Source organism: Polyodon spathula, chromosome 5 (assembly GCF_017654505.1).
Source record: "Polyodon spathula isolate WHYD16114869_AA chromosome 5, ASM1765450v1, whole genome shotgun sequence".
Taxonomy (NCBI): domain Eukaryota; kingdom Metazoa; phylum Chordata; class Actinopteri; order Acipenseriformes; family Polyodontidae; genus Polyodon; species Polyodon spathula.
Window position 1 is genome coordinate 47,085,913 of NC_054538.1, and position 72,089 is coordinate 47,158,001.

Here is a 72,089-nt window from a genome sequence, read left to right on the forward strand (position 1 = left end):
GTCCGTTTCACAGTAGAAATCATTACCATATGTTAAGCTATTGCGGCTACAACAAGTGTCTCCATTTTAGTTGTTAAGCTTTAGGTATAATTCAGTGGACGCTGTAGAGGGCGCTCCCTCTGGGAGCTTCCAAGTTTTATAGCTGTATTCAGCTTCTCTAGCCTCACTAGCAGCACTCAGCGGGGGCGGGATTAGCCTAGCAAACTACTTCCGGGTGGGGTCAGTTCACTTGTCAATCTCTTTCTTTGTTATTTCTAAATTATCAACACTGCTTCAGCCCTTGTCTGTGTACGAATGGCCTCCTTCGTTTGTAAACTTTCTTATGTTCTATATTTTAAATACATATACAACCCCCGTTTTTTAATTGAATCTTACCATTATCTCTGTCAACGACATGTATCGTGGTTAATTGGTACATTTGGTACTGAGTACAATACGAATAAAAAAAATTGTGGGGGGGGTTAAAAACCCCCGTTTGCAGTGAAGGTCTTATGACTAAGTTTAAAAATAAATAAATAAATAAAAAAAAAAAAAAAACCAAGATATATTGAAAAGGTCGCAAACCTCATCAATCCCAGTATGGCTGTTTTTGTTTACACCCAACTGCTTCAGCCCTTGTCTGTGTTTGTTTTTGTTTTGTAGCAAATGCACAGACCCCGTCATTCCTGCTTCAACTTAAAATCTTCGCTTAATATTTAAAACCTTGCTCCTTTTTCTGTTGGTTATTTTACTGTACAGCTCTGCCAAGATATTATCAACTATTTTCCTACCCGCTCAGGTGTTTCTTCCCATCATTCAGCTTCTCTGTTCAGCTGCAGGAGCTCCAACGTTAATCTGTACTGCTCTATCCAGTCTCCAGCCCGGCTACAGTGCCATTCAAAGCGCAGCTTTATTACTCAAATTGGTCTGCGTTTTCATCAGAAAGACTGGCTCCAATGACACTGCTGTATTACAACTCTGTCCACCAGGCCTCACACACCATGGATACCATGGCTACACTTCATTGAGTTCTACTGCGAGTGGTAAGTTGCTGTTGGCGACCAGGCAGATTCGACAGGCACTCTGAGCCTGTGCCTCAGTACTGCAGTCTTCTTGCTCCTTATGTTGCTCTTTTGCAACATGAGAGCGAGTTCAACTCGCTGAAAATACTGCAGACTTCTCTTGTAGACCTATGTTAACTTATTTATACACCACTAACCGTTCTACATCTGTTTTGCTACATATATTAACTTGAATTCTTCAAATCCAATACCTCCCCTCGAGGACCTGGTCATGAAGCCAAGCTCATCAGCTTTCTGAGATGCTAAGAATCCACCGTCTCATTAATTTCCAGCTTCCCTGCTTCAGGCCATTCCTGCAACCTTCCTGTTCCCGGATTTGCTCTTCCTCATTTACCCCATCTTCATCAAGGCACTTAGTACAACTTCCAAAGTCCATTTCGTTCAATTTGAGCTACCAGTCACATTCAGAAACTATGTCCTACGATTTTAAACATTTCAGTCAATGCTTCCTCCTACACCGCAATAGACAATACCCTCATAGACTGCTCTTGATCAAATCAATAGGTTTTACAGCAGCCTCAGAGCAACGCATTCCCATCCTCTCAGGTTCTGCAGCGGCATCAGATCTATGCATTAGTACATAAGAACATAAGAAAGTTTACAAACGAGAGGAGGCCATTCAGCCCATCTTGCTCGTTTGGTTGTTAGTAGCTTATTGATCCCAAAATCTCATCAAGCAGCTTCTTGAAGGATCCCAGGGTGTCAGCTTCAACAACATTACTGGGGAGTTGATTCCAGACCCTCACAATTCTCTGTGTAAAAAAGTGCCTTCTATTTTCTGTTCTGAATGCCCCTTTTTCTAAACTCCATTTGTGACCCACATGTTGAGAGATGAGATACGAGACTGGAAATCTGTCTTGATTATGAGTTAGAGTTCCACTATTAGGAGAATGACTGGAGTTGTGAAACCAAAATCTCTGGATGTGAGTTCACCTTTTCCATTCCAAGCGAACATGAAGATAGCAAACCGCTGATCAATCTCATATTCACTGCTTCATAGTATGGTCGGCATCTCATCTCTCTGCATTTGTTTCCAGAATCGGGTGCAAAACCCGTTGAGCTTCCTCAGCAGTCAATTTCATATATTTCTTTAGCTCCAACTGCCACTTCAGCCTTCACCAAACTTCGCAACACCGACATCTGCTATTCAACTAAATACAACGCTCTCCATCCTTCTGTAATCTGCTTGCCAATACATGGCTACAGCCTTAGCCCCGGTGACCAAATCATCATACATCACCGGATGAAAACATTTACAACTTTCTGCACTCAAAAACCAACTACATCCCATTCCGATTTAATGAGCATCGGATTCTAGCTTCAATCACCCATGCAAGGGATTCTATTCTCTTAGTCCCCCTACCATTAAAGCCTACATCTCCAGAATTCAGTATTTCTACCACCTCAACTCCGTCCCTTCCATCCCATCAGTTTGCGTGACACACAGAGAGATCCTCAACAGCCCCCTGCTGCTCCTTCCCGGCTCCCTATATCAATATGTATCCTTCACTCTTTAATCTTTACCCTCAGAAAAGGCTGCTCCTGTCCATTCAATGAGCTGATCTTGGAAGTTATATGTCTAACTGCTCTTGTGACACATTCTTCTGCTCTTGTGACACCTTCTTCTGCAGGACTCCTGAAGGAACAAAGTCTTCCCTGTGAACTTACCGTGACAGCACCAGATGATTTACTGGGGAAGAAAAAAAAAAATCAGGTCATCAAGGGGAATACAACTGATAGTCTTGGAGTATAAAGCCATATCAACCATGAGGTCTTTTGAACCTTACTGTGCACCCAGATACTGGACTTTGGCCAGCTGTAGTAATTTTACTACAGAATACTACACATCGCAGTAAACTTCCCAGTCCGTGGGAAGTTTCCCCCTTTCAATTAACATCGGTTCTACTAAACTCCTCACTTATCCGCCTTCTTCAGTCAGCCTGCAACTTTATAAAAAAAATAAAAAAATGCCTTAGCATCTTCCGCTTGTTCTTGTTCTATCACCTGGTCTTCCTTCACCACATTCTTCGCTCAGAATTGGATCTCTCCCACCTCCTTTAATCTTCAATACCTGGTAGCCTTTAATCATATTTCAGGCTGTCTCGCAACCTTGCTCCTTCCTACATCACAAACTATCTATCGGGCACTCATGATCAGTTTCGCCTTCAGTCCAGTCCTTTATCCCGCAATCCTTTCCATACCTGAGGTTCGCCTGTTGATTCGAGGCATGGAGAAGAGCCTCTCTCCTTCCTCCATTTCAAGACAGCCCATTTCTTTGGACATTCTTCTTCTCATCTTCACTCTTTGCTGCAGTTGCTTCACCTTTTGATAACATCGTTATGGAAGCACTATGCTTAGCTGCTTTTTTAAGATTCCTTCGCTGCTCAGAGTTCTCTGTGCCAACATCCGCAAGTTTCCCAGCCTTAGGATTGCGGTGCTCTAACCTCACCCAAATTCGTGGGGGACATTACATTCTCTTTATCAGATCTTCCAAAACAGATCAGCTTCGTAAGGGTCAGTACATTCAATTCTCAAAAAATGACTCTTCTCTCTGTTCTAGTTCTGCGATAACCTAATACCTCGCCTCCTGGATTTCCTGTCTTCCCACAGATCTTCTTTTTATTGACTCCTCAAGAACAATCATTATGAGATTATTACAAGTTTTTCTCTCCCCTCAACTCCCTTCTGACTCGGACTGGGCTATCCTCAAGTCTCTACTCCTCTCATTATTTTCGGATCAGAGCAGCCACTTCCACAGCACAAGCAGGAGTCAATCAGCACTTGATAAAAACATGGGGCGCTGGTCCTCTTCAGCAATCGAGTTGTACATCAGATCCTCCCCATCCAACATTGCAGCAGCTCAAAAGTCCTTTGTTGGTATGCCTGAAGTGGGGGGGTGCGCCCTCCGCCAGGTCCACTAGAGGTTTCCTCCCAATGGGGGGGGGGTTCCTCTCCACAGCGCGGATGGCCTCCAATCCATAGCCTGTCATACTAACCTCTCCCTGTGTTTTCTCTTTCTATGAGTGCAGCTCAGCGGTCTCTTCCCTATCTTCACACTGCGATGCTGTGGGGAGCCGGGGGTCCTTCTTTTGGGGGGGAAGTGAGTTTCACTGGGTCGGCCTCCTGCTCAAGTCACTGCCATCCCCTGCGGTTCCTCGCCGGATGGAGGGGACCTCCGGCCACAACTATGCTGTCGCAGCTCATGCTCTAGCCTCACCAAGACCACAATCTTGCTATCCCATCTCTCTAGTTTCTTTTCAGGTCCGAGCACCTTTCTGCCCCTTCTGGCTGGCCGATTACCCACTTGCCAATTCCAACATGGACACCAGACACTTTATCCTAACTCTCCACGCCGTCCAGCTGCCAGCCACACTGCCTGAGGATGCTACACTGAGTAGTGACGGATCTATCCCTTTGTCTTTTATGTCTCTCATAGAGTTTCTTTTTTGTTTGTCTTTTCATTCTCCTTGTTCGACCAGCAGCTAAGAGATGCCATCTGGCTAACGACCTGGACTGAGAGCTTCGTCCTTATTTGTTCTGTCTCTCATTGTCAATAGCCACTCAGCGCTGCATATGCGGCCTGACCCGATGAGATGTGAGAGTTCAGACTGTTTTAGATCATACGTCTTATACAGTTATTTTGTCTCTAATTCCTTACACAAGCACCCCCATTCCTCAAATCAAACCCCTTTTATACTACACTACTCAAGCCCTTGTAAGCAACCAGTGAATTCTCTCTTCTCTTCTCAGAGTCTTGGCGCTCAAAATGTAACTTGCTACCAATGTTTTGATTGTAGTTGTGCTAATAAACAACCCCCCCTCCCCAAACATAAATAAAAATAAAAAAAGATACGCATGCATATAATGGCAACACTAGAAACAAATGTTTTATTATCAATATCTACTTTAAGCATAACAATTTTTAAAACAGTAGAATATCTTACACATACAAACAAATCTGTCAACCCAACTCCCGAGTTTCCAACATTGCACTATAATGCTGGGCTTGCACTGCACGATTTTTGCTGATTGCCGACGAGCTGAGGAGTCGGCGACTAATTTCTTAAAATCTGAGACAAACCGAGGTTGTCGGGGACAAAATGGTCAATAAGTGTGAGCGGGTCTACGATGCCCCGTTAATAGCTTCTGCAATCTCCCAATGCTCTTACGACGTCCCGACAAATTTCTAACATGTCAGAAAACTTTAGTCCGCGACAAAGCAATTTGTGAAGTGTGTGAGGGGCTACGGGCCGATTTCTTGACGAATGCTTCAGCAGCCAATAGGACAAGCTATCAACAATAGCAACGAAGAGAAAGGTTATACTGATGATCGCTCATTGAAGGTGCCTGGTAAGTAAATAATGTTAACGCCAAAGCAGATACTGTGTGTGCTCTCCTGGCAATCAATTTCTACAGTCACTCGTATCACTCTGGGCCACTTATTTCAAAGTTCATTCTCACAGAGGGGGAACTCCTCTATGGCACCCATGGGTATTTACCCCGGCCCAAGACGGATCTTGATACGAAAACAGCCAGCAAACATGACACAGATAGCAAGGTCTCATGTTTTCCAGTGAATGCAAAAGTAACTAGGTGTTTCAGAGGTTAAATCTCTTTGGGCCACTTATTTCAAAGTTGATTCTCCCAGACTGGGAACTTTGACAGATGACTTTAAAACAGAAAGGAAATTTGTTTTTGTGGACCAATGTTTCTGACAATTAACCCCCCCAGCTGTAATACATTACTGTATTAATCCGCTCAATGTATAGGTGCCACCTGACTCATCGTTTCCAACTGAGGAATTCTTGCAAGCCCCCAAGTATGTTTCCGCACTGTTGTTCCATTTAATATGTGAACTAGTTTCCTTTATCATTACTCGCTCGGCATAGGGTACTGTTCTGATTGAACTTCACAGAAACAAATGCATCGTTGCTAACATTGTGCTTTATTTTCTATAGAATGCTAGTCCTATTATTGAAATGTATTCTTGCTCTGATTTGTAAAGACAGTGAAGAAAATATCTTTATCAAAGCCACTCTGATATATAAAAACTATATCACAGTCCAAAACTATATACAGGAATATACTATATACATTAACATTAACACTCTTTTTCCTAACATATTGAACGGCTAGCTCTTATGTACACTAACCTTTCTTTGCAGTATTTGTAAAACTGTATGTGCCTTACTCAATTAAATGTGATTTTAATTCTTCAAATCAAACAATATAGCCTACTGCTCTACTTAATTCTAACTTTTAATTATCATTCAAAGATGTATGTACGAGTCCCTGTCTCTCATCTCAAAGAAGAACATGTCCATATCTGCCCTCTCCGTGAAAGTGTACAAGAATGGTACCATGCACTCCTCTCCCTCTTCACCGCACAAATGTACATTTTGATAGTTGAATGGCATTTTCCACATCACTCTTCTCCATTGCAAGAACCGATGGCTCCAAGACAATTCCTAAAAAACAGATGCTTGTTTTCCTCCACCCATTTACTTGCTGCAAGATCGTCCTTTATTATGTGATGCTCCTATAAAAACAAGTTTGATCTCTGAAATAACTAATTAAATAGTGCCCTTTTAGCTGTATGCATAACACTATGAATGAGGAATCATAAAATATGTTTTAGATGACATAAGGATGTTGTTATGAAACAAGTCAGTTACAAAGTAGTTGTTTTGCAAACCACAACACTTTACTATTATTAGTATCAGGCATCAAAAATGTTATTGTTATCGTAATAATCTTTATTTTTATACAGCGCCTTTCATAGTGGACCACCATCACAAAGCACTTTACAAGATATGAGACTAGGGTGCGTGAACTATGCATCAGCTGCAGAGTCACCTACAACAACGGCTCACCCGAAAGACAGAGCACAAGGAGGTGAAGTGACTTGCGTCATGGTTCCCACAGTGTGTGGCACCGACCACGTTACTATCTGCACTGAGTGCAGCAGCTTCGCATACGACGCCATGTCAATACAATCGACTGGGTCTGCAAATGGGGGAGGTCAGGTCAGGCATCTGGCAGATCTCTAGCGCCACTGGTAGCCATGCGCAGACATCTCTGGCTAACACAGGCCAAGGTCATCGAGACCGAGAAGGCAGCACTGCTAGATGCCCCTATTACACCTGGGCAGACATTCGGAGCGACCATTGATGTGAGCCTTGAAAGGTCCCACAAGGCCACGGAGGTCGCTTCCAAATTCTCACGCCTTCCTGCCTACCGCCAGCGACCAAAGTGGCAATTGCAGCCTGAGGGGGCAACAGGGTCGGAACACAAAACCTGCACCCCAAAACAGACAAGCAGGCAGAGGCAGAGCCGGTGGCAAGGGACAACCGCCGGCCAGGGGTAACCAGTTCTTTGGCTGGAGACTAAGGTCGGGGCATAAGAAACACCCGCCCCCCCCCAAGCCCAAGGGAGACCACCCCTGAGGGTCCCCGGCTGCCACCAACCCCCCTCATAACTGGACTGACCAAAGGCAATGACCCATGGCAAGACTCTATCGACAATGAGACATAGATACGCTCTACAATTTTGCATAGGTCTGCTGCCCTTCAAGGGTGTGCTCCTCATCACCGTCGAGCCAGTGAAAGCGATACTCCTTCAACAGATCACTAATCTTCATCAGAAGAACGCTGTGCACTTGGTAGATCCAAGCAACGCTCTCAGTGGCTTTTACTCCAGGTACTTCCTGGTGCCCAAAAGGGATGGCGGTTTCAGACCTATTCTGGACATCAGGGTCCTCAATGTGTTCCTCAAACAGAGGAAGTTCAATATGTTGACAGCACAGTGTATCCTCCAGTCTGTCCAGCCGGACTGGAAGATCGACCTGCAAGACTCCTACTTTCATGTCCCGATCTGTCCCGCGCACAGAAAACGTACGAATTCTGCGTGCTGCCATTTGGCCTCTCGCTGGCGCCCTGCACATTTTCAAAGTGCACAGATGCAGCACTGGCTCCACTCAGGCTGCAGGGTATTCAGATCTTGAGCTATCTATTATGATTGCCTAGTTTGTGCACATTCCAAAAGACACGCAGCGGCGCACACCAAACAGGTCATAGATCATGTGACAAAGCTAAGGCTCTCAATACATCAACAGAAGAGCAACTTTGTACCGTCTCAGTCCACAGTGTTCCTGGGGATAAAACTGAACTCAGTGAGCATACTTGCCTCACTGTCGAAAGACAGGATTCGGTCGTTGGAGGCCACACTCTCCCTATTCAGAGAGGACCCTCTCCTACAGGTCAAAGCATATCAAAGGTTGTTGGGGCTGATGGCAGCCACCTCTAGAATCCTTCCACTAGGGCTGCTGAGAATGCGCCTGCTTCAAGCCTGGGTAAATACGCTCAAGGTTCACCCGATCCGGTTCACAGGGCTGCATTTGCTGTCCGCACGTAAGAAACTGGAATGTACTATCTGTGCCATGTTTGCCCACCGCTTCTGTATCAAAATCTGTCTTGGCCTGGGGTAAATACCCATGGGTGACTGTGGCAGGCTGGCGAGTGGATAGAGGCCCAGAGACAGTCTGCAGTTCAAAAAAAATAACAATTTTATTATAAATAAACAAAACTAAAGTGCACAAGGGAGAACTCAAACAGCTTTGAACTGGATTTAGAAAATTCCTCAAAAACCACAAAACAAACACCAACCTGCTTCCTCAGCTCCCTCTCTCCAAATGAGAAGCAGAGGCCTCCTTTTATATCAGGTGGCTGGGCGCTGATTGATCGTTAATCAACCTAATCAACTAATCAACCCCAGCCACCTGAACATAATAAAACCAGGCAGGTAGGGGAAGTTAACCCCCTCCCTGCCAATTTCGGGAAAAGGGCAGAGTGTCCGGTTAAATCCCGATTTAACCTGAAACCTGAAACACCCCAGTTACTTCAATTTGTGTTGCATTTGCTGTCTGCAAATAACAATCTGGAATGTATTATATGTGCCACATTAGCCTGCTGTTGTCCTATCAAAACCCGTCTTGGTCCGGGGTAAATACCCATGGGTGACATAGAGGAGTTCCCTCCCTGTGAGAATCAACTTCGAAATAAGTGGCCCAAACCGATTTAACCTCTGAAATAACACCTACATAAACCACCAAGGCAGTCTGCGCTCACCGGGCCTTCAACACGCAGTGCACAGACTCCTGTCCTGGACGAACAGAAACTTGCATTCCATCAGGGCGGTTCACCTCCCCGGTGTGGACAACAAGGCAGCAAACCTCCTGTGCAGAAGAGCTCCAGACAGCTCGAAATGGAGACTGCACTCTCAAGTGGTGAAACAGATTTGGGAGAGCTTTTGACCTGCACGAGTCGACCTCTGCGACAGCCGAGTCCACTCATTGCCTCCTATGGTTCTCCGTGGAGAGAGACAGGGGCCCCCTGGGAGTAGACGCGCTAGCTCACCCCTGGCCACAGAGGCTCTTGTATGCGTTCCCTCCGCTACCATTATTACCCCTGACACTAGAGAGGATCAAGGTGGAGGGGGCACAGGTTTTGCCGGTTGCACCCAGATGGCCAAGACACCCCTGGTTTGCTCTCCTCTCCAACATGTTGTCGAGTCAGCCGTGGCAGCTCCCACTGCGCAAGGACCTCCTGAGCCAAGCAGAAGGGTTATTATGGCACCCGAACCCAGCCCAGCTCCAACTCTGGGTCTGGCCGTTGAACGTAGCCGTCTATTCAGACGAAGTTTGCCAGATGCAGTAGTAGAAACACTACAGTCTGCTAGGGCGCCGAGCACTAGAGCCCAGTACTCATATAAATGGAAAATTTTCCAAGACTGGTGCCTTGCCGAAGGTCACGACCCTGTGACTTGCCCTGTTGAGATGGTATTAACCTTCTTACAACACTTGGTTGACACAGGAAAATCAGCATCCACTTTGAAGGTATACCTGGCAGCAATATCAGTGTGGCATGACAAAATTGACTCGGTGTCCCCTGGGGCACATTTCCTGGCAGTGCAATTTCTTAAAGGGGCTTGGAGGCTTTGTTCTCCCATGAAAAGTATGGTCCCCAAGTGGGATCTAGAACTGGTACTGCGGGCCCTTATGGGTCCCCCGTTCGAGCCCATGGTCCCAGCAGAATGGCGCCCTGTTTCATTTTTTAATAGCCTTTACACCAGCCAGACGAGTAAATGAGTTTCATGTGCTGTCCATTGATGACACATGCATGACTTTTATGACTCGCGGGTAACATTAAGAACAAATCCATCCTTTCTGCCAAAGGTAGTATCCTCATTCCATATTAACCAACCAGTGGTTTTGGAAACTTACAGACCTCCCCCGCACAAGTCAGAGGAGGACTGTAGACAGCACACGCTATGCCCAGTTCGGGCTCTGTGCTATTATTTGGATAGGACGGCGTCCTGGAGACAGTCCAACCAGCTGTTTGTCTGCTATGGGTCCCGCTCTAGAGGTCAGGCCCTATCGAAGCAACGTCTAGTGCACTGGGTGACAGATGCGATATGCTTGGTGTATGAACTGACAGACTCCCCGTTACCGGGGGACATTATGGCCCATTCTACCAGGGGCCAGGCAACTTCGTGGGCTTTCCTTCATGGCGCATCCTTAGATGAGTTATGCAATGCTGCTACATAGACAGATAGTCAGACATTTGTGCAATTTTACCGCCTTGATGTTGCAAATCGAGCAAGGCCCTTTCTGGTCTCAAGGGTGTTGCAGGCAACATTCCCTTAGGCGTCATGTGGGCTCTGAGGCTATCGCCGTGGGTCTGTACTGTCGGTAATCTGGAGCTACGACAGCTTTGGTACAACTTTCCCATTTGGTAATGGTTGTCATTCAATTGAAAGGGAACGTTAGGTTATTACCATAACCCTGGTTCCCTGAAAGAGAATGACAACCATTACCCTTTGAGGTCGTGTCCCCAGCTGACCTCTGTTTTCGAAAGAAAATGGCAATGTGCTACTCTGAGAACGTCCCTCTTCAACAGGAGGTGGGATGGACTTCCCCCTCACAGTAGGGCCCTGATAGGGCAGCTTTTTTATATAAGCTCAGTGATTGACGGTCAGAGAGGCTCTTCCCATTTGATAAAGGTTGTCATTCTCTTTCAAGGAACCAGGGTTTTGGTAAGAACCTAAAGTTACTTATTCAATTTATGTTGCATTTGTTGTCAGCAAATAAGCGGGAATGTGCTATCTGTGCCATGTTTGCCTGCCGTTTCTGTATCCATCCAAACCATCTTGGGCTGGGCTAAATAAACATAGGTACCATAGAAGAGTTCCCTGCCTGTGAGAATCAACTTCGAAAATAAGTGGCCCAAAACGATTTAATCTCTGAAATACCCAGTTACTTATTTGCATTTGCTGTCTGCAAATAAGCAGCTGGATTGTGCTCTTTACCATGTTTGCCCGCTGTTTTCGTATCAAAATCTGTCTTGGGCCGGGGTAAATACCCATGGGTGCCATAGAGGAGTTCACCCTCTGCGAGAATGAACTTTGAAGTAATGGTCTAGAGTGATTTAACCCCTGAAAATCCCCAGTTACCTATTCAATTTGTGTTCCTTCATTCACGGGATGCCGAATAAAAGCCAATTTCAGGGCCCAAATAAGAAGCTGGCGAATAAGAAATCAACTTCACTTCAGCATTGTACCTTTCCCTGGCCGTGAGTGATGACGCTGAAGTGTGTTCTCATCGAATCACTTTTGTGCCCCCTATGCCCTACTTCCCTTCAAAGTGACCACTTCCAGAAGTGATCATTTTAAAGGGAGTATGGCGTAGGGGGCGAGGTTTTGTATTGGAACACAGCCCTTGTTTACTTTCACTTCAAGTGCTGGCGCAGCTACGGAAGAGCCATAGGGCCATGTGAGAAAATTAAAAAAAAAATAAAATAAAATAAAATAAAAATTCGCTATTGTACATATGAGCTGGGTCTGTGGAACAGGCGGAGCTCTGAACTCCTACTGGCAGCACTGCTGTCTGAGCCTCAAATTCACTACCGCCGGGTTTTAATAGTCGAAAACCTTTTCTAGTACACATTCCTTTTCCCACATATATTATAGAATCATATCTATTTGAAAAAAAAAAAAACAGCTAATGGAATAAGTGTAATTAAGCTGTGTTTCCTTTAGGCAATATACAGTTTTGAATTAAGGCTGTTTTGTCAATAAAAAGCATCTTGCCTCACCATAATTGATCATTTTTATACAGCGTTGACAAAATATCTCTTCGAAAAAATACATACATGTTTGGAGCAATGCAAATGCTTTATATCTATTAAATACTATAATGACGTCACCAAATTGTCAGTGTCATTCATGTATGAAAAACGTATTTCAAAGGTAATTTCAATTGTAATTTCAATTGTGTGGACACATATAGCTAAAATAAAGAATGTTTTGCGCCAGTGCATTCTACACACCTACCCACACCCGCACTTCTATATTAGTTAATTATGGCTGTCCTTTCTACGTAAAGAACACCTTGAAAAATATGAAATTATCTTGGGGCAATACGTTCTACATATGGAAATGACAGCTGTAATGAACCAGTTGGTGACGTAATTTCAGTAGTTAATATAAGTATGGAAATCGCATTGTCCCAAAGCTTTAATCATTTCCTGTAAGAGATGCGAGTTGATTACGAAACATGTCGCTTTAGCCTCTATTCATTAAAGTGTTGGTGTTCAAAATTTCATAAATGTTTTCCGAAACTGTAACAGAGGTGCAACGGGTCGGAGCTGTGGTCGATCCTCCCGATCGCTGGTGGCGTTACATAAAACGGGACGACACCGGCGAAAAGACAATGGTCGAACCGTCTGGGAATTCCAGAAAGACCTGGCCGCCGCGCCACGTACCTCAGTCGGAGTTACTATGTACGCCGATTGGGTACAGCGGCGACCGGGGCCGAGGCTAAGGGCGGGGTCAAACAGTATTTAAAGGACGGTAAGCTCTAACCTCGGTTGCTCAGTCCTGGGAAACAGTGAAATGTGTTATGTTGTTGATTTGGTAAATGTGTATAATAGTGTGTGTTATTTTAGAGACTGGAGACGGTGTTTTAGTTTGTTGCCCGGAAGAACGACCGGGACCTCGCCGCTAAAATTCTACCAGGACCGGGAGCCCCCTAGAGACCAACGCGGGAGCGTCAGAGAAACCGCTATCTTTTTTTTTTTTTTTTAATCTTTTATTGTGTGCGGGACTTTGTTAATTGTACCTCTTTATTTTCACATCCTCCTTTATCATTGTTGATATTGGTGGGGAGAATTTATTTTTGATTGTTTTTTATTTCATTACTTTTGTTTTATTTTCTTTTGATTGGAATACTGGTCGGTGGCCATCTATGGCCAGACAAATAAAAACCCTGCTGCGGGGAAAAACTCTAAAGCAATGCAAAACGTCTTGAAAAATCTCTTGTCTACACAGTCAAAATTATAACTATTATGAGTTGTCATACTTTAATTGTGTAGTACAGTTTGTAAAATGTTGTTTACTGATTTGCTGTCCTCATGGGGCAGGATTGTCTTTGTCTGTGAGCATTCTGATTCATTAAAAGATATGCAAATTCCAGTAAACATGGTAACATTGGCCCAATGTCAGAACCAAACACTGGCCCAATGTTAAATACCAATTTTTATCTAATGTTGTTTAATCTTTATGCTAACATTGGCCTAACAACATTAACTAAATGTTAAATCCAATGTAAGTTAAGCTTCTTAATGAACATAATTACCAGTAGTTTAATGGAGGTTATTGGCTATTTAGGTCTTAAACACTTTTGTTACTCTCAGATTACCATCACAAATAAGTAAATATTTAGAAATGTCAGAAAATTATTTAGAAATATTAACAGATTTTTTTTAAGTGGGTACTTTAAATCCCAGGGTTGTATGTAATTGTTGGTGCACTGTGACCCTGTGATCGAAGTTTGATCGATGGGTTAAACCCTAAGAGCCAGTGCTTTGTGGTGCAGCCTGGGTAGAACTTTACCTTTGGATTATGGCTGTGTTTAAAATATTAATTTCGTAATAAATTACATTTTATTATTTTGGAAGTAACTAAAATGACCTACTAAAAATTATTTTTCTCAGCTGAAGATCATTAAAAGATCTTTTGACTTCTCCTCTCCCAACCCAGTTAAACCAAACTGCTTGAGAGTTTGAAATTGTGGTGCTCATCAGCCTCCAGACTGTTTTCTTGATTTCCACCACCAACTGTGAAAACATGCGCACCTGAAGTAAAGGATGGATGTTTATTTTTCAGAAAATATGTTTACATGAGCAGCATTTAAAAATTGTTGTACAATTTATTAACCTGGTTTACAAATGTAACTTGTTCATTTTGGCCAATATTGTATTTATGAACTATACAGTACTTTGTTTTTAAAAAATGAATATAAATCAACAATAGACAACCCTTAAAATATGAAGTGCCTTGTGGTACACTTGGTAACGTATTGGGCATGTAATAAGAGTGCATCGTCACTCTGTCTGCTCATGAATTCGATCCCAGCTTCTGGCTGTTAGGTTGATGATCTAGTCAGGCAAGCCCATGGGTGACACAAATTGAAAATACTACACATTCTTTTAGAAATGGATTTTGTGACAGGCATCAGTTATCTGTTTCAGGGCAGCATTGCTATTACATATTATAACTTAACTTTTTTCCCTCAAATTTCAAAGGAATGAAATATTCAGGAAAATATTACAAAATATACCTTAATATTGGCCAAAGGAAATATATTTCACAACATTATTCTCTGTAGAAGCAGCAGGCACACATCAGATGTTTTATGAAAACACACTTACTAGATCTTTGCAGAAAGATTCATCCTGTAACTTCTCCTCAAGTATGTCCGCTGCCATCATTGTCTCTAGATGGAGCTGGACATCACCGGGCAGCTGAAATTCTTGTTCTTCTGCTCTGGCACCTTCATGGAACAAGTGATTGAGGAGTTGAGTATTCTGTGCTACCTGCACTTGTAGTTCCTTGAAGCACTGGCATACTTTCCTCTGAATAGCTCTAAAGATAAGATGGTACTTGATTAATTTAGGATATATATTTAGGGTATACACACTGTATTCCATTGGCAATTTACCATGATACAAGGCAATCTGAGGCATACTTAACAATTGATAGGAACTATATGAGTATAGTTTTGGCTTCAGGTACACATATTTTATGTTTGTGAATATGTGCTAGACTTTTTTTAAAAGGTTTAAAAGTGCATGAATCTTTAGAAATCTACCCAGAGTGTTATCCAACAGAATAAGTATAACATTAAACTCATTGTCCCTTAGACAAATCTTGCTGCCCTGGGTGCTGAGTGTTCTGAATTTACACCTCTGAAAAGATATTACAAATTCAACAGTTACCTATTCTCAATGGGGTTTCCATGCATGTTTGAGGAATGGATGGTGTTTGAAAATTTTGCACTGAAGACAGTGGTGACATAATCTGCAGTGGTGTAGCTGTAGACAGAATCACAGTCTGGGGTAGAGGTGGGGGTGTAGGGCAGTGGCAGCTCCAGATTCTGGCTGAATGCTTTGGATGCTTTTTTGGAAGTGAAGACGGCTCCTGCTCATCTTCATTCCAAGAAAAGTAGCTCCTGTTTGGTCTTTAAATTAAATTATGACAATTAATTGCAATGGGTTTTAATTTAGTTTTTATATACATAAAAATAATTATTTTAATTTGGATGAATATACCTGAAAACAGCAAGAAAAAGCAAAAAAAATTTTTTAAAGAAAATGGGCCAATAACCAAGAATCAAAAAGTGCACTACTCCCAAACATTTGTTTGGTGTGCAACCATGCAATCTTCAGGTGTGAAAAAGTTATTACCCCCTAATTAACTCAACTCAATTAAAGGGATAATTAGGGTCAGCTGTTTGAATACTTTGGTTAACAATCAGGCCTGATTTGGGCCAGCCCTCCCCAATATAAATCTGGCTAACTTTGGCCCATACCATCAGAGTGAAGTTGTCAGCACACAGGTTCTAGAGGCAAATCATGCCTCGATCAAAAGAAATTCCTGAAGACCGCCGGAAAAAAGTTGTTGATGCCTATCAATCTGGAAAGGGTTACAAAGCCATTTCTAAGACACTGGGGCTCCACCAAACCACAGCTGGAGCCATATTGTCCAAATGGAGAAAGTTTGGGACAGTAGTGAATCTTCCCAGGAGTGTCCGTCCTGCCAAAAACCTCTCCAAGAGCAAGGCGTAAAATCATCCAGGAAGTCACAAAGAACCCTAGAACAACGTCCAGGGATCTGCAGGCCTCTCTCACCTTTGCTAAGGTCAGTGTTCGTGACTCCACCATCAGAAAGACACTGGTCAAAAATTGGATTCATGGCAGAGTAGTAAATCAGAAACCACTGCTCACTAAGAAGAACATGAATGCTTGTTTCAGTTTTGCTAAAAAGTACCTGGATCAAGAGTTCTGGAACAATGTTCTATGGACAGATGAGTCAAAAGTGGATTATTTTGGCCAACATGGGCCCCGTTATGTCTGGCGAAAACCAAACACTGCATTCCACAGTAAGAACCTCATACCAAAGGTCAAGCATGGTGGTGGTAGTGTCATGATGTGGGAATGCTTAGCTGCATCAGGACCTGGACGACTTGCCATCATTGAAGGAACCATGAATTCTGCTCTGTATCAAAGAATTCTACAGGAGAATGTCAGGCCATCCGCCCATGAGCTGAAACTAAAGTGCAGTTGGGTCATGCAGCAAGACAGTTATCCGAAACACACAAGCAAAGCTGCATCAGAATAGTTGAAGAACAAGAAATTTAAAGTTTTGGAATGGCCTAGTCAAAGTCCAGACCTAAACCCCATTGAGATGTTGTGGCAGGACCTAAAATGAGCAGTTTATGCTTGAAAACCCATAAAACTCACTGAGTTGAAGCAGTTCTGCATGAGGGAGTGGGCCAAAATTCCTCCACAACACTGTGAAAGACTGATCAATAACTACAGGAAGTGTTTGGTTCTTTAATAAATAAATGAAATAAGTATCAAAATGTTGTGTTATTTGTTCACTCAAGGTCCCTTTTATCTAATTTTAGATTTTGGTTGAAGATCTGATAACATTCAGTGTCAAAAATATGCAAAAATGCAGAAAATCAGACAGGGGGTACATACTTTTTCACAGCACCACCCTGCAAAGTTTTCACATTTTGTTGGCACCTGAGTGTACTCCACGATGCTTTCAAATTAGAGTTTACATGTAGAATCTACACAAACTACTCCACATTGATAAAGTTAAAACATGCATATAGAATATAAACAAGTAAGATTTACAGAGAAAAACAGATTAAACTCAGTTGCATAAGTATTCAATCCCTTTGCTACTGCAGCCCTAAATCAGCTCAGGTGCAAGTGACTTCTTTAAAATGTCACAAAATTAGTGAAACAGTTTCAGCCTGTGTGTACTCAAAGTGGTTGAAATTATAGATAACTGGTTTAACTTAAAAGACTTTCAAACTGTAACTCACATAGTGATACAACAAAGCAACCATGAAGACCAAGGAGCTTTAGAAACAAGTCAGGGATAAAATGGTAGAGAAGCACAGAGCAGGAGAAGGGTAGAAGAAAATGTTAAAGAGAGCACAGCACAGTGAAGTCCATCATTAAGAAGTGGAAGATGCATCAAGCTACCCAGACACTACCTAGATCAGGTCGACCTCCCAAACTGAGCAGCCGGGCAAGTAGGAAACTGGTTTGGGATGTCACTCTGAAGCCAACAATGACCTTGAGAGATCTGCAAAGTTCTGTGTCTGAGATGGGAGTCAGTGTTCACACATCAACAATAAGCTGGTCCCTACACAAAGCTGGCCTGTATGGACAGATGGCAAGAAAGAAGCCATTACTCAAAAAGCCTCATCTTAAAGCACATAGATGATACTGTAGACATGGAATGTGGTCAGACGAGACAAAAATATAACTTTCAGTCTAAATTCCAAGCGTTACGTCTGGCGCAAGCCCAACACTGCACATCACCCAGTCAACACGATCCCAACTGTCAAACATGGTGGTGGCAACATCATGTTATGGGGATGCTTCTCTTCAGCAGGGACTGGGACGCTTGTCAGGATAGAGGGGAGAATGGATGGTGCAAAGTGCAGACGAACCTTGAGGAAAACCTGTTTAAGTCAGCCAAGACTCTGAAAATGGGGAGGAAATTTACATTTCAGCAGGACAATAACCCAAAGCACAAAGCCAAAGCCACACTGGAGTGGTTGAACAAGAAGAGATTTAATGTTCTTGAGTGGCAGAGTCAAAGTCCTGACTTGAATCCAATTGAAAATTTATGGCAGGACTTCAAGATTGCAACAAACCAACAAACTCATCAGAACTGGAGCAATTTTCCACTTCCACTGATGCTGCGCCGCGCGATGGTCGCACTTCATTAAGCTCCTGACTGTTACCCCCCTAAACACTACATCTCCTCAAAAAGCTCCTGAGGGCAAACGTTTTAAGTCCTGTGCTCTGCCTGATGATCTGGCCTCGGTGATTTCCCAAGCAATCGCTGCTCAAAGAGATTCGATGTGCGGCATGGTAGCTGACATGTTGTCTGAGGCCGCCGTTTGGGCTTCTACGCTGACTACAGCCCGGCAACAGCCCAGAGCAGGTTAAGCCTTTACGGGAATTAGAGCTAAACTTTTGCAGACCGACGTGGATTCCTTTTCATTCAACCTGGTAGTCTTGAAAGTCACCCACAGGGGTGAAAAGCAGTCTTTTTATTCTCCAGGAGAAGCAGAGGACCTCTTAGCTGGTTTGGATTCTTTGACTTCGGGGGCTTTATTTACTCAAAAATCTTTGCAGTTCAGACCCGATATTCTCTATGCAATGCCCATAATGGGGAAAGAACAGGATAAGAATCGTTCTATCCTGAACACCAAAGTGGACCGGTACTGTATAGCACTGTATTCCGTGTTGTACTTTTTTTTTTACCTACAATACCTGTTTTTACATCTATTTTTGTCCTGAACGCAAAGGCTTTAGAGTTTTTCTCCTTTTTTTTCTTATCTGTTCTCTCCTCCAAGGAGGCTAGACATTTTGGTTAGGTTTTTACTACAATATTACTAAATAAACCTAAATATTGTTAGACACTATTTTTGAATAATTGATGTAATTCTGACTGTGTTTCACATAGTTAAGTGGTGGTAATCTAAAACGCTTTCATTTAATATTATTATTATGCAATATTATAAGACACTATACTGCGTAATACTTTTGAATAACTGATGCAATGTCGATTGCGTTTTTTTTTTTTCTCCTCCAAGGAGGCTAGACATTTTGGTTATGTCTTTACCACAATATTATGAAACAAACCTAAATATTATTAGATACTATTTTTGAATAATTGATGTAATGCTGACTGTGTTTCACATAGTTAAGAGGTGGCACTCGAAAACGCTTTCTTTTACTATTATAATAATATTCAATATTATGAGACACTATACTGCATAACACTTTTGAATAACTGATGCAATGTCGATTAAGGTTTTTTTTTTCCTCCTTCCTCATTGCCGTTTTACATTTGCTGTTTGGGAGCAGTAGGGGCCGGTGCTTATGAAGGAGACACGAGTACTACTCTATAGTTCTATATCCTTCTTAAAAACAGCATAATTGTTTTCCTCTTTACAAATGGGATCTGGGGGAGGGGTTACATGGGTTTTCCTCTTTATCTGTTTCTTTACCATAAATGTTCTTGTGATCTTACATACTTAGAAAATTTATATTCATGCTGTGCCCAGGCTCAAATGTTTCAGACTCCCTCATGGTGTTTGGAATTCATTGATAATGGCTAAGATTACAGTGTTATCCCTCAATGTTAGAGGGATAAACTCACCATTTAAGAGCACGCGGGTCCTGGATCTCTTACGAAGGAAAAGGAGATTCTACTGGAGATGCATTTAAAGCCAAAGGATACAATTCGACTCCAGAATAGTAGATATAAACTAATAGTTGCTTCTGGAGATGGTTGTCGAACAAAAGGTGTGTTAATACTGATGAAACGAAGCATAAATTTAACAACTGAGAGAGTCAGTGCTGATCACACTGGCAGATTAGCTTTCTGCTGCACCTTCATTCAGGGTAAGAAAGTGGCATTTGTCAGCGTTTATGCGCCCTCCATGTATGACCCTTTATTCTTTCCATGGCTTACCAAAGAACTATTACCACTGACAGAGTGTTCACTGATTATGGGGTCTGATATGAACACCTTTTTCGATTCCAAACTGGATAAATCCAATATTTCTATCTCTAATGCACAAGCTTTGGCCTCTGAGGCACTTAGGCTTCACCGAATGGGCTATTATTTCTTGATGCTGAAAAAGCTTTCGACCGTTTGGAATGACAGTATTTATGGTGTGTTTTAAAGAGATTTGCTTTCGGTCCAAATTTTATTAGAATGATACAAGTTTTGTACTCAAACCCATCTGTGAGAGTTACCACAGGTGGAATCTTTTCAGACTTACAAGGTATCTCTTGTGGATCCAGACAAGGGTGTACTCTCTCTCCTCTACTTTTGTACTTATCACTAGGACCCTTAACACAATTTATCCGCCAAAGCTCCTTAGTTTCACCAGAAAAAGTCATCCTGCCACTCAATTTCATTATATGCCGATGACACACTTTTATATGTGTCCGATTTAGAGCGCTCTCTTCCAAATATACTTAAGATTGTTGACGATTTTGGTTTAATTGCTGGTTATAAAATTAACTGGTCAAAATCAGTGTTAATGCTACTTAACGCGGAGGCAGGCAGAGTTAATATCCCCCCCCCCCCATAATCATTCCAGTCTCACATCAAGTAACTTATTTGAGTATTCAGATACGTCCCTCCTTATCAACAATTGTTAAAAATAATTACACAAAAGCGTTAAAAAAATTGAGGGGGATTTGAACAGATGGACGCTACTACCAGCATCATTTCCTGCCCACATTGCTTCGATTAAAATTAATATTCTCCCGCGTATTAATTTTATTAGCTCAATGCTCCCATTACCTCCGCTGGTGGACTGCTGGTCAAAACTTGATTCCTTGCCGAGAAAATTTGTCAGGAATGGTAAGTGCCCTCGTATCAAATGGTCTTTATTACAATGCAATAAAGCACAAGGTGGTTTTTTAAATTTAAAATTTTACCACTGGTCTTTCTTGTTACGTACACTAAGCCATTGGATGAACCCAAACATACACTCTTCTTGGAAGGTGATAGAACAGGAAATATTATCGCCAATTAGAATACAAGATATACTGTTCTCTGGTCTTACTTACAAAATGTGTTCACTGCACTATAGCCCCATAATTGCATACACTGTGCAAACCTTTCGGGCAGTGGAAAGAACATTGGGTCTTAAAATTAGGTGGCACAGACATTCGCCCATTTGGAACAACATCAAACCCTTTTCCTTGGACTCGTGGGCCCATAGGGGTATACAAGTGTTGAATGATGTAGCCGGTCAGGAGTCTATCCCAGAGTTCCAGGACCTAGTGTCTCACTACAGTATCCCTAGCACCTCTTTGTTTTTTTTTGTTTTTTTTTATTTTAGACTGGGATCTGCTTTAAAAACATATGGGGTTCCCTGGGGTTCCAACTTAATCCGTCACCCAGTAGTGGACTGGGTCCTGGGGGCAGCACTAAGGGCTTAGTCTCCCATATATATATATAAACATCTAACTGCACACTCCCCTGCTCCTCTCTCATGTTTAAAGATATGGGGAAAAGATATAGCACAGTCGGGAGGGAATATAGATTGGAAAGCGGTGTGGTGTAATGTTTTTGGAGTGTCTAAAAATCCAAATCATTAATTTATTCACTTTAAAATATGTCACAGAACGTATTTGACCCCTCATAAAAGACATTTTTATGGGGCTAGCCCTGCACCCACGTTGTATTTTGTGTAACTTGGAGTACCAGGCACTCTAATGCATATACTTTGGGACTGCCCAGATGTTCAGCTTTTTTGGGGGCAGGTAGCTGATTCCATTTCTGCCATTATCGGAAGGCACTTCCCACTGGACCCTGCACTTTTCCTCCTTGGTGACGTTTCTAAATTTCCTCTCTCTGAGAATGAGCGTAGATTGTGGCTGGCAAGCATGACTTCCACAAAGAAAATGATTGTGCAGCCCTGGCTCCCTCCTCACCAACTCTCCATGCAGCACTGGCTACAGGTGTCTTCAGCCAGAGTCAATGGAGCCAAGGTTTCCACCTTACTGATGTGGAGAGACTCGGCAACTGCAATTAAGAAATTACTATTGTTATGATCAATATGCACTGCTCATTTATTTGTTGTTATCCCATGTAACATTGGGGTAGGGGTGAGGGATAGGGGGTGAGGAATCTTTCCAATATCTTTCTGTTAATTTTGTATATCATTTTTCAATAAAAATGTAATTACAAAAAAAAAGAACTGGAGCAATTTTCCCCTGAAGAATGGACAAAAATGTCACCATCCTACTGTGCAAAGCTAGTAGAGACTTATCCACAAAGACTAGCAGTAATTGCTGTAAAAGGTGCTTCTACCAAGTATTCACTTAAGGGGCTGAATACTTAGCAACCAGTAAATTTCATTATGTACATTTTCTTTGCAAGGTTTGCTGACATTTAACCTCCTGCTCATATAATAGTGTTCAATTTAACCACTACAGTTTTGAATAAAAAAAAAATTGTTTGAAAAACTGTGCACACATTTGTAATTCAACAAAATGTAACATTACTTGTAGGGGGTGAATACTTCTGTAAACCACTATATACACAGTTGTGGAAGGGTGATGGGTGATTCAGTGACACGGGAGACAGCACAGTTGTACTTGGAACACCACACAGGTGCCCAGTTTTATTTTCGGGACTTCACTTTTTACCCGCAGAGGGCACTGTTGTCCGTGGGCTGCCTATCAATGATGATTATTCTGCCCTTGCAAAAGAGTCCCTTTCTTAAGCTTAACAGATACATAAACTCTTTCCAGTAACTGTAGTATTGAATGATGCTTTATTGTCACCAGTTTGTAGGTACAGTGTTAGGAACAGAGTAAAACTGAAATAAAATAAAAAAACACAACCGTAAGTATGGGTATGCTGAATACTATGCTTAATTCTCACTAATAGCACAGCATGTATTTTAGGTATGGTATAATATTATCATAAACTCAGAAATATGCTGCCGTATGCAAAATAATTTCCCAAACATGGCAAGATCAATTACATAGAACAGATATTGCCAACCATGCAACTATCAAGAAAACACGTAAATCTATCACACAAATGATCATCCATATAAGATATCATCATGAATTGAAAGGTGAGTATGTTATTATTGATTTTACAGACAATGCTTCTACAAATAATTGCAAGAAGGATGGAGTTTGACGATATCTGCAGCTCCACAGAGCAACTTTCACCGTTGCTAACAAGGATTCTTCTTTACAGGATATAGGAACTTAAGCAAATAACAGACTATATCAGTAAACAGCACCATCTAGTGGCCACATGGAATTGACTTAAAAAATGAACTCAAACCAACTAAAGGGGCCAGAACAATGTTAGACAGCACCATTGAAATACCAAAGCTGGTAATAGAATTAACTGGGGGCGCACTCGCAGGTGCTCAAAGTAATAATGAAAACAGAAGGCGAAAAGAACAAGGAAAAATAAAACTAATAAAACTACAAAGAAAAGGTGCTGCACTCGGCAGCATTATCCCGGTCGCCGCTACCCGCACGACCCAGTTCACCGACCTACTCTAGCGGCTCCCTGCCTGCGCTAAACAATACTTCGGGGGCGTGCCCAAGGGTTCCCCGCTGTCACTCTGGCTTGTTCATTGCGGTCTTTCTCCCAGCTGGTTTCTCGGTCCTCGACCAGCGCTTCCGCACACACAGCACGTCTAAAAGGGCAGACCTGAGGAAACAATAGAGCATTATCTTATAGGGCTAACAATCTCCCCAAGACCTGCCTCCCAGCCATTCAGAGAGAGGGAAAGTCCACACACCCACTTTCCCACCTCCCCATGTCACTGCCATGACTCACAGGCGGTTGTTAGATGACTGCTGCCCTCTTACTGCAGCACTGTGAGTAAGACAGCAGAGTCAGCACAGATCTCCCCCTGCTACACAACAGTGTGTGTGTATATATATATATATATATATATATATATATATATATATATATATATATATATATATATATATATATATATATATATATATATATACACACACACACACACATACATACACACACACACACACAGAGCAAAAATAAAAGGTTTTAAACAAAAAATTTAGTCACGTGTTTTATGTTCAAGTATCCAGTCCGAAGGCGAGCTCCAATTTAATCAGCACCTGGCAGAGTTCGACGCTGCCAACCTCGTCTCTGCTTAGAATAAATAAAAACAACAACAAACAAACGCACGGCATTCCTCTGACTAATATACATATATATATATATATATATATATATATATATATATATATATATATATATATATATATATATATATATATATATACACACACACATATACACACACACACACACACACACAATAAAACACAATACAATAAACAAATACAAAACACAGGGGTGGAGGGGGAGACCCCGTTCTAAAAATTAACCTGAACAGGGCTGCTCGCCCTATTACATATTCCCCTGTCACAGAGACGGCCGAAGTGGGCGGTGTCAGAACCAGGAAAAGGAATGAAATCCACAACAGACCGGACGAAATGAAATGATGAAAATGCCTGTTGGCGCCGGTTTATTACAAAATAAAAGGTTTAAACAAACACGAAAACACAGGACATGGCACTCTACGCCATAATAAATAGACAAACAAAAACAGACTAAACTTAACAAAACGGTGCACGGACAGACACACTGACAAACACGGTGAGTTTTAAATAAACAAGTATCGTGCTGGTCCTACCAGCACGCAATAGCAATTGATATATTTACGTTTCTCCTTCTCTCGCTCCCGTTCTCCACTCACCGAACACCCCAACCGCGAGTATGTGACAACGTGCATCTATATATACTGTTGTGCTGGGATTCAATTACCAATTAATTATTCACTTGAATCCCAGCACGTGAATTAATAAAGTGCAATTCCCAGTGCTCACATATTACTACATTTTACTTGCACGTGAAGTGCTGTGCAATCCTCGTGCCTAAATACACATACACATTTTTAAACACTCGTGTTACACAGACCCGTTTATATCCCGTGTACCAATGTCTATACACCAACATTTAAACACACCACACGCAACACATAACACATAATATACACAGGGGTGGGCACTTTGTCACATATACCCCCTCCTGTGCAAAGCACACATGGCCTCAATGGCCACCTCCCCCCTTAAAAGCCCAAAAGTCCCGCCCAAAGCCCTTGGCCAGGACCGGAGGCTTCCAGGGGCCCACAGGTCGTAATGCTGTCAGCAGCAATGCTGACAGCGGGGTAGCATTCTCCTGCCAGGATAGTCCTAGCAGTAGAAAGGCTGCTTGGGGTGTGGTCTCCTGACCTTCCCCCTTCTTCGGCACCGGCAGCTCCCCTTGGTGGGGCTTCAACCACAGTTCTTCCTGCAGGGAAGAAACTGCAGAGGGAGCAGGTCTCCGGCCCTCCCCCACAATCTCCGGCAGCGAAACTGCTGCTGGGGTTGGCGGTCTCCAGACCTCCTCCCCCATGATCTCCAGCAGCGAACCTGCTGCTGGGGTTGGTGGTCTCCAGACCTCCTCCCCCTTCTTCGTGGCCGGCAGCTCCCCTTCATAGGGTTCCGGCCACAGTACTTCCGGCTGTGATGCAGAGCGGCGGGCAACCCCAGGCGATGCAGAGGCATCCTTGGGCGAAGCGAGGCTGGCATCCTTGGGCGAAGCGAGGATGGCAGTCAGGACAAGCTGGGGTGCGGGTGTTGGCCCTCTTTTCAGCCACTGCGGCCTGGAGGTTCTTCCCTGTGCTTCCCTCAGCAGCCTATACAAGGGCTGCTGAGGACCGCCAGCATCTAGTCCTGGTCCTTCTGGTGCAGGGAGAGGCAGCTCCTGCTCCTCTCCCCCTGATGGAGGTGGAGGCAGAGGAAGCTCCAGCTCCTCTCCTCGTGATGGTGGGGGAAGTGATACCAGCCGGCATTCACCCTCTGCTGGTGGGGGAAGTGATACCAGCAGGCATTCACCCTCTGCTGGTGGGGGAAGTGATACCAGCAGGCATTCACCCTCTGCTGGTGGGGGAAGTGATACCAGCAGGCATTCACCCTCTGCTGGTGGAGGAGGCAGAGGCAGCTCCTGCTGCTCTGCTCCTGCCGATGGAGGTGGCAGAGAGAGAGGCAGCTTCTGCTGCTCTGCTCCTGCCGGTGGAGGTGGCGGAGGCAGAGGCAGCTCCTGCTGCTCTGCTCCTGCCGGTGGAGGTGGCGGAGGCGTGTAGTCTCCTGCCAGTGAAGGTGGCGGAGGCAGAGGCAGCTCCTGCTGCTCTGCGCCTGCCGGTGGAGGTGGCGGAGGCAGAGGCAGCTCCTGCTGCTCTGCTCCTGCCAAAGGAAGTGGGAGCGGCGTGTAGTCTCCTGGCGGTGGAGGTGGGAGCGGCATGTAGTCTCCCCTTGTTACAGGGGACTGGTGCGGCTCTCCCTCCCTTGCAGGAAACAGTGGTGCGGCTCTGGAGACAGCGGTGGGACCTCTGCCTTCCTCGTCTCCTTTCCACTTTTCTGCCTTCTCCTCACCTTCCTCTCCTGGGCCAGTTCGTCCTCTCCATACTGCGTTTGGGTTAAATGATTGGAGAGAGAGAAGGACTGAGAGAGGAGCTCTCAGAGTGGATTGTGTTCGTGTTTTGTATTGTTGTGTCTGTCCGTGTAACTGTCTGTTTTTGTATTCAGCACTAGACAGTTAAGCACACCTCCGGAGCTGTCGCCAGGGTCAGCACGATCCGGAGCACCACTACACACCACACAAGCTGTGTCTGCACCGAGCACCTGCACGTCTTCACGCACCCAGGACTGGTGACCATGTCTTGTGTTTTGGTTCGGGACTGTGCCCTGTTTTTGTTATCCCAGCGCTTTACACATTGTTGTGTATAGACGGGGATTTATTATTTTACGGTCACCAGACCTGGATTATAATTAAAGCACAGTTTTCTCACTGAAATACAGTTGTCTGCCTGTCACTCCTGCATTGCATCACCTCTACACTTGTTCCCCTTACCAGCCACTTTGCCACACCCCCCCTTGTGCAATGCACACATGGCCCCAACGGCCACCTCTCACCTCAGTTTCAGTGTCCCGGAAGAGGGGTCTGGAATAATCCAAGGGAGTGGCCATGGTGGGAGGTCCTCCTCCCCCGTGTATTCCTGGCTGGTAGCTCCTTCTTCCATGGCTCCAGCCGAACTGTAGCAGGGGGAACTTGTCTCCTGACCTCCTCCCCTTCTTCATGGCCGGCAGTTCCCCTTTGTTGTCAATCAGAGTAGAAAAATGCAACACGTCTAAGACTTTTGTACAGCAGTGTACTTAAATGGGAAAGGCACTAAACTCAGTTGGCTAAAATAGGTTGCATTTCTTAAAAACTAGGAAAAAAAAAGGAAAACAAATTGTTAGACAGGGAGGAACACATATGGATCACATACAGGGCTTCCACTGGATATCTACTTTGAAACACTGCAAACCCCCCTGCCAACTTGCCATCTGTTCCATGTTTGCCCAATGTTTTGTTATCAAAATCCGTTTTGGGCCGGGACAAATACACATGAAGGTCGAAGAGGGGCTCTGTGAGGATCAACTTTGCAGTAAGTGGCCCAAAGTGATGTAACCCTTGAAATACCAGTTATTTATTCAATTTGCGTTATATTTGCAGTATGCAAATAAGCTGGAATATGTTATCTGTGCCATGTTTGCCTGCTGTTTTTGTATAAAAATCAGGTTTGGGTCAGGGTAAATACATATGAGGGATGAAGAGCGATTCCCCCTCTGTGAAAATCAACTTTGAAATAAGTGGCTGTGGCAGAGTGGTTGCAGTGCGTAGCTGCGGTGACTTCACAGACCAGGAAGAAGCAACAGGATGGTATGGGCAAACAAAAAGACACAAAACAAAAAGACAGGTTGGCCAAACAAACAAACCATAACTCTAACAAGTATCATGCTGGTTAATACACCAGCATGTCTAGCAATTGTTATTTGTGATTCACAAACTTAGACTCACGTCTCGCCTATGACACTTTCCTCACGACTCTCCCTTGAGCACAGAAAGCTGCTGGTTTTTATACAGGTGACCATCTCCCGATTAGCAACAATGAATCAATGAAAACTCAGGAGATGGTCACAATCTGCACAAGGTTTTTTTAAATAAATAAACAAAACACAAACGCGTGGCTTTTCGCTTTCATCTCAAATAATAAATAATCATGTCGGACGGCTTTTGTCCGTCTGCACATAAACATAATATTTATATAATAATAACAACAACAACAACAAATGAAAGCATACATAAATAAATACCAAGGGGTGGGCACTGCCACAGGGTCCAAAGTGATTAAACCTCTGAAATACTCCAGTTACTTATTCAATGTGTGTTTCATTTCAAAGCGAATAAGAAGCTGGAATATGTTATCTGTGCTATGTTTGCTCACTCTTTTTGTATCAAAATCCATTTAGGGCTGGGGTAAATGCCCATGGATGACATAGATGGGTTCCCCCTCTGTGAGAATCGACTTTGCAATCAGTGGCCTAAAGCGATTTAACCCCATAAATGACCAATCTACTTATTCAAATTGTGTTACTGATTCAATCCCATAAGAAATTTTCACCTGGTACATGTACTATAGTACATGCTGTACCATGGTATTTTTGACATTACCATCGTAGTTTGGTACATACCATGAACAAAAAATATTTTAAGGGCTGTAATGCAGCAAACAGCTCAATAATTGAACAAAAAAAAGTGAAAAGGTTACCATACCAAGCTAAAAAAAGATTGTGAACTCCAATAAAAATATTTTGCTAGTCATCTTCTTTAGCAGCTGCAACATTTTTACAGTCAGGAGTTTAAGAATGATTTAATTGAATATCAGTTTCCCTAGTTAGATTTTGAGCTGATAACACCTCTTCAGCCAAAGAAGCAAGCAAGCATGGTAATGATGTTACATTAACAAAAAACAATAATGTAGCATGAGTTTTGTACTAAAGCAGGGTCAGTTGTTGCAGGGAAAGAAACGTTTATTTCTCAAACTGACCAGAAAGGTAACAACCGAATGCATAGAAATACTTGTGACTGTAATTAGGAAGTGTACTGTTGAGAAAAATATATTTTTATATTTTTATAAGATTAGCGTCTCTCTGGCCCCTTGTATGCTATCGCACAAGACCCCTTGGTAAACGATTCCAGCTGCGTCTATTGCTTGCAGCTGCTACCTCATTTATCTTCCAGATCAATACATTTGCTTCCATCCAGGCTGACAGACTTCATGACCTTGGAAACTAACTGTCAGGCCAGCCCGTCCAGACACTTCTTTCGCTATTTAACACCCTCACAGGTCGAGAGGGAGATTTACAAACAGAACTCATTGTATTTCTGTCACAGCCAGGCATTGCAGATCCAGGGCTGGGGTGCTGGAGCATTTTTTTTTGGTTGTGCATTGTCAATGTTTTTTGGTGCAGATGTAACTTTTGAGATGATAAGGGAATGGACACACTCACCTTGAAGTTGTAGAAAGAGCATTTCGATGTAAAGTCGAGCGACCCCAGCACCTTTTCAATTGTACCTATTTGCTTTTATGCTTGACAAGGTTGCACCAATTGCTTCTCCTAACTTGGGCTTTTGTGTTTTAATATTACTACTTTAAAAGACTGTTGCGTTTTTCTAACTGTTTTTTTACATTGACATTTCTTTTTTTAAATTCATCAAATAATGAGCAAGGGAAAGATATTAGAGAATGTGTATGTTAATAGATAGACAAGAGAGTAATAAGTAGAGTAATATAATAGAAATGAGAAAAGATTTCAAAGTAAAATAATGGTAGAAGGGACTTTTGGAAAGTATTGGAAGTGTAAACATTGCATTCTTTTAGTTGCAAATGTACAGCCATGAGTGGTGAAAACAATATGTATATGTTGGTAGGTATTGACATATTGATATTTATGTAGGTACAAAACTACAATGTTATAAATGGTTAAAAAGGTACATATGCATGTCAGTGCTAAAGAGTAGTATAATAACACATTTTAATGATGACAAAAAACATTACTCCCCTTGTTATAGAGGTGTGTGACAGAAATATAATGAATCCTGGTTGTAAATCCTCCCAACCTGTGAGGGCACAAAGCAGCAAAAGTAGGGTCCTTTGGACAGGCTGGCCCGACAGTTTGTTTCCAGGGTTGGGAAGTCACCCACAGCCAGAAGAGACACATAGTGTCCTGAAGTAACACCCTGTCCTTGGTGTATGATAATCGAAGCTAACTGGTAATTCCTGTTGTCCACAGTAATTTTGCTCTTCTGCACAGCAGTAAACTTGGCATTGTGTCGCTTTGTAACAGTCCTGTCTAGATTGGTTTCCCAAAGCAATCATTCTTCCTGCTGACTTAATAAGTTCACATTTCCTGATTGGAGAGGTTTTGAATTGCCTACATTTGCTACCAAGAATCGTTGCCCATTTGTCATTTTTGTAAATGAATTCTTCCAAACACATGGAATCTGTAGAGGGTAAACATGCAACACCTGTTGGTTTGATGAGCAGTAGTTACATCTAAAGTACATAGAATGTCATGACTTATTGTGACTGAAACCAGACGAGATACTAAAGGACAAATTTCAGACAATTTGGTGAGAAACTGCATCTTGCTGCTTACCTCTATTGAAGGGTTCTTCTAAAAAGTATAAATATCCACAGTAGTTAGAGATGCTGTGGATGGCAAGTGATCATAGTTGTGAAAAAAAAGCTCCTGATAGCCTCTTGTTGACTGTGTTTTAACCCTTTGCGGTTCTATGTCGAACCAGGTCCGACATCACAATTTTCCCTTACCCTGTCCGACATCATCAAAAAGATATAAAGCACAGGTCTCTAGTTGATCTTACTCCGGAAAAAGCCCAGTAAACCTTTCAGTGGCCAAGGGAGACCAATAGGAGCCGGATGAAGCCGAAAAAAAGAAGAAAAGCCTGTATCTGATAAACCCATGCACCTCAGAGATAACAAGGACATAAACAAAGGAGATAGCTGCTTCTGCATCCAGCGCTCAAAGAAAAGCACATAATTTGCAGAGCTTTTTGAGATGCTGTAATTGGATTACATTATTGAGGAGTTTGGTGATAAAACGAGTAATCAGGAGATGATTTATCAGTATGCACGTCTATAAAGAGGTATGTGAAAAATACAGTGAACAAGGGGTGTGACTTGGCTGGAGATACAGTACTGAGTGTACTTTAAACGGTGCATGTAAAATAAACAGCGCATGTGAAAATAAATTGGACCTGACGCACCTGACAAGCGCTGAATAGATGGACTGCTAAGGGTTAATGAATCCTTCAGAGGTTGCAAGTGAAGAAGGCACTATAATATTGCATTTGCACAGCATGAGGTGAAATTTGGGTTGCTCAAGCCTCTGAATGGATGTGTAAGTGTATGTGTTCTCTTGAAAAATTGAGGGTTTTGCTGTTCCTGAACATTAGTGATGGCTCGTGAATGAAATGCACTCAATCTTTTACCTTGCATCCCTTGTGCGTGTTGGTGTCCTTCAAGCTTATCAACTTAGGGCAATAAATCCCTCTGAGCCCATTGTACTCTGCAACTGCAGTTTGAAGTGCCTAAATGCAGGTGCGGTCAAAAAGTTTATAAGGTGGACACCGGTTAAGGATGTAACTCTGGAAAGTGCAATGAAAATTTGTCCATAGGAGGAAATGGAGTTACCAAGATCCATCATAACTGTTTTTAGATTCATAGCCTGGCATATGTGAATGGTGATTGCATGAGCACCAATGACTGGGAACTGCTCTCAAATAATGTAGACTCTGTCTATGATTTCAAACTTTGACCATAAAGGTTCAAATGTATGGGTGACTCCATTGATGAGACCAGTAGCAATGTCAATGTTGTTGCGAAGCACCACTTTGCAGCCTATTTTGACTTGTATGGTAGTTTCCAGTCCAGCTGTACGACAGCAGTCAGCCTTGTATTTGTTCATTTTTTTCAGCACATTTCTCTGGAAGTTACAAGGGCAGTCCTCTGTCCATAACCTCTTACGCCGCCCTGTCTCGCAGGCGGAACATGGTACTGGAATTATGCATTATATATCATAAATTATTGGTAATATTATTACAAAAGCAAAAGAACAAAAAAAGCTGACTCAATATCAAAATCTTTGTTTTCCCACCGTCAAACAGTGACTGAATTCGTCATTTCACCACTGAGATGTTCCCTTCGCACTGTGTCTAGTACCTCATGGTTCAGAAACTATTCCGATTGACTAGCTGTGCGTTTCAACTATCTGTTGATGGTGAAATCTCACTGATCAAGTTGTAGGGGAGGTCACAGGTTGTCTAGTCATACTTTGACTTTGTTTGTAGCCTAATCCATTGAAGAGTAATTGATGCAAATAAACAGAGCCACTTGTTTTGCAAGGGAGAGCACACCAATGTGCACCACAGATCAAGGTTTCTTTCCATTTTGTGACCCTTTTTCAAATCGTAACATTTGTAAATCGAACGAAATGTCAAGCAGTGTTCCAAAGCATCCCAAAAAAAAGTTGATTGAGTCTTTTCGAAGTTTTGGAGGAGATGGATAGGAGTGAAAGTGAAAATGAGCAGCTTTCTGGGTTGAAGAGCAGTGATTCAATGACCGAAGCAGCATTTGAAGATGTATTGGATCCTCTTCAGGATTGTAAGTATAATGGATCCACATTATTATTATTATTATTATTATTATTATTATTATTATTATTATTATTGTAGTGACTTTGGTATACAGTTTATTTATATATAAATTAGTCTCTAGGCACACTGTTTAAGAAAGTCCAAATGTTAATAACTGAGACATACTATAATAGTTCGGTGATATCATGTAGAACTCGGATTCCCTTGACAACAATTGACATCCACACAACATGTCAGAAGTATAAAACAATTGTTTATTTAAGGAAAAAAGGGGTACACAACTAATCTAATATTACAGAAAGGAAAGATTATTAGAAATATGCGTGAATAGTAATATGCAGTTCATTGATTCCATAGTTAACAATTACAACGACCATAACATCATTAGCATACATGGTTAATATACTAATATTGAATATGTTTTATCACACAAAGTGTCTACTTTGCATTAGTATTTTCAATACCCATTTCTTGTTGTAATCGATCATGTAAATATGCACGAGAATTAATTCAACTTTCCATTCAGAATGGAATCCAACATTCCAGTACCTAATTTAGCAAATTAGTTTTACCGTGTTAATTTAGTATAGATGTGATGTACCAAACTAATAATATGTTATCAACATTATGTGATTATATATTCTAATTAACTCAGAAATGGGGCAATGATGAAATTCTCTGCACTTACTTGGCAACTCCTTTTGAGTTGCACATTTCAAACAAACATAATACATTTCTTACACACTCTAAAACAGGAAGTTATATTCTATTCCTAGAACAGTTTCCACTTAACTTGATAGCATTTGCTTCAGTTACTTTCTCGAGTCATAAAGTATTTAATATTAGACATGTTGAATACTTATCAATTTCCATATACAGATGTCAATTTGTGTCGATGAATACTGCAGGTCTCCAGATCCGCAGTTCCAATGTAGACGGTACTTTGCTATATGCATTGTATTGTGTAGGCTCGCAGTAACCAATAGTTCCTTTTCAAATGAAGATCAGCTTGTTGATCTCCAAGGCTTGTAACATTATCTTTGGTGTTGGCAGTTTTCCCACTGGGAATAGTTCCGTAGTTCAGCTAATGCATTGCAATTAAAAAGTTATAGTTTGTAAGTGTTCTTGTGGTGTTTCTCTTGGAATCTTCCAAAAACATAACTGACGGCTTCGCTTCAATCAGTTTCGTGCAGATATGTAGAAACAAAGACCCGCTTTCTGATTAATGCAATATCCCGTTCACTAATCCAGTCTCTCGTAGGACAGACGGCAGGGCCCTTCCTCAGAAGATGATTTTAGCCATTATTCAGAACATTGATCCTTCCTTGCCTTCTGTGAATTCGAGCACATATGCTTCCATGACTCTGCAACTTTGTTCAGAGCAGTGTAGCATCCATTTCGTCCCTCCAAACTTCAAGCCAACTCTAGCGGGTGGACACTACTTGTGCACACTTCCTTTGAGGTCAGCACGCATGTCTGGGCAGCAGTAGCATGACTGGAAGACAGCAGCACACAGCAGAAGCTCACTCACACTTCGAAAGTCAGTGGGTTTCGTGATTCTCCATTCAACCATGTGATTGGTTAGTCTGGTTATTTTGGGCTGTGCCTGAGTCCACGTGAAGTGTCTTTTATTGGTTGTTCTCGTACCGACGTGGCCCCTTGTTCTCCATTTTGCCCCCTGTCAGCTGGATTTATGACAAGGACTGTTTCTAGTCTTAGTGTCAAGGTACTCAGAATTGTCTGGAAATTGCCCTCAGCAAAACACTACTGGCACCGAAATGACTCATTCAGTGATAGGTAGGGATAAAACACGTGTCCAGCAGTTAGTTTATGACTCTTTCTAAAAACATTCTTTGTCAGTGGGGGAGTTTTTGACCAGACCAAGAAGACACAGAGAATGGTTTAAGATCCCCTCTGTATATTCCAATTCTGTTACTTTCATGCACAGAATGATATGATGACCCCTCTCTGATACTACATTATTATTATTATTTGGGGATGTAAACAGTTCATTTGTTAATTTGGGGTTTTTGTTCAGTTTTATTCATTGTTTGAAAAGGAAAATATTTGATTTGAAGTAAACACTTTCTTTTGAAAAAGTGAGTAACAAAAATACAGGTACTGTCAGGTACTGAAAATTCAGAGCTACAAAAAAGTATCAGTAGCAACATTCTCCTGCACAAACACAGTTATGTGAGAGCAATGTGCCTGATAGTTGTGGCATATGAATTGAGGGTATTTGTCACGCATACTCATCATGGATACATTTCGGGCACCCCAAAGCTTTCCAAAAAGGCCACTTTTTGAATGAAATATTGGACAAAAACGTAAAAAAGAGGATTACAAAATCTAGATCATGTGGTAATGTATAGCATGTGAGGTGCCAGAAGGTAACATCCCTTTTAGAACTTGCTCAAGAAACTAGTGTATGACTAACCATAACGATTTACACAATATTCCTTTTTGGAGAGGTTTGGAAAGGTTAGGAGACCCATGGGCCTAGATTTGTAAAAACTCATGTAGAATTTGATCCCTTTGTTCAATTTTTACCCAGTGTAATAGACATGTTGGAGAAGCACTCTTCATGTGCTACAAGTTGAAAAAATGACTTTAGAATATAAACAAATGAAAAGCGTTTGTTGTTTTTTTATATATTTTTTCTGGATCTCTCCCTCCAGTTTTAGTCATGATGCCCAAGGGGTTACCTTGAATTCAAGCCCCGAACCATATCTGTGCTGTCTATACTATGGAAGATAATGTGACTTATTTAAGGCCACAGCCCCCCAGGCAGAATTGTTAAATTACATGGTTATGGTTTTGACCATACTTGTGTTTTCCAGAGAGTAGGAAACAGCTTGAAGCTTCCCTATTGCCCCATTGATGAGACCAATAGCAATGTCAATGTTCTTGCAAAGCATCGCTTTGCAGCTTATCTTGACTTGTATGGTAGTTTCCAGTCCAGCTGTACGACTGCAGTAAGCCTTGTAGGCATTCATTTTTTTCGGCACATTTCTCTGGAAGTTACAAGGGCAGTCCACAGTCCATAAAATGAATGTCCTCTCCAGGCATACTATCAAGCACAGCAGTCTGTACCTGGATACAGGCATCTACAATACGCATGACGCATGTTGAGCCCTTGGGATGAAATAACTAGGTGGATTTTTTTTGTAAATTAGCAGTGGGAGAAAACCACTTCAGAAAGTACAGCAGAATCTGTCAGAACTGACGGACGCTGTATCTACAATAGATACTAATGAGAGCAAAACAAATACAAAAAATAACAAGGGAAACACAGATCTTTTCAAGAAAGCTATGAGTCTTTGTATAAATTGATTTAATTTTTTTAAATGCTGTATTGGAAACTTGTTGTCTTTCCGAAAGGAGACTCCACCCATCAATCTCATACGTTACCAGTTTGATGAGTTAAATAGGTCTCTCTGCCCACAAACCCCTATCGTTTCTTTGTTTGGTACCCTTACCTGGCGCTATGGATTTGACTCATCGATCTGGTAGTCGTGTTTCAGCTCCTGAGAGCTCAGCTACTCCCGTTCGACCTAGCCACAAGAGACGTCTCGGATGCCTCTTCAACGCTCTGCTCCAGAAAATAAAAATAAACAGCAGTCATGGAAATTCCTCAGCTTCTCAATACTCTGTACTCTAGGAATATTTCTTACACCGCTGGTGCTTCCCGCAAGGACCTCATCTCCTTACTAAATCAATCCAAGGCATCAACCTCCAAGTCTCCAGTCCCTTCTTCATTCAACGAGGCCTCCACCGTCAAGCCGCCCAGTCTGGGTCCGATTCCTCCGGCTTCAGCCCTAAGTCCCCCACACATGCCAGCTCCGTCTTTAATGCAGACATCCTTCAAGTCCTGCAAACAATGCAAGCTTCAATGTCTGGGCTGGAGACTCGTCTCTCCCACCTTGAACGCCATCCTGTACCTCGCGGTCCCTCTGTATCGGCTTTCCTCGACACTCCATCTCCACTTGCAGCCGTGGCTCTCTGTTCAAGCCCACTCAATTCCGGCCCTTCTATTAATCTTTCCATGGCAATAGAGAGCTCGGATTCCCACAACCCAGCTTCCCTGCTACCCAGACCAGCCTTGGTATCCAGCAAACTCCGTACTCAAATCCAAGAAGGTAAGGACATAAATCTAGTCCTTTTGCTTATCTGTTCCCTTGAGGTTCATGACATTCATGTGTTAGACTGCTGGGTAGTATCCATCATTTTGAAATCCAAAGACCCCCGTTTTTTTAAAAAACTTACTTTGGCAGAGTTTGTTACAGAATTCAATGTCTATAAAGACATTCTTTGTGACACATTTCCTGTGCACCATCAGGAGCTGGACGTATATCTTAGTCTCATAACTAACTTGTCCATGAGATACAGAGGTTCAGGTCAAGGCCGCTGCAATTCTAGAGTAATTTAATATCAGGGTTAACTGGGGCATTTTAGACAATGAGCTGTTTTGTCGCCACTTCGCCGGCCTGAAGGTCTTCACTTGTATGTTTTGCAGCTCCAGTTTTCACAGAACTAGCCTCTGCCCCCTTTCAGCTCAGTCTGTAAAGCAGCAAATGCAATCCCACGTCTCGCCTGAAGTTCTAAGCAGTAGTTCCTTCCAACCTCAGTTTTCAGTTAATTTACCTCGCCATTCCCATCCTTATAATTCTTCTCTGCTCATTCAACCAGCCCAATCTAACGACAAATGATGGCAAAAGGTTCTGTTTTCCGGCGAGAGGCAACTATGCAATAACTTTAATGAGACCATCTGTGCATATTCCCTGTGTGACTTCCTTCACATCTGTAGTTTCTGCGTCTATCCCAGACGCGCCCGTACTGCGTCTGTGCAGAAATGACTAAACCTTCCGTCCACCCCCATTAATACTGTAGTGATGGAGGTGGCTCTCGCAGATCACCCTGATAGAGTTTTGTAGTTATATTATTTCAGGTCTGAATGATGGGTTCCCCACTGGTATTTTAACTCCTCCCACTGTTTCCCACATTTGCAGTAATCTAAGATCTAAACTAAATGATTCAAATTCTGCTGATTATGCTTAAGAACGAAACTTTCAAAATGTTCATGATCAGCCCATTCCCTGAACACCCCCTCCCCTTCCCCTCTTTCCGTATGTCCACTGGGGGTCGCAACTGGCAAATATTCAGTAAAGAAAAGGTTAATCATCGATCTATCCTCTCCCATTTCAGGTTCTGTTTCCAGCATTAATGATCTAATTCCCCTTGATCAGTTCTCTCTACACTATTCCAGAATCGATGATGCTATCCATTTTATCAAACAGCGGGTAAAGGGGCCTGGCTCTCCAAAGCTGATATCGCAAATGCATTCAAGTCATGCCTATTCATCCTTCCCAATGGCACCTGTTTGGAGTTCAATGGAAACAACAAATATATTTCTCAGTTTGCCTCACTTTTGGTTGCAGGAGCAGTCCTCACATCTTCAATTCACTATCTGAAACATCGTGTTGGATTCTACTTAATAATTTCAAATTGCCATTCGTGCTCCATCTATTACATAACTTTCTATTAGTGGACTTTAAGGATCAGCCCCCTCTTCATTCTATTCATTTTTTTTTTTTTATGAACCACATTTTCTGAACTCGGAGTTCCTCTATCAGAGGAGAAAACCTTAGGACCGGCCACCTGTCTGGAATCTCGGGGTTGAAATGGACTCCAAGAAAATGGATGCATGTCTCCCCCAAGACAAATTATGCCGTATTTCAGACATCTTAAAATCCTTTCAGGACAGAAAATTCTGTACTAAACGTGAACTCCTCTCTCTACTGGGTCATCTTAATTTTGCACAAGCACAGATGCTGCCCCTCACAGGGCTTTGGTGGTATTGCAGGTTCCAAGTGGTTCTATAGGAATTGGCCCCCCAAATTCTTGTCCCTACCTTCCATACAACAATCTTCAGCACTGTTTGAATTGTAGCCTATTATTGTCACAGCCGTAATTTAAATGGTCATAAAAGGTCATAACATTTAATTGAGGCAGATGATCTTCCCCTACAGTCATGAAACTTATGGGGAAACTCACCTGGGTTTCAGTGCTGGGGAACTTTAGAATCCAGGCAAAATATATATATATATATATATATATATATATATATATATATATATATATATATATATATATATATATATATATATATATATATAAACCGCTGACTCACTCTCTCGTTTTAATTTCCAGAAATTCCACGCTCTGTTTTCAGGAGACCCCTACCGCATCTATTTCCACAGTTAAAGGACCTCATACTGTACTAAATCAAGCATCTCCCAACATCCAGATATCTGAATCTGCAGTCAGTCTCATGAATCAATCGGTTTCACAAAACACCAGAGCTGCTTATAATACATGGTGGAAGTCTTACACCAAATATTGTCACATTCATGCCTTACTTCCAAATCTTCCATTATAGAATTCATCACCTATTGTTTTTTAAATCGCAATCTTTCCCTTTCAATCATAAGCTGATACTTGTACTACAGTTTCACTCTTGCTTGCTTGGAATAACGATCCCCCCCCCCATCTCATCTTCCTCGGATACAAATGCTGCTCCGTGGGATTTAGCGAACTGCTTCCAAACCTTCATCCTCCGAGTTACCGATCACTAAGGAAGTCCTGGAATCCATAATCCACACTCTACACTCAGGTTGCTTTTCTCCTTACAAAGATGCCCTCCTGGAAGCAATGTTCTCTTCGGCCTTCTGCGTATTTCTACGATGTGGCGAGATCATGTGCCGGAGTCAATCATTCGACCCATCCTTGGACGTCTGCATAGGAGATCTCCATCGCCAATCCCAGGTCACATATTCCTTACTTTCAAAACATTAAAAAATCAGACATGCATGTTTATTTATCCCAAACACATTGTATTATTTGTCCTGTTTCTGCTCTTTCCAGCTGTCAGTTGCTGCATCCGGCAGCTAGCAACCAGGATCCTGTTTCTCACCCCAGCGGGGATAGTCGTGTCCAGGAACTGGTTCTGCAACCACCTTCCTCCAACCTTATTTTTTCCCATTGGTGCTTGAGCCCTGCAGCACTATGAAATCATTGCCTATGCACCTATTATCAGAGATTAAAGCGTGGTTTTCAAACAAACTGATTACACCGTGTAACAATTATTATCATTTTTTTTTGTTCCTGGGTAGTAAGTGTTATTTCCTAATTGCTTATGCCTCAAAAGTATAGAAAATGGCTATTATTCCCCACAGACTTTGCTTTTGTGACCAGGACAGGTACATTTCAAAATATCACTATTTCCAATGAGAAAACAGGCGCTTTTGTGTCTTTTCGTTCACATAAAGTCAGAAAAAAACAACATATGAATCCAAATTAACATGTACTTAAAATGACTACAAAAGATTTAGAAGTGAGTAGTTTTTCGAGATTTACGATTATACTACAGTTTAATTATAAATCTCAAAAAAACTACTCACTTCTAAATCTTTTGTAGTCATTTTTGTATTACTTTAGTATAAATACATGTTCATTTGAATTCATATGTTGTTTTTTCTGACTTTATGTGAACGAAAAGACATAAAAGCACCCGTTTTCTCATTGGAAATAGTGATATTTTGAAATTAACCTGTCCTGGTCACAAAAGCAAAGTTTGTGGGAAATAATAGCCATTTTCTATACTTTTGAGGCATAAGCAATTAGGAAATAACACTTACTACCCAGAAACAAAAATTGTGCTACATAGTGTTATCGCTTACCAATACTGTATTGGTATAATAAAAGTGTTTTTAAAAAAGTAATTTCAGCTTTCAATAACTTAAAATATGCTGACGATAATGTAAACAACACCAAGCTACAGACAGCGAGTCTCAAGTTTTAAAACGTGTTACTGTTTATAGATAAGAACTCAACTTTATTATAACTGTATTGTGTTATTTATTACGTTTTAAGCAACATACTACGATAGTGTTCATTATGGCAATTGTTTGTTTATTAGTTTTAAAATGTTTAGTAAAATGTGACCTTTTGTTTGACCTCGTTAATATAACTGACCCCCTTTGCTAATGACATCTTCAGTCAGGGTCATAACCAAGTATAAATCTCCACATTTCTGTAAAATGACTTTACCCTTCTAAAGATGCAACGCGTTTCAGTAAATTCAAACGATATACTTCGCATCCCGCGCAGAGGGAGAACACAAACGTAAAACACCATTAAGTGGGGTTGGCATTGCAAAGGAGATGAAGGGTGGTTTCACAGTTCCGATTAAGTGTCTGTTTTCTAAGCATTATTTGTGACTGCTTATTCACCATTGCTACACCCTGTTAGAAAATTGACTTCCCTGCATTTTTTTAAAACTATTCATTTAATCATAAAATCACAATTTACAAGATTAAATACACTACTATACTCCTCCTGGGCACTGCCATAGTAGGGTCACACGACTGCAATACTGCACGCCGATTGGCTCAGTGGATGTCAGATTTTTTAAATTAGAAGCCTGGCATATAAGAACATAAGAACATAAGAAAGTTTACAAACGAGAGGAGGCCATTCGGCCCATCTTGCTCGTTTGGTTGTTAGTAGCTTATTGATCCCAAAATCTCATCAAGCAGCTTCTTGAAGGATCCCCAGGGTGTCAGCTTCAACAACATTACTGGGGAGTTGATTCCAGACCCTAAACATTCTCTGTGTAAAAAAGTGCCTCCAACTTTCTGAATTTCTGAATGCCCCTTTATCCAATCTCCATTTGTGACGCCTGGTCCTTGTTTCTTTTTTCAGGCTGAAAAAGTCCCTTGAGTCGACACTTTCAATACCTTTTAGAATTGTGAATGCTTGAATTAGGTCGCCATATAACAGTCTTCTTTGCTCAAGACTAAACAGATTCAATTCTTTTAGCCTGTATGCATATGACATGCCTTTTAAACCAGGTATAATTCTGGTCACTCTGCGTTTGCACTCTTTCTAGAGCAGCAATATCTGCTTATTCACCATTGCTACACCCTGTTAGAAAATTGACTTCCCTGCATTTTTTGCAAAAACTCATTCATTTAATCATAAAATCACAATTTACAAGATTAAATACACTACTATACTCCTCCTGGGCACTGCCATAATAGGGTCACACGACTGCAATACTGCACGCCGATTGGCTCAGTCCCGATATGTCATATTTTTGCTTAAATTAGAAGCCTGAATCCCAACATATAGCGCGTTATAGAAAGAAACGATCGTTTGAGTTGTACTTAACACGGTTTGTATAACGTTATGAGGACAAAGGACACTAAACATCAGAAAGTAGGCACTGTGAGATGAACGATCCTGCTTTTTGCTCAGTTTTGGTGCAAATAGTGTATATCGTGTTTTGCATCTAAACTCTTCATGTATATATTCCCGATTGTGGAGCTGCATTTGTGCCACATAAAAATGTGAGAAATGTCATGTGTGTGTGTGTGTGTCCATCTGTCTGCAGTTATTGTTCTTATAGTTATACGATTATGCACCATACAGCGCTGTGAACACAGTTTAGATTTTCTGCACTCTTAAGGATAGTTCATACACTGGTACAGGGTGGTCAGTCATCCCCGTCGATTCACTCATATGTGTTCGTGCGTTTCTTTGAGCTCCCTATGAGATATTCGGATACAGATAAGCCCTGTATAAAGCTAATTTGATATGAATCATATGCAAAGTTTGAAATGTATGCATTTTTTTGAGTACCAAACAATAATAATGAGAAAGTGACTTCAAATTCAGTTAGATAACTTATTTGAGCACTATGTCTGCGCTTTTCTTTGCTGGTCATAGCTGGGGATTATTTTTATTTTTTTACTTGGTCAAGGTATGCGATTATAACACAGACAATTAAATTGTATTTCTTTCTGAATGTACAATACATATTTTCATCTGCAATCAGCAACATGATGGCAGGGGAGAACAACGGATTACTTTATTAGTATTATATATCTTTACTACCATCGGAGCGTGCCTATTTTTTCTGGAGCGGGAATCACAAGGAATGAAGCGGAATGAAAGAAAGCCGAGCGAAGCAAAGAACGGAGCAGAGTGGAGGATATTATGAGCGGAATTGTCACAGCTTTGCTCCACTCACATTCTCTGAACACAACAGACGATCGCCGTTAAAATATATTGTCTTTGCAACACAGGATTTGCACATCACAGGAGCAGAAGCGAGTAAACTCTGTATCCCTTATATGAGAAGTGGGTAAACGATATAGTGCCCAAATTCAAAGTAGGTAGACAACGTTTACATGCGTATACCCTTATCACAAGGACGGACGAAGTGGGCGGTGTCAGAACCAGGAAAAGGAATGAATGACAGAGAGGTGTGGTTTGGTGGAGCTGAGCGAACGTTTCGCTCAGCATTTAATAAACAGAACAGAAAATAAAAAGGTTGTACAAACAAACACAGGACACGGCACACGTCGCCAAAACAAAAAGACAAACAAAACTGACTAGACAGACAAACACGGTGAGCAAATACTTTACTACGACGGCTACTATTATTATTATTATTATTATTATTATTATTACTACTACACTTTTACCTCCATCTCCTATCCCGTTCTCCACTCACCGAACACCCAACCGCGAGTATGAAAACGTGCATCTATATATACTGTTGTGCTGGGATTCAATTACTAATTAATTATTCACTTGAATCCGAGCACGTGAATTAATAAAGTGCAATTCCCCGTGCTCACGTATTTCATTTTACTTGCACATGAAGTGCTGTGCACTCCTCGTGCCTTAATACACATATACATTTTAAACACTCGTGTTACACAGACCCGTTTATATCTTGTGTACCAATGACTATACACCAACATTTAAACACACCACACGCAACACATAACAGATAATATACACAGGGGCGGGCACTTTGTCACAACCCTCGATTACGCCACTGAGTAAAACTCCAAAGAAAAGTTTAAAGTACCTGGTATTGCCAGGCAGTCTCCCATCCAAGTACCAACCAGGCCTGAAAATGATTACTTTATTTCTTAGCAGACACCCTTATCCAGGCCAGCATACAATTGTGACGTTATTATTATTATTTTTTTTTACATAGATACTCATTTAAACAGTTGGGTTTTTTGCTGGACCAAATCTAGGTAAAGGAACAGTGTGCCCCCTACCTGGGATTGAACTCGCGACCTTCCAGTCAGGAGCACAGTACTCTAACCACTACTCCATATATGCTGAAAGAGAATATTTTGTATAACTTTTTTTTTTTTTTTTTTAAACATGAAATTTACTTTTTATATTAGGTATACAAATGTCAACTGCTCTGGATAAAAGCATCAGCCAAATGAATTAATGACATTTTTCTGGCTTGCTATCAAATTTACTTATACATTTATAATAAACATTAATTTCTACATTTATAAAAAAAAAAATCTAAATATATTTATTCCTCTATGCATTTAAAGAATTTATTTCTACCTAATAAATTATTCCTTTATTTTTAATTAAACAAGGAACTACAACTTCTTAAAATAAAATGTAAGACTGAATAGGAAGGGGAAAAAACAATGTTACCTTAGTTTGACGACATATCTCATTGTGTATAAGACGTATTAACGTTTTTTGTTTTATTTTCACATTTGATGCAAGTTTCAGACTTTTGGTGCTGGTACAGATGGTAATTCTAAGTGATTTAGTTTTGCCGCTGCAACATGGTGAAATCAGCAAAACTCTTGAAGCTGTAGCTAGACTTGATAGTTTCCGACAAGTTTTTCTAACTTGTACGAGGAAATACTGCTCCTCTCAATATCGAAAATAGCAGAACGAACACGCTGCAATTTAAACTTGTTTTTACTGAAAAATAAACAGCAACATGTAATCATAAGAGCTGTCTGTGTTACAGTGTCAGATTTGGACTTGACTAATGCCGAGCATGGGTGCTCCGTATGCCGTTTCCTAATTAAAATGAAAAGGTGCGGTCACCAATTCCATATACATTTTCAGCCAGCCTTGTATTGCAAGGGCCTTGATGCTCAAAAAAAAAAATAAAAAAAAGTCTAATTTTCTTGATCTTGCCTTGCTGTGAGCAGCTGAAATAAAGCTCCTTCTTGCACAAATAGAGCACTTTGTCAGACGCTACAAGCAGACCACTACTAGACTAGCACATGCTTAAAACCATGAAAAAACGTGCCAGAATGCACCTTTTAATCCTTTTCAAAAACATCCCAAGTGTCACATACCTTAAAACTATTTGAAAACCCCAGTTTAAGTAACCTCTCAATCTTTCTTACACTGAAAAGATGTGGTCTGTAATGTGGAAGGTCTTGAATAAGGCAAAAAATCTAAGTTTCACTGCATAAGCATTTGCCATAATATACTTGTTCAAAAAAATAATAATAATTTTGACCTAGTAACTTTTGTATTTTAAACTTGACATTTATTTTCATATACAGCAGAAAGAGCAACACTGTACAATATCAAATACTGTGCATGACAAAAATTCAAAGTACATATTCAAATGAGCCAAAAACTTTAGGCGTTTTTTCAGCTATAGATATACTTCCAAGAGTCATTGTCCATTTCTCAAAATCCAAGATGGATCTGTATGTAATCTAGCCTCTCAGTGCAGCTGTTATCCAAGCTACCAAGATGTTGAAGTGATTATTCAGATCGCCTGCCCTCCCTCCTCAGTTGAGTTGCCTGATGATCCTGTTAATGTCTTCACCCCTGGGCCCTGGCTCTCCAATATCCCGCAGGAACCCTGCCTTGTCTCGGGCTGCGTGCCGAGCCACTGACAGGGGGAAGGGCCACAGGAAGTTGTTGGCTACAGGGAAGCATTTCCCCACAGAGTAGATCTCGTGGATTAGATCCTCTAAACAGATTATTCCATGTTTACCTGCAAGGGAGAAATCTGGGATATTAACATAATCCATAACAGAGGAAGGGGAGGGACAGCAGATATGTCAAAACTAATGTAGAGATTGTAAAGAACCTGTATCCCACTACTGGTTACTGTGTGGGAAACATCCACAATACTACTGTAGTGTAAACTGCACAACAAATATGTTGGAACTACTGCCCTAAAAAGTAAAGGAAGTCCAAGACACACTTCAAAACAGGAAGGACAGGCACCACTTTTTAACAATTTAATTTAAAGCTTGTGTGAATACATTAATTAATATGTTACATGTAGTAATACTTCCACATACAATGAACTACACAAGATGGCAAACATATTCATTACTTAATATTACTTATATTGTATGTTAGATTGGCATTTGAAAATAGGACTTGACTGTTTGGGATGTTTATGTACAATAGCATGTAGACGATGGTGCTGTTGGATTTGAGTACTCAAATTGTAATGCTCAAGAGCTTGTTCATACTTATTTAAATAAATAATTAAATAACTGAAAATAAATAAAATATATAGTGCCATGAAAATGTATTTGCCCCGTGTGATTTTCTGTAATTTTGCACATTTTTCTCATTGAATTTGGTCAGATCTTTGTGGGTTGTAGTAGTATATAGAGGGAGTCAACGAAAAAATGACACCAAAGTTTGGTGCTTCTTCATGTGGTTTGGTGTGCAAGGTAATCAAACATGCAATCTTCAGGTGTGACAAAGTTACTGCACCCCTAGTTAACTCAACCCAATTAAAGGGATAATTAGGGTCAGCTGTTTGAATACTTTGGTTAACAATGTTGCTGTTTTGAAGGCAAAGGGTGGTCACACCAAACATGGATTTGATGCAGATTTTTCTTCTGTTCACTCACTTTGCATTTAGTTAATTGATAAATATAAACTATTAACATGTCTATTTTTGAAAGCATTCTTACTTTACAGCATTTTTTGCATTGCGATGGTAAAATGTTATTTGCTTATTTAGGGTGTCTTTGCTTAGAAAATACTAGCCAGGACTGTCAGTATAATATATCAAATAAAAAGTATCAAATAATATAAAAGTGTGTGTATGTAGATATGGTTTAATCCTTACAGCGTGCTAATATTTTGATCATTGCAGCAAAACAGGTGATTGACAGCTTACTTAACTCTCTGCAGTCCTATGTTGGACCAGATCCAACATTACAAATTTTCCCTTTCCTGTCTGTCATGGCTGAGTGAGAGCGATAGGAGTTGAATGAAACCGAAAAAAGGGCGTACCTCGTAGCCCAATGCACTACAGAGATAACAAGGACATAAAGGAGATAGCTTCCGCATCCAGCGCTCAAAGGATATCACAGGCATTTGCAGAGGTTTTTGAGATGTAACGGTAGTAAAATAATGACTTGGATCGCATTATTGAGGAGTTTGGTGATAAAACAAGTTATCAGGACAGGCTAGTGATACATCAGTGAGTGTCCTTTTGCGATTCATTGCCTTTCCTCTGAAAAAAAATGTTTTAAAAAACGCATGTGAAAATAAATTGGACCTGACGCACCTGACAAGCTCTAAATAAATGAACCGCAAAGGAGTTAACCAATTAAGTTTTTTTTTTTTTTTTTTCATGACCTACAGCCTACCTATCACATGACAAGATTGTTGTTTCAGGCTTTTCAGCGAGTATACACCAATGAAATGTAACTTGAAAGTGCAGAAAGCAGCTGACGTAATCTGAACGCGTGTGTAGAGGGACAACTGAGGAGCAAGTTGCCCGAAGACAAAGTTATGAAGATGCTGAAGGATTGTTTCTTGAACATGTTGGGGGTATGGATCCAGCAGAACAAGTTCTTGATGAAGAACTAACTAAAACTACAGAGGGATCGTCCGAAGACGACACGCCACTTTGAGGTGCAACGCATCAAGGTAGGTCTTGTAACAGGGGAAAAAAAACAACTATGTACAGTGCCTGTAGAAAGTCGACATGTAGAAAATGAATTAAGAGCAAAAACTGAAACAGCTTGGTTGAATAAGTGTCCACTCCCCTTGAAATAGCAATCCTAAATTAGCTCAGGTGTAACCAAAATCGCCTTCAAAATCAAAATCAAACACCAAGTGGCCTCAACCTGTGTTAAATCGTAGTGATTCACATTTTAGGATAAATTCAGCAGTTCCTGTAGGTTCCCTCTGCTTGGTAGTGCATTTCAAAACAAAGACTCAAACATGAGCACCAAGGTGCTTTAAAAAGAACTCAGGAACAAAGTGGTTGAAAGGCACAGATCAAGAGATGGGTAGGAAAAAAATATCAAAGGCCTTGAATATCCCTTGGAACACGGTCAAGACAATTAAGAAGTATGGCCACCAAGATCACCTGCCTAGATCAGGCCATCCCTCCAAACTGGATGACCGAGCAAGGAGACGGACCAACAAGGCTACCAAGAGGCCAATGGCAACTTTGCAAGAGCTACAGGCTTAAGGCCAAGACTGGTCAAAGTGTGCATGTGACAACAATATCCCAAGCACTCCAAATCTGGCCTGTAAGGTAGGGTGGCAAGAAGGAAACCATTACTCAAGAAAGCCCACCTTGAATCCTGTTTGAAGTATGCAAAAAACACTCGGGAGGTGCTGTAGCTATCCTGGCCATACAGTGGAAGGATACCCACACTGTCACAATCCTTTCAACATTGCACAGGGCAAGAAATGCTGTTACAATTCAAAGACAAGTCAAGAATGGGAAATGGGCTGTCAAAGATGGTTAGCAACCACTGGGAATACATTATTGGAGGTGTCGACAACGTGCGTATAAAGTCCTTGAAGTGGTGGAAGACCTTGTTCTTCCATTTTATCAATATTGCAGTAATAAACAGCTACATTTTATTTCAACAGTGGCAAGCCAAAAACTTGCATAATGAAAATTTTACAAGAATTTCCAGATAAGCACAGCTGGAATTCAGAGAGGAACTGGCATGTCAGCTGGGTGGCACTGAAAGACACTGATGTGCCACTGTATGCCCCTCGTCTCAACCTGGACAGACCAACACCACCATCTTTGTCCCTTCCATGCTGACCATATTCCTGAGCTTGCTGAATTGAGAAGAAACAGATACCTGTGCTACAAAAATGACCAAAAAAGAAGTCCACTTTTTACTGCAATGGTCCAGGATGTGATTGCAAACCGTTCTGCTTGAAGGAGTTGCGTAACTACTTCAAATACGATTTTTTGTCACGATAGGTGACAAATATAGGAATGACCTAAAGTAATGCTTTGACAACACGTGCATTGCCCCGTGACTATTTATATGTTCATAATTATTGTTCACGTTATTTACTGAAAGCAAAAATGTTATTTATTTTTCTAGAATAAAAACTGGCATTTCTTTATATCTGAACATTTGTATTCCTTTAAATTTGAAAAGAAAATCAAGTAAGGTTATATTGTTAGGTTTACTAATTTTCATGATTTTAAAAATATTGCACTTTTTTTTTTTTGAGGGGAGGGTGAGAAACACAAACAGAAAAAAAAATGCTTTTTTTCTTCTTTCACCTAAGTATTTGTTTAAATTATTTGCTAAGGCTCCACAAACTTATCAGATACTTCAGTTACGACTTTGATTTGAAATGCTTATACAAGTGTGCAGCTTTTATACAGTCTTTTTTTATGTAACTGGGAAATGAGGGGTAAAATGGCAATTTATTTAACAAAATATATATTTTTCACTTTATTTTCTGAGTTTAACAGTTTTAGATTTTTGCACATAGAAAATCAAAAACAAATCATAGATAGAAAATGCAAGTTGTGTGCTTTTCAAAGATATCATATATTAGGGGGTAGGACCTACCATTATGGAGCAAAAAAATGATTGCCAAGCAACTGCCTGTTTAGAGACAGAGCTTGAATTTTCCCTCCGGAAGCAAAGGATTAAACGCTGACACTGCATAGCATTTAAACGTTCATAAAAATGTACCAAAATGCATATCCCTATTAATCCGTTTTCTCCTTACCCATGTGCTGTTCAATGAGTGTGTTATCAGTCAGAGGGACTCTCCTCTTGTCAATTTTTGCCTGTCCTCTCTTCAGGATCAGCTCTCGAACAGACTTCAGATTTGGGTAACTGTGGGGTGACAAAAATACATATACTAAGTACAGAGCACATTTTAAAATGTGCATTTTGAACACTGAAAATAGTTCATACACCTTTTGAAAAAATACATTTCCAGACTTATTTACAAAATTCCAGATTACCTTGCACGACTCACAACAGGAGTAACTTTAAATACTGATTGTTTTTTGCGGTTCTATACAAGCCACTGAACACAATACTTTCATAACTCACATTTTTCAAAGGGGAATTCAAATTAAAAGGGAGAAAACTCTAATCAGGGAAACTACAACCCTTATTCAGCATTACTGTTGTCTGTACAGAGTACCAGTACATCTCTGACATGGCATTGTTTTAAAACAAACATTTATTTTTGTGTTTATTGGAAAAATGTAAAATATGCCTCTCATTGAGTAATTTGTTTCATTAAACATTTTAAACTTTTTTTTTTTTTTTAAGCGTGGGTTATACCCATGACTACAGGGCTTGTCATGATACCATTGGTTTAGGGCTAGGGTAAGCGGGACATAATAGTTTGATTACATGGACGAGTCTCTGCCAGCACCATTTACAACTGAGTTCATAGCAGATTCCAAGTTCTGCATCTCTGGTTTTACAGTTCCAATAGTGCTAATTTACATATCATCTAAACAGTAAGTACTTGGGCAAATTAGCCATATTGTCGGGTTTTTTTTTTTCAACTTCGTATTAGTTTGTTTTGTGTTGAGTTTATCTGCAGTGTCTTTTTTCCTCGCTGTGGCATGCCTGTGTGTGCGTGCTTGCTTGCTTTATTTAGACATTTAGCTGTAGTTACTGTTATTTAGTCATGTGTTTTAGTATTAGTTTACTATGTGTGTGTGTGTGTAAAGAACAGTTATTGGTTTACTTCTTTGTGTGTGTGAAAAAGGGTGGGGCATCATTATTATTATTAATTGGTATTTATTTTAATGTTTTATGTGGGTGTGTAAGGCAGAAAATGGATGGAGACAATCAGTTCTAGCATCTAGTTCGGTCACTGAAGAGGAGGAGGACCTCCCTGATGAAGAGCTGCTGCAGGAGGAGGATGATCTGGAGGAGCCCCAGCGCAGCCCTTCAACTGCAGGTAGTTTTGAAAATATTTAAATACAGCACATCATGGAAGTTTTTTTTGTCTCCTTCCCTCCCAAATAAAATTCTTAATATTAAAATAAAAAAATAAAAAAAACATTTACTAGATAGCTTGTGCGTTCCATTATTTTTTATACTGAAATATAACTAAATCTCACAGGGCAATAATGTTTCCAATCTCACTTTTTGGCAAGTCTTAGCCCTGGTCTACCTTTGCCATTTCAGAGATTGATTTTTGTAAAATACTATGCATTGTAAAACCTTATCTAGCTCTGAAACTGTACATGATATTTCAACTCTGATTTCAGATTTGAAATCCTTGGAAAATTGTGCAGCTATTTTTTTTATAAAACACTTGGAAAGAAGTTGAAATTGACAATTTTTTTAAAATATAATTTTTCACATTTTGATAATTTTGTGGAAGGTGTAGCTCATAAGAAAAAAAATAAATCACCCCACAACAAAATTAATTACATCACTGGAAAGGTCTACTTAATGCCTTTATGACGGTATACTGGGATTTAATTTCTGATTTAAGGTTCCAAAACTACAAGTGCTTAAACAGAAAGTGTTCATATTTATGGCCAAAAATGGTCATTCCCTGTAGGCAGCATAGCACAGGTATCAATTGATGTGAATTCTTAAAAGGAGCGTATAAGGCCATGTTCACACTAGGCCTTTAAACCATCTTAAAAGTGTTAAATTAAACAACAGAAGGGCTTGCTATCAGTGTACACTCTGCACTGGGTATTCATTTGTATGCTTACAAAAAACAGGGCAAGGACACCTGTTAAACTAGTGGAGAAAATAACAAAAACACATTAAATTAGGTGACTGCAAAAATGAATTACACTGTAAAGTATGATCGGAGGTGAACAATTCACATAATTTTACTTCGAACAGAGCTGGCAAATTAATGAGACGAAAGTTAGACTGTGGCGTCAAGGGGAGGTCATCATATCATTCTGTGCATGAAAGTAACAGAACTGGAATATACAGTGGGGAGTCTTAAACCATTGTGTCTTCTTGGTTTCTGGTCACCAACTCCCCCACTGACAAAAAATGCTTTTAAAAAGTTGTAAACTAAACACTGGACACGTGGCTTATCTTCACGATCGCTGAATGACCCATTCGCCGCCACAAGTCAAACAATTCTAGGTGTCCTCACACTTGACAAGAACCAGTCTGTCATAATTCCAGCCAAAAGGGGGCGGAATAGCGGACCAATGGCAACAAGGGGGCCACGTCGGTATGAGAACAACCAATGAAAAACACTTCACATGGGCTCAGGCACTGCCCAAATGAAATGACGCTCCTCACACAAAATCCAAGGCTTCAATACACAAACCAGTCTTTGAACTGTGATAACCTGGAGATCCAGCCTGCGACTAGCTGGTACAGATATACCGTTTTCAGACACCAATACAAGATAATTATTCTAGTGTTTGCCTTAGTGTGAGAGTCCGCTGCGTGAAACGTCTAAAATCCTTAAGTACTTGTAATTAAATCTCTAACTTAGCCCCGACTGATCACCGGAGAAAGAGTGGGCAAGCTTCGAGCGCCCGTATTGTTGAAGACATGGAACAGTTGGAGGAAGCAGCACAAATCCGATAAGTATTCAACGAGTAGTGTTGTAATCCTCTTATGAACGAGAACAAGCAGACCTTAAAGTAAAATTAATGTTTTGTTTTAAGTGGAATGAAAAGTATTATTGTTTTCAATTCATGCGTTGAGTTAATGAACACTATAGTATTTCTTTGTATGTGATTTATACAAATTGATGCGATGTTTCATGAAGCAATTATTCTCCATTTAGAAGCTAGAATCCAAATTCAGCTGTCTTGATAATAGATAATTCTTGATAGGCTGTCTGGATGCAAAGAGCGTCTTTACCTCGCAAGAGTAAGAATTTCCTTAACCGAAACTATAAAAAAAAAAAATATATATTATATATATATATATATATAATATATATATATATATATATATATATATATATATATATATACACATACACAGTGTGTGTGTGAAACCCCACTTAAGATTTCAATATGAACTGTTTAAAATTTTATAATTGCCTGTCAAAAGGGAATAGTACAAAGGGGGAGTCTCAATTTGCCATTACGCACCAAATAAATAATCGACTGATTGAGGGAATTATGTAACATTTTAAAATACATGTACATTACTATTGACAACTGTTACTTATAATATATATATCACAGATATATATATATATATATATATATATATATATATATATATATATATATATATATATATATATATAGAAAGGTATAACATTTATCCAAATAAGGGGTGGGGCTTGGCTGAAGATACAGTACTGTGTGTCCTTTTGCGATTCAATGACTTAAGTCTGTTTTACTCGGGGAAATATTTTAAACAGCACGTGTAAAATAAACAGCGCGTGTGAAAATAAATTGGACCTGAGAATCACTGAATAAATGGACTGCAAAGGGCTAACCAAAACCATAAAATATCATACTCCTTGGTTAGTGTACTTGCTTTTATCCAATCCCCCTTTGCGGACTGTGAGAAATTTAACATTGAGGGCCAACAATGACTTTGCCAGGGTTCATACACTTTTTCAACATCAAAATTCCAGACTTTTTCCAAATACTTTTTCCAGACATCCATTTGTTTTTCCACAGACTTGTGTTTTTGTTTTAGTTTCTAGTCGTTTTTGATAGTTATCTGCATAGGTGAGCAGCCACAGCATTAAATGCAAGATACAATCGAAGAAATGTCCCAATATTTGAGAATTATGTTGCAATATTTACAAAAAGAACATAAAAGTTGTATGCTGCAAGTATACTTCTGCCAAAACAGTATAGTATAATGGTACCAATAATATACTAAAACCAGACAATTTTGAGGGTGTCTTGCCCCTCACACTCACCCCCAGGCCACGTAGGGCTCCACAGCCTGCAGCATGCCACGGGATGTCTTATTCAGTTTGACAAAGCAGCCACTGAAGATCTTTCTCAGTCTCAGCATCTGGATGACCTTGCGCACCTTGGGGCTGATCCCTTTGATCCTATACAAACATTCAACATGCATCATAAAGTAGTATATATTCTTTCATGCACTATTATGTCTGATTTTATTACCTTTTAAAGGTGCCAATACTTTTCAATTTCAATATTTGAAATTGCTGAAGTGTTTTGTTTTTTATATATATAATAAAGATTAATTAAACTAACAGAAATTGTGTATTTTAGTCTGTCATTGATTAGTGGCTAATGTTCACTAAATTCTTGTATTTAACATGTTTTCTTGAATTAGCTTGTAATCAAGTGTAGGGTGCCAACATTTCTGTCTGACTATACATAACCATTAACAATCTAGAAATTCTATATCCAGTGGGTCACCATTAGTTATACAGAGCCTCAAGAGTTTATGGTAAAGAATGAATACACCTGGCATTGTCACATCGGTTCTGAAAATGCTTAATAAAAGAACTGACACTAATAAATAGACATACCCTGTCCAAGAATTTCTTAATGTAACAGTATGTAAAGTTTCACGAAACATGAAGGTGACGGTTCCCAAGCCATGTACTCCTCACAAAGCAGGTTTCATAAATAAGCAGATCAGTAAACAGTGCTATGAATACCCAAACCCAGTTCCATCACACTTGGATGACCAGCTTTCTAGACATAGTCTTTTTTCTTTTTAACCACAGAACAGTGAGACACCTAGTGGCCTTGTCATGGGTTTAAGCTTTCCGTCCTTTCAAAATAAATAGCACATTATATGATAGCTCTTACTGTCGTATTCTGACGGCAAACACCAGCCTTGGTTTGCTGGGCAGTATCTCCCGGTTTGGTCTGTGTGCCGCTCTGTTCAGTCGAATTTCATCTCTGTGTTTCTGTCGGCTCTCCCAAAGGAAGTTCTCTAGGCGCTTAAACTTGAGTGGTTTTCCTCGTTGAAGCTAAAGATAACAAACAGACAGAATGTTTGAGAAACGTGCGGGACAGAGACAACAACATGCACAGCTAAGACCAAATATTTTCACCCTATAGAATGAACTAATTTTGCTTCATAAAGTCAAATGAAACCTGCCGAATATTGTCAGGTTAACATATTGAATTACATACTGCCTTGTAGATTTCCATATACTTTACAAAAAATTGACAAATATTGGAAAATGTGACATTTTAAAAGCTAACATGAAATACTGTAGTACTATTAAGGCTTCCGGTAGAATTCTGAAATATGACTTTGTAGTTTCATGCTGTTAAAACATCTATATTATGCCTCTTCCTAAAATTGTGATGCAAACCTTATGCCCATAGTTGTACACTAACACAAAGTGCCACCTTCAGTCAACTTAAATATCAGAAAATAAATTAATGCAATAAACACTGCAAATGTGGATACATTTGTATACAGAGCATCAAAAGAAACATATCACTTATATTTGTATAAAATTCACTAGATGTGATCGAAAAATAAACTGTTTTAGAGCAGGTGCAGTGACTTTTTAATTGTCCTAATTGACATTATGAAGATGCTGCAAAATTATCTGTCAATCTTGGGCAGGTGTTGTGACTCTTGGTCTCCCAGTTTGTGACCTGTTATTGACAGAGTGTGTCTGGTTATACTGTCTCGCCAGGTTTGAAATTGCTGGCCGTAAGCATCCAAGATGGTGAGCCACAGTACCCTGCCCTAGTCCAGCCTCCAACATGCCGATTGCACAAAGGTGTTGCTCTCTTGACAGACATAGCATATTGGTTTTTTTCTGTGATTCTTTATGGCTTTTATTCAAGCTTGCAACTCAACAGCTAAAATCACTCCATATCCAGTGTCCAATCACTTGCCTCACTAATTAGGTGATTAAGTGCATATGCTTCAGTCATAATCACGCAAGTGTCATGGTGAAGGACGAATGATTGAATAGAAAGAAACCAAAAACATTTTGTCAATGTCCATCATTTATATACCTTACTTTTTTTTTTTGAAAATAAATGTGTTGTAGTTATAAGTTTCTTTTGATGTTCTGTATATTTAGACTGTATTCAATGATCAACATGCATGTATTTAACTCAAACCCCTTTTCGGGGGCTAAGCAGGCTAACAGCAGAATGCAAAATGCAGGAAAACACCAGCATTCTTCAAAATTGGTAAATGTTTTGTTGTAGTTTTCCCCCTCACAGCAGCATTGCGAAGTCACTGACTACTAAAACACAAATATGTTTGTCAAATGCATTTCAAGAAATATTTGAATGAATGCTGGTACCATGACTCATTAATGAACATTATTGGTACAGAGAACCCAGGTGTTAACATAAAAGCAGCATGTTAGGCAATTACCTTTTTCTTTTCTTGCAGTGCCTGCTTGGCTTGATTGGCCTTAATGGCCTGATAGGCTTTCCTCTTCTTAAGGAGGTTCTCAGGGACCAAATTGATCTTCTTCTTTACTCTGGGGAGGGGAAGAGTATGTAATTAAATAGACTTTTTGTGAAATACTTTGAGAAACAAAAAAGAAACGTAACTCAAGCCCTGTTGTTGAAGCTGACACCCTGGGATCCTTCAAGAAGCTGCTTGATGAGATTTTGGGATCAATAAGCTACTAACAACCAAACGAGCAAGATGGGCCGAATGGCCTCCTCTCGTTTGTAAACTCTTATGTTCTTATTTATTTATTTTTTTAATGGCGTTGGCAGACGACCACCTACATGTCATATTTAAACTGGTTTCCATATAAACAGCAACGATCTGTGTCCTCCAAAACGGAAGTATTAATTACCACTCAAACATGCACTTGTCCAATGTTGTAGGCCTATTTGTTTCTCATGTTAACTGTCACATTGCTTTGTTAATTTAGACCTCTCACTGCAGTAGAGCGTAATGTTAGGAAACAAACACTAGTACAGTCTCAATGCTAGTCAATAACACTTACATATGATCTCCTTGCTACCAAACCCACCACTACGCCAACTTTCAACTAAGGAACTGCTTCAGGTTTTATGTACAACATTTAAAATCCCGGTAAAAGAAGTATACTTACGTATTGTCTTAAACAAAGAAAACGAACTATGTACTACATGTTGATTTACATTACATATTTCTTATCCACATGGTACTACATACAAAGCATCATCTACAACCGTAAATACACGTCAATGTCACCACAAATGTAAATGTTTCTATTACTAAAGTTGTCTGTACCGTACGCAGGGAGACGGCTGCAGATCTCCCCATGTTAACTGTTCCAGCATGCGAGACATAAAAGCTACAAGGCCCGTTACTTGTGAAAAAAATGCCTCCTTTAATAAATATAAACATTAAAATATCACCAGGTCTCACTAATACCATGGTTTAGTATTAACTATCAAAATGTTAAACTTTATGCTGAGGATGGAGTTTGATTAAAACGAAACTCAAAATCACACTTACTGTGGTTCAGCCATCTTTAAAATTCCTCCAGTCGCTTACCGATGACGATGGACTAATGAACCCCACACACACACACACACTGCGTTGTAGTCGGGAGTCTGCGCCTGACGTCACGGTCTGCGTAACAAACATGAAGACCGACTTGATTGATTTTCTGATTACAGAAGACACACACACACACACACACACATATCTATCTATCTATCTATCTATCTATCTATCTATATATATATATATATATATATATATATATATATATATATATATATATATATATATTTTTTTTTTCACTGTTCCCATACATCTCCTTCATAACTAGACTGGTAAATAAATTATGCAAAGACTTATTTCTGTTTAAGCAATTTATGTACATCCGTTTTATATGGAGGACAATCCATGCCAAAATTATAAATAAATAAATAAATATAGAAATGCATGTGGTCCTCTACGCCCTCTGGTGGCGCTCTTCCATTGTTTTGAAGAGGGCTCTGCTCCAGGGAAGCACATTTAGAGGGTGGACCTGTGTCATTTGACGCAGGTCCTACATTTAATGACACCGGTCTGCGCATACCCTATCCAAGTTCGGCAACCTGCGTGACCGCAGCCGGATCTGACAACAAAGGTCACGCATCCTCTGGGCTCAGAGTCTGCGCATACAATGCAGATTGGAGCAGACCGTCTTCAAAAGAATGGAAGAGCGCCAGCAGTGCAAGAGGGGCGTAGAGAGCCACATACAGGATTAGTGATTGTGGTGTCGCCACCTCGAATGGGGGTGGGAATAACACAGAAAAAGAGCGTGCATAAATGAGAACTATTGTATTGTAAATGACAAATACAGCTACAATTATGCTTTTGCGTTTCATTTTCAAACAAGACTAGTAAAACTATGAATGATATTCCATGCCAAACTTAAAATATAAATAAATACAGGAATAGATAAATAAATAAATGTCCATGTATTTATTTCAACATTTTTTGTATTTATTTATATATATTTATTTATTTATGAATGTATTTATTCATTTATTTATTTATTTCAACATTTATTTATTTATCCCTATATGTATTTATAATTGTGGCATGGAATATCCTCTATATAAAACTGATGTACATAACTTAATTGCTTAACAGATTCATAATAAAAGATGGTCTTGGGGTTACTGAAATAAGTCTTTGCATAATTTATTTACCAGTCTAGCTATGATGGAGCCTTATGGGAACAGTGGAAAAAAAAACGTTAGGTTATTACCATAACCCTGGTTCCCTAAAAGAGAACGACAACCATTACCAAATTGGAAAGTGTCCTCTCTGACCGTCAATCACTGAGCATATATAAAAAAGCTGCCCTATCAGGGCCCTGTTGTGAAGGGGAAGTCCCTCCCACCTCCTGCTGAAGAGGGACATCCTCACTGTAACATATCGCCATTTTCTTTTGAAATCAGAGGTCAACTGGGGACACGACCTCAAAGGGTAATGGTTGTCATTCTCTTTCAGGGAACCAGGGTTATGGTAATAACCTAACCTTCCCTTTCAATGGAATGACGACCTGTCACAAAGACAGCTGTAGTGGGTGACGTCAGACCAGAACCAGGAACCAACAAATAAACAACAGAGAGATGGAGTTTGGTGAAGCTGAGCGATTGGTTTCGCTCTGCGTTTAATAATGAAACAGACAGAAAATAAAAGGTTGGAAAAACAAAACATACAGGACATGGCACTTTTGCCAAAATAAAGAGACAAACAAAACGGACTACACAGACAAAACATAGTGAGCTTGTATTTTAACTCTTCTTACCTCCGTCTCCAATCCCGTTCTCCACTCACCGAACACACAACCCCGAGTGAGTGAAAACATGCTGCTTTTATGCAGCTCTACCGAGACTCGATTGCTAATCAATCATTTAATTAGAGTCGCGGTACAACTGCACGTGAATTAATAAAGTGCAATTCCCCGTGCTCGCATATAATTACATTTTACCTGCATGTGAAGTGCTGTTTAATTCTCGTGCCTAAATACAAATATACATTTTAAACAACTCGTGTTCCACAGACCCTTTTATATCCTGTGTACCAATGATTATACACCAACGTTAACACACAACACGCAACATATAACACTGAAATACACACAAGGGCAGGCAACATTGCCACACAACCATTACTGAATGTGAAGCTATATCAAAGCCGCCGTAGCTCCAGATTACCGACAGTACAGCCTCACGACAATAGCCACAGAGCCCACATGACGCCTAAGGGCATGCTGCATGCCACACCCTAGAGCCCAGAGAGGGTCTTGCTCGGTTTGCCACATCAAAGCAGTAGAAATACGCAAATGTCTGACTACCTGTCCTGTAGCAGCATTGCATAGCTCATGTAAGGAGGCGCCATGAAGGAGAGCCCACGAAGTTGCCTGGCCTCTGGTAGAATGGGCTGTAATGTCCCCCGGCAAGGGGGAGTCTGTCTGTTCATACGCCAAGCGTATAGCATCTGCCACCCAGTGCACTAGACGTTGCATCGATAGGGCCTGTCCTCTAGAGCGGGACCCATGGCAGTCAAACAGCTGGCTGGACTGTCTCCAGGATGCAGTCCTATTCAGATAACAGCGCAGAGCCTGAACTGGACAGAGCATGTGCTGTCTACGATCCTCCTCTGACTTGTGCAGGGGAGGTCTGAAAGTTTCCACAACTGTTGGCAAAAAGGATGGATTTGTTCTTAATGTTACCCACGAATACAAGTTCTAGATCCAACTTGGGGACCATACTTTTCATGGGAGGATGAAGCCTCTGAGCTCCTTTAAGAAATTGCACTGCCAGGAAATGTGCCCCAGGGGACACAGAGTCAGTTTTGTCGTGGCACACTGATATTGCTGCCAGGTATACCTTCAAAGTGGATGCTGATTTTGCTGCATCAAACAGATGTTGTAAGAAGGTTAATATCGTCTCAATAGAGCAGGTCACCGGATCGTGACCTTCGGTCTTGGAAAACTTGCCACTTGCATGAGTACTGGGCTCTAGTGCTCGGTGCTCTAGCAGACTGTAGTGTTTCTACCACTGCATCTGGCAAACCATGTCTGAATAGATAGCTCCATTTAATGACCAAACCCAGAGTTGGAGCTGGGCTGGGTTCAGGTGCCATAATAGTCCCTTCGCTTGGCTCAGGAGGTCCTTGCGCAGCGGGAGCTGCCACGGTTGACCCGACAACATGTCGGAGAGGGGAGCCACCCAGGTGTGCCTAGGCCATCTGGGGAAAACCAGCAGAACCTGTGCTCTCTCCACCCTGATCCTCTTTAGTGTCAGGGATATTAATGGTAGTGGAGGGAACGCATACAAGAGCCCCTGTGGACAGGGGTGAGCTAGCGCGTCTATTCCCAGGGGGCCCCTGTCTCTCTTCATGGAGAACCACAGGGGCAATGAGTGGACTCAGCTGTGGCAAAGAGGTCGATTTGTGCAGTACGGAACCTCTCCCAAATCTGATGCACCACTTGGGGATGCAATCTCGATTCCAAGCTGTCTGGGGCTCTTCTGGACAGGAGTTCTGCTGACTTGTTGTACACATCGGGGAGGTGAACCGCCCTGATTGAACACAAGTTTCTGTGCGTACAGGACAGGAGTCTGTGCGCTGCGTGGTGAAGGCCCGGCAAGCGCAGGCCGCCTTCTTGGGTTATGTAGGCTACCACTGTAGTATTGTCTGTCTGGACCAGCACCTGTTTGTGCACTAACTGCTGGCGAAAATGAGATAATGCCAGGTTCACTGCTTGCAGCTCTTGGGCATTTAGTGCGCTTGCTGCCAATGTCCCTTCCACTGACCATTCCCATTCCAGACCACTCCAAAGCCCAGACTGGAGGCATCTGTAGTGACCACTTCCCTTCTGTGAGGAGATCCAAGGGGAAATCCGAGGCGCAGATTGCCTGGATGGAGTCACCACTCCAGTGTCTTCCGGCATTGTCTGGACACTCGCACCAGCTAGTATCGATCTCGGACCGGGTGCAACTTCAGTGTATTTACCCAGGCCTGAAGCGGGTGCATTCTCAGCAGCCCTAGTGGAAGTATTCTCGAGGCAGCTGCCATCAGCCCCAACAACCTTTGATATATTTATACCTTTGATATATTGTCAATCAGGGCCGGGCAGGCACTGTTCAAAAGCCTGAGGTCGGCAGGAAAACCGTGGTCGATGCCAGGCTATGTAGCCGATTCAGTTGGCGAGGTGAGAGGGACTTCCCCCTCACAGTAGGGCCCTGATAGGGCAGCTTTTTTTATATATGCTCAGTGATTGATAGTCAGAGAGGGACTTTTGAGAGTCTGCGCAGGTCCTATTGCAAATGACACTGGTTTGCACACATACCCTGTCCAAGTTCGGCAACTGCGTGACCACAGCCGGATCTGACAACAGAAAACAAAAAGTCTGTGCGTCTGGCACAGACCTTAAAAGAGGATGCGCTAGAGCAGACCCGTCTTCATAACAAGAAGCGCTACCAAGTGCAAGAGGAGCGTGGAGAACTACATGCAGTATTAGTGATTGCGACAGAGCCACCTGGGCTGGATGTGTTAATAACACTGAAAATAGTTTCAAACAGTACAAAAAATAAATTGCTGAAACACATTCATACTAAAAGTAGGTATTGAGGTCACTAAGATTGGTGGTAATTTGTCATTATAGCTATGATGGAGCAATACTTGACATGGAACACTAGATATAAATTCCTAAACTAACTGTGTTGTAAAAAAGAAGTATACTAAAAGTATATTTGGGTCAAAATAGTACAAATTTAGTATACTTTAGTATACTTAACAAGATACATACTCTATGTAGCTACTTCATTACATATGTGTGTATGTGTGTGTGTGTGTATATATATATATATAATGAAGTAGCTATATACAGTATATATATATGTTATAGTGTTCCTTGAGAATCTGATGGTTTTACTAACATTGGAATTAGTGGTCAGACATATAAGGTTAAAGCAAACCTTTATACAAACCCCTTTGTCAATTGTCATGTTTGGTATACATAAAGTTAGGAGGTGAATATCAATGTCTAAATAAACATCAATACATTGCCTTCCATTAAATATCTTTTGTCCATCATTGTACAAATGTAATAACAGCAAGCTAGCTTGTTGTACCGCAAGCAAAACATATGCAATTAAAAGACACATCAGAGTTATTCATTGTGTAATTAAACCACATTGTGAATGCATGTGTAAAACATTATTGGCCTCCAGGTGGCTGAACTTAAAAAAAAAACTTTGTGTGTGTGTTTGAAATAGCCCATAAAAGAGGGTGCTTAGAACATGGATAAGCACTGCATTGCTTTATCATGGAAAAGACATCAATCAAGCTGAGTGATGGGTCTAGAACCTTCCTTGTTACTCCCAAAGAGAGAGAAATGATACAGTTTGGTATGCAAGATTGATAATAATTGTAAACTTACATTATGTTATCCATGCGCACTTAGAAATATACTTATTTAAAATATTTTAATTGGTTGGCCCTCATTCAATTTGCCAATGTAACAATATATATCAAAATTGTATAATGTAAGATTATAACTCAAAACTGACTCGCAGCTGAATTATGTTTTATACAAAGCACATTCATCAATGACCGTTCACACTACTGTACTGTTTTTTCCATGTTGTTCTTTATGTTTTAATGTGCAATAAAGTCCAAACTAGAATAAAAATGCAATTAAATGTAATCAGGTAGGGTGCATAATATTGCATAGTAGTTACAAATACCTCAATCTACATTTAAAAATCAATTGTTTGAGTTATGTATTGCATGACCCCCATCTCCCACTGTCTTATGCAGATCCTCAGTATACCAGTAGGCTATTCCATAAGGCACTGAAGACAACCAACACAGTGCTACCAAAAGGTGAATAATAAGCTGTATTTACATAATAATATTAATAATCAATGGCCAGATGTATGTTTATGTAGAAGTGTAAAATAAGATGTTTGATCTGTGTAAAAACATGTATGATAACTATACTCCTTTACCTATCCTAAATGCCTGATACTGTATAGTGGTAGAGGTACTTCTGCTCGTAGTAATACACATGCAAATTTTATCAGACTTGGGGACAAAGGTATTGTTCCATACAGTAAATGAAAAGTACGAACATATTCAATAACTATTCATACCTTAGGAGGAACTGTCCTATCATGTGTTTTATATACCTCAGTACCTATAGAAAGTCTACACCCCCTTTCAAAATGTTCACCTTTTGTTGCCTTATAGCCTGGAATTAAAATGCATTAAAATAGTTTTTTTCCATTTATCTACATATCCTACCCCACAACTTCCAAGTGCAAAAAGTATTCTAGAAATTTGTAGAAAATTAATTAAAAAGAAAAACTGAAATAGTTAGGTTTCATAAGAGTCCACCCACCTTGTAATAGCAATCCTAAATTAGCTCAGGTGTAACCAATCACCTTCAAAATCACACAAAAAGTTAAGTAGCCTCCATCTGTGTTAATATGTAGTGATTCACATTATTTCAGGATAAATTCAGCAGTTTCTGTTGGATCCCTCTGCTACCAAGTGGAAGAAGATTCTATGGTCTGATGAGAACAAAATAGAGATTTTTGGCTTCAACGCTAAGTGCTATGTTTGCGCAAGCCTAACACCACACATCATCCTGAGAACACCATCCCTACCGTGAAGCATGGTGGTTGCAACATCATGCTATGGGGATGCTGCGTCAGGGCCTAGAAAGCTTGTGCAGATAAAGGGCAAAATGGATGCAGCAAAGTACATCGAAATCCTGAAGAAAAACCTGCTGAATTCTGCAAGACTCCTGGGACTCGGGAGAAGAGTCTTCCAGCAGGATAATGACCCCAAACATACAGCCAAAGCCACACTGGAGTGGCTTAAAAAGAAAAAGGTCAATGTCCTGGAGTGGCCCAGTCAAAGCCCAGACCTCAATCCAATTGAGAATATGTGGAAAGAGTTTAAAATTGCTGTTTGCAAAGGCCCCCATCCAACTTGATGGAGCTTGAGCAATTTTGCAAAGAAGAATGGGCAAAAATTGGTGTCCAGATGTGCAAAGCTGGTAGAGACGTGTCCAAATAGATTCATGGCTGTAATTGCTGCCAAAGGTGCCTCTGCCAAATATTGACTCAAAGGGGTGAATACTTATGCAATCAATTAGTTTCTGTTCTGTATTTGTAATTAATTTAGAACAATTTGTAGATTTTAGTTTTCACTTTGACATTATGGACTTTTCTTGTGTTGATCAGCGGCAAAAACTCCTAATTAAATCCATTTTGATTCCATTTTGTAACAATAAAATGTTGAAAAGTGCATGGGCGGTGAATACTTTTGAGAGCCACTGTAGCTAAGGTTAACTTACTCTTCAATGTCTTTCTGTTTCTAGTACAGACAGTGTCCTTCAGTGCTATAATAATATCTCCTGTTTTATAAAAACATGTTTTTGCTGCACATTTCTAAACCATATACAACAGAAATTAATGCTTACTGGAATAATACATTTTTATACATTTTCATGAAATATATGTAATTAAAACGGACATTTCGAGACAGGACAGGATTTGAAATTAAATAAACATTGTTAATCCATGTCAGTTTCTAAATGAAATCACGGATATTTGAAAACTAGTGAAATTTTTATTAAGAATTGAAGTAACTTACAAAAAAATAGATGGTGATTAAGTAGATTCAAGAAAATGCACAGTCCTTTTCTTCAATCAGTTGCCAGGTTTATTGAAATATGCAGGGAGTCTGGTCCCAGGTACAGGACAAGCAATACTCAACATTACAATGTTTGTGTGACATTAAATACCCTTCTGTATAGATGGTCCACCTCCCCTTTCTCTGACATTAACCAATGGTCAAGGTAATTTAATTTATTGTGTGAGTGTTAATGTGTGTGTGTCTGTGTGTGTAGTCTAGTGTGACAACCTCTGAACTCAGTGCATTCTTCACACTCCTGGAGACAAAAGGTCCATACATCTGCCTTTTGTTATCTCCTTGCGACCCCCTTTGATGCCAGTGGGATTATCTCTTTTGATCTCTCTGAAGTCTAGAGCCTGTTCCCTTCTGGTCCACAGCATTGTTATCTCATTAGCTTGCAGTCATTGTTGGGCAGTTTGTAGATGCATCGTCTCTATCAGTGGTTAGCAGTACATGCAATTTGAACCAAACAGTCTGCTATCTGCAATATTAGTCTCTTTTCAGAAAAGAACACCAGTATAGCTCTGCTAGTCCACATGCGTAGCAAACCCCTAATCAATTCTCAATCCATGTTTTCCAACAAGAATGCTTTCCAGTATTCATTTAGCCTATACATTACAATGTTACAATAGTACACAATAAATTACTGTATTAAATGTTCTGCAATTAACAACATATTTTTAATACTGTTTCAGAGCTGTTGTTGTTATTTGTTTATAAATCATTTTTATCACTCAGGAAATCTGGTAACCTTAAAATGACCCAAATGTATTATATGTATTAGATATTATAATATATTAGCTGTCTTATATATAGTATTATCTATATTGTAGCGATCTTGGTTCCTGCAGGCAAGCACCTCACACAAGGCAAGGTAATCCACACACAGTTGGAGGGCGGATGCAAACCCGGGACCTCTCACACTGAAGCATAGCGCCGATACCGCTGTAAAAAAGAGCCGGCTACTTTGCGAGAAGAGTATATCAGGCTTATGTCTTTGTATATGATTACGTAACCTACCAGCCCTGCTGTTGCCTTCCCCCTTGCACGCTACAATATCGCTACTATACTGATCATCTATTTCACTTGAATATGAAATGTCTCTTCTTAATCATTCTTAATAAAAAGCCTTACTATAAAGACTGGAGGGGGGGGGGGGTTCTATCCTGTCCATGTTGCGCGTTTTTTTTTTTTTTTTTTTTTTTGGTGTTCAATCATTATTAAGAGATGGCAGAATGTGAAAGACGAACAAAAAGGTAAAGACATTTGGCTGTCTTTAAGTGTAAGGTTGCAAAGAAAGCGGGCTTGCATCACAGCTTTGGGAATGCATTTTTCTTTTTTCTTTATTTTTGATATTCCCTTAGTAGGGATTTTATTTTAAAGCAGCACTGCTCTGCACTATGCTTTACCTCATAGTCATCATCACTTATTTTGTCTGGGAAAGGACAATTCATATATTTATTGGCTGCACTCCCTTACGCCATATACATAAATATAACACTTTTGGTAAACTTGTGTTTATGAATGGTTATGGTTAAGGCTTATGTTGCATTGTAGCACTAGCTCCATGAATGCAGCATAAGTAATTTGCTGCCTGCTGCTCTTAGTTGATCTCGTATCAGAATACCTGGCCAGGTTAATTTAATTCTCTGTTCAATTGCTAAATAAGCAATTTTGTTCTCATTTTTAAAGTGGGCCTTTCGGATTCCATAAGGTAAAATTAGGTGAAGCTATTTCAATTTACTGTTAAATTTTGGTAAGGGGTTTATCTCTGCACTGGACTTTCTCTCTTGTTTTAACTGAAACTTTTTTCCTTAATTGCCTCATGGACATTCTATTTAGATTCAGGTGTTTTCCTTAATTGCCTTCGCAAAGGTCTTATTGGGCTTGATGTATCATTAAGTCTAAGTATCTTAATTGGTGGCTCTTTAAATAGGACTAGTACTTCCTAGTAGGAAGTTGGTTCCTTTTTTTTTTTTTTTTTTTTGGCTGGGGTGATTTTTTGTGTGGATGCAGAGTGTTTGAAGAGGGAGGTTGGTGGTCTGTAAAGGAGAAATCAGGAAGAAATAATCTTTTGGTTGTTAGAAACAGTATTTTCTCTAATCTGCTATTTTTCCAGTTTAAATTAACCAGTTATCTAATCTCCTGCCAAATAAACTATCCACATCATTCAAATTGTTTATATGGATCCTAAGATCAACAACAGTGACTAATCCAGTTATCATCATCACTTTGTCTTCTTACCTGGGTGGAAACTCCAAGCTCTACAGGACAAAGGAAGAACTGGGTGAGATCCCCTAATGGGGAGGAATCTTATTTTTTGCTCCTGGATTATCTGGGCTGTTCTGACTGTTTTTGGAGTATTATCATTTTTGTTTATTTATTGGGGATTAACGAGCACCCAGCACAGAAGTTTCATTTTTGTTTTGTTTTGCGCTTAAACTTTTCTGTTTCAACTACATTCGCAATATGGATTGGATAATATTTTGGGACTTTAACGTATCGGTGTTTGTTTCATGGACACTTTTTTTGTTTTATAAGGACTGCCTGATGGACTGTGGCAAACATTTTGAAAGGTTCAAATGCTGTCTGTTTAAAACTCATGTACCCCAAAAGTTTGATACATCTGTCTCAAGTATAATATTCCACACATATTCAATAACATATGCTATTTGAACTCTGTTGTCTTCTGGTTTAATTGTCTTCCTATGTTCTATTGGTTGTAAATAAACCTGCAATTTCTTGGTTCTGTCGTGCAATCCTACTGCTTTGGAGACTTGTATTGTTCAGGGTAGTTTATTTGTATTTCTGTCAAAATACTAGCTATTGGACATTGCTTAAGGACTGAGTTTGTTACAGCATCTGCCTGGTAAGCATTTCAAAATAAAAAAACTCAAAGACCTTGCAGCTTCATGCTTTATTCACTTCACAACAAAAAAAATAATGGCTCGCATCTACCATACATTCATAAAAACGTACATGCAAGGTAAATGAGAATTAATCAAAACTAAGCATTTCACACATGGGGTCTACAAATGTTTAGTACAATTACAATGAGACAATTTTAAAATTAAAACAGCTTTTTGTTCACAACACAACAGTGGGTAAAATACAATTATTTCAGAGGAGCTACATACCTGGTAAGTATTTTAAAATAAAGAAACTCGTCAATTCTAGAGAAGGTCTCTACAGGCAAGTACACGAGAGATTGAACCTCGCAAAATAGAGAATTTATAGTCCCTCTGTTTCGCTGTTTATTATTACATGTGCCCCTATTTACTATCCAAGGAGGTGGATGATGTCCAAACACAGGATAGGGTATTTCAGATGTGCATACACTACTGATACTAGGACCCATTTTTTGATAAGTTGGATTCCCTAAATTGTTAAAATAAGGATTTGGGACACTTTAACCCTTGCTGTCCTGATTTGATACATTTCTAGTGTTTTCTTGTAATTGTGTTTCTATATTCGCTGGAATATCAGGCTCTGTTGGTTCACTATCACTGCTGTTATCTGAGACAACAGGATCCACTACCTCAGTTGCACCACTTGGACCATGTAGTATCTCATTCAATGGTACCAAATTTTGAGAATTCTCATCACCCTGCTGATCAGAATTACCCCCATGTTCAGTTGGCCGGAATACACAGAATTCAGATTCACTGTCTGAACTGTCGCTCCTTTCATCACTCAATATTTGAGTGGTGTGATGTCTTTTGCTTAGTCTTACTTTTTGCTTTCTGTTTATGCTACTTGTTTTTTTGTTTCTTCTAGGAAGTAATCGCAGAGTAACAAGCAATTATGATACAGAATTCTAGATCTCCCAGTTCCATTCTCAGGTGACACCTCATAAACCGGGCTATTTTCACCTTTCTTTTGGATAAGTGTAAATCTTATTTCCAGTAAGACCTTTAATTTTCCAGCCCCCCCCCCCCCCCCCCATATGATTTTTTTTAACAAGAACTCTGTCACCAATTTGTAGTTCGGCTGCATTTGCTCGACGGTCATAGCACTTTTTCCCCTACTAGCATCAGCAACATTCCTGTGTAAAATATTGTAAGCATCCTTTCACATTCTATATAGTATTCTATACAGCCCCCTTTTCACCATGTCAATCAAAAACCAAATTAATGGGCATTCTTGGTGATCTGCCATATAGTAAATGGAATGGAGAGTAACTGGTTGTGTTTAAATTGTTTTTTTAATATTCTTTCTAGTTAGCCTTTTGCTCATTCTCTAACATCCTTAGCATTGACAACAAGGTCCTGTTGAATCTTTTGGCCTGGCCATTGCCTTGAGGATGGTAAGATGTTGTACGTGAGCCAGCCATGCCACAACATTTCTTCATCTTAAACAGATGGCTTCGAATTCAGCACCTTCATCATGATGGATTATTGCAGGGAACCCAAATCTCAATGCAAAATCATTGAAAATCTTATTTGCTGCTGTTTTGCGCAAACCTTGTAAAGTGGTCAGCAATGACCAAGATATATTCATAACACCCTTTTACGTCGTTCAAGATGGAGATAATCTATCGATACTAACTCGAAAGGATAGGTTGTCATTATGTTTTTGAGAGGAGCTCGAATTTCCTAGCTTGGCCTCTTTAGTTTTATGCAGGAGCATACATGTGATAGTGATCTATGTCTTTAGCCACGTATAGCCAGTAAAACCGGTCCCTGATGATATTCCTGTACATTCTACACCTGTTCCATTTCTTCATGGAGTTCTCTATACACAAGTTATGATTTTGACCCTGTAACTCGATACAATATCCCATGTTCATCTATTTGAAGCTTGTCCCACTCTCTGTAGAGAACCTTACACTGTGTACCATGCCACCGATCTCACAATTTTGTGGTTTTTGACCCACATTTTTGTGTAAGTATATCTTATTAATGGGTCTTCAAGTTGTGCATGCTTTAGTTCCTGCTTGTCAATTTTCTATATTGTAGGCCTGCTTTCCGCAAGAAACTCTGCTTGAGCATCAGTGAGGTTAACAGAAATTGTCATTGCCCATGTAACCTTCCCTTTGCTTTGAGCTGTTACAGCTGCAGTGATTGTCTGTACTGCATATTTTGCAACTAGCTCTGTACATATTGATATACTTTTCCATATCAAGGGGGAATAACGTATCTGCATCAATTAGACTTCTCAGGTTGGTACTTAATTTCAAAGTTAAAATCTGCTAACTCTGCTATCCACCTGTAACCAGTGGCATGAAGTTTTGCAGACGTTAGTATGTAGGTGAGTGGATTATTGTCAGTATATGCTACAAAGGATGGAGCATAATGCAGATAGTCATCTGTAATGGCCCACTTAAGTGCCAAAAACTCATTTTTCTGAGTGGTAATGATAATTTCTTGTTGGGCAAGTACTGTAAGTGTCTTAGAACAGAATGCTATGACTCTAAGTTTCCCTCCCTGTTGCTGATATAGTATTGCATCCAGTCCATCCTGAGAAGCATCTGTGTGAAGTATAAATGGTTGGGAGAAATCATGGTAACCCATTACTGGTGGCTTGACTATGTAATCAAGAAGACATTCTAAAACCTGCCTTTGTTCCTCAGTCCAATTAATTGGCTGTGAGGACATTGCCTGCCCTGTAACCTGTTTTTTTTCCCCCCACTTTTCTTTAACTTTGGTCCCACATTTCCATTGTCTACTTGAACAGTGAGAAGTTCTAAAGTGGTTTTGCAAGTTTAGAGAAGTCTTTTACATACTGACAGTAATAACCCATAATGCCATTAGTTTGCGTAATTCTCCCACAGTAGCAGGACTCTTGCCTTTCAGAGACTGAATTGCTGCAATGTCTCTCAGGTCCATCTTGCTCCCCTCGACTGACACAACTCTACCTAGGTAGTGAACCTCTTGCTTAAATGGCTCACATTTAGTGGGTTTTAGTTTAACACTCTGTTTCAACCACTGTAGTACCTGCTTCACATGTGTAACATGATCCTGAAAACACTTACTGAAAACCAGGACATCATCTAAGTATGGCACACACATTTAATCTCTTAGGTCTCCCAGTGTCTCTTCCATCCCCCTTTGAAACACAGCAGGTGCATTCATCAGACCAAACGGTATTCTGACCCATTCATATAAACCCCAGGGTGTTATAAAAGCAGTAAATACTCTGCTTTCCTTTACCATGAAGCCTTAGTGATAAACTTTACCCTGGTCCAGTAAAGAAAACCGTGTGTTCCCTCCCAAGTTGTTCAGTATGTCCTGTATTCTAGGAATGGACTGATGGTCTGGTATAGTCTTGTCATTTAGATCCCTGTAATCTATACACCTCATGGTACAATCTTTTTTCCTTACGCACAACAGGAGAGGAATATGGTGATTTTGATTTTTCAATCCACCCACAAGCAATGTGATTTTGAAAGTACTCTCTTACCTCTTTATAAAAAGGTCTGGGTACAGACATGGACATTTTCTGTACAGCTTCATTATCTCGAAGGTTAGTTGTCATTTGCAGATTTTCAATACAGCCAATATCCTCTTTCAACATTTGTCGAACTATGTCCTACTGTTCTATCAAGTGACTTAAATCAGCAGGAGGATCCAATGTATCCTTAGTTGGCTTATGTACCTCTGCACCATTATCCCCACTGTCAGTTGCAGCCACAAGTGAATTTAGGATAGTGATGGTAGGCTTGGCAAAATCCCTTTTCAATTTGACCCAAGTCAACTAGGAAAACTTAATTAACTATCTGAAGAGTTTCTAGTAAGATATGGCTATTAAGAACAATATCATGGCCAGTGCTATTGATAACTTCTATTCTGCCCATCTCCCTTGACCTGCAGGCAGATGGACTAAAGTTTCATGAAGCTCTAACCCTTCAGGCCAGGATGCTTCCACATCTGGCTCAAATAAGCAACATAAGAACATTTACAAACGAGAGGAGGCCATTCGGCCCATCTTGCTCGTTTGGTTGTTAGTAGCTTATTGATCCCAGAATCTCATCAAGCAGCTTCTTGAAGGATCCCAGGGTGTCAGCTTCAACAACATTACTGGGGAGTTGATTCCAGACCCTCACAATTCTCTGTGT

The 72,089-nt window shown here is 40.4% G+C and overlaps 1 protein-coding gene across 1 annotated transcript; it reads right to left on the reverse strand.

The window, feature by feature from the left end:
* Nucleotides 1-45,239: 45,239 nt before the first annotated feature.
* Nucleotides 45,240-57,416, reverse strand: rpl7l1 (ribosomal protein L7-like 1). The gene is made up of 6 exons (XM_041250667.1): nt 57,332-57,416; nt 56,246-56,354; nt 54,700-54,863; nt 53,829-53,966; nt 49,704-49,813; nt 45,240-45,717 (listed from the first exon to the last, which is right to left on the reverse strand). The coding sequence occupies exons 1-6, from the start codon at nt 57,343-57,345 to the stop codon at nt 45,509-45,511; spliced, it is 744 nt and encodes a 247-aa protein (XP_041106601.1). The 5' UTR covers nt 57,346-57,416; the 3' UTR covers nt 45,240-45,508.
* Between the last annotated feature and the right edge of the window lie 14,673 nt (nt 57,417-72,089).

Bases quoted from the DNA above. Each gene is read 5' to 3' on its own strand.
- rpl7l1 (XM_041250667.1), bottom strand. The intron at 49,814-53,828 runs GTGAGTGTGAGG...GTCACCCCACAG, and splicing joins GAGCCCTACGTGGCCTGGGG to TTACCCAAATCTGAAGTCTG. The intron at 45,718-49,703 runs GTAAGGAGAAAA...TCTCCCTTGCAG, and splicing joins ACTCATTGAACAGCACATGG to GTAAACATGGAATAATCTGT.